The sequence below is a fragment of the Crocodylus porosus genome, unplaced genomic scaffold (genome assembly GCF_001723895.1).
Source record: "Crocodylus porosus isolate Cpor-Errol unplaced genomic scaffold, CroPor_comp1, whole genome shotgun sequence".
Taxonomy (NCBI): domain Eukaryota; kingdom Metazoa; phylum Chordata; order Crocodylia; family Crocodylidae; genus Crocodylus; species Crocodylus porosus.
In genome coordinates, this window is record NW_017728906.1 from 146,072,739 (window position 1) to 146,135,232 (window position 62,494).

General features: G+C 42.6%; 1 protein-coding gene across 1 annotated transcript; it reads right to left on the bottom strand.

The window, feature by feature from the left end:
• Nucleotides 1–29,470: 29,470 nt before the first annotated feature.
• OLFM4 (olfactomedin 4) lies at nt 29,471–60,595 on the bottom strand. Its single transcript, XM_019529825.1, has 6 exons — nt 60,474–60,595; nt 59,091–59,171; nt 50,609–50,761; nt 40,642–40,854; nt 39,617–39,770; nt 29,471–31,370 (listed from the first exon to the last, which is right to left on the bottom strand). Exons 1-6 carry the CDS (start codon nt 60,558–60,560, stop codon nt 30,568–30,570), a joined length of 1,491 nt encoding a protein of 496 aa, XP_019385370.1. The 5' UTR covers nt 60,561–60,595; the 3' UTR covers nt 29,471–30,567.
• Between the last annotated feature and the right edge of the window lie 1,899 nt (nt 60,596–62,494).

The following is a 62,494-nucleotide window of genomic DNA, read 5'->3' on the forward strand; positions in this document are numbered from 1 at the left end:
TATTTTCCATCTCTCTCTCATATCATATCCCAGCAGTTAGAGCCCTTTTCCATAGATGGATGAGAATAGTTGTTCAATTCCCTCTTCTCACTAAACAGATTTAAACCCCTTTGTCTTCTCCTCTAGTGGAGTGCCCAAAATGCTTATCTACAGAATCATGCTCCATTTTTGTTTTGTATTTTTGGTCAAATAAATCTTTAATTCTTTTATGCCAAGTAGAACATCTGTTCCCCTCTGAACCCTTCTTGCCCATTCTGGAAAAGACTCAGCCTTGGCAGTCTCTTGGGAAGTGTGACCTGTGTATTTAAATCCCTTCATGCTGAGGAGAAAATTAAAGCAAAATCCCTGACTTCCTAGGAGAAAGCTCTATCCACCGAGACTTTGTAGGAAGAGGAGCAAGGACTCCACTATCTTCTCCTCTTTCTCTAGCGATATTTTAAAAGAGCAACTCTTCCTTATTTCTGAGAGACTACCTTCAGAAGACAATTCCAGGCAGTGAATCTTGAGTGAGAGGAAGCCTTTTGGTATCATTAAGTAATGCATTTACCTCTTCATGTATAATGAAGAAGGAGCCTACACACCTAGGTATAGGCTACATATTCTACAGCAAGATCTCGGCATCTAGGGCATTTTTACACGTGTTCCAAGAGGGGTGGAGTGCTTTAATTAAAGCAGCTCCAAGAGCCACTCTAATCAAAGCTCTGCAGCATCCCCATGCTTCAAAATGGTGGCAGGGGGACATTATTAACTAAAGCTCATCAAATGAGCTTTAACTAAAGCGCCCCATCACTATTTTGAAGTGCATGGATGCTGATGCATGAGACGTGGAGGCTGACTGGAGCGTGCTATTAGCATGCAATTACTCAAGACTGCTCCAATGCTCTGTAATTATATTGGGCTCAGGTGTTGCAGTGCCCAGAACTGTGGGGGCCCGGGTCTTACCTATATGCTTTAATAGTGCATATAGGCAGCTGCGGTCTCTAGGCCCTGATAGATAAATTTCTAATTACAGGAGAGGAATCACATCAGGATTTGAAAACAGTGTTAGCTTAGGAGACCAAAAAAGGAGGGAGGAAAGGGAGAACTCATTTCCCCTTGTTTAATATAAATTAATCTAATGCACATGTTCTCCATGCTAAGTGTTTACCAACTGAACTCCGCCTGGGAGTAGAAGATTCCTGCAAGCTTTGGATAATCTTTTAGGCAAATTGTCAAGCTAAAAAATGTGATGCTTTTAGATGGAATATTTTAATTGCACTATTGATTAGAGTGCAGATAGGAACCATTTTGAGGTTGATCTTCACATGATTTAATTGCTGTCTAGAGGTATTTTAATTGAAGTGATACAGTTTTTTTAAACAGAACTACCCTTTTTTAGCAAGACAATTGTGGTTTTATGCTTTTAATCACCATCTGTTGTTCAATAACTGTCAAATTGCTCCTAATGGTCTCTCTTAGCATAGGGGTTTTTTTTAATTTGCTTTTGCACTCTATGTTCATTATTGGCAATTAAGCACTTGTTGTATAAGATTTTCATTTCTCACAGCATCCTGGCTCCTTTGGAGGAAGATAGAGATTGGAAGTAAACATACACACACCTGCACACACTTTTAAGACTGCAGTGGGATAGAAAAAGCATATAAAAATGTTCTCTCAGCAATACTTGTGACTGCGTTCCCCACGAAAAGCATATAAGAGAGCAAGATAACAGACCTCCAGAAAACTTTTGAGACATGCTGGGATTTTCAGACTACATTAGAATCTAAAAAATGAAAGAAATTAACCAAAACTATGCTGTATATAAAAGGTTCAAGATCACTGTCTCAGGAACAGAAATCAGATAACTGCTGATTTTGAATTCAGGTTGGTATGACAGCAGGGATTAACAAACAAATTCCAAGACACCAAATGAATCCAGAAATTAATGGGCTTATGGACCAAACTCAGGAGGTTTAAAATATAGTCACAGAGGAGAAAATAGATGAGACATGCATTTATTCTTTGAGGATCATCAGAAATTATCAGTAAAGAAAGCAGTAATTCTATCTGGCTTTTTTCTGATACTGGATGACAGGACATCTGCCAGTGAGAGGTTAAATAATAGAAAAACAGTACTATTTTCTTTTGGAATTTTACAAATTCTTCAGGACTTCTTTTCTCAAGGATTTTCTTTTCACTCGTCAAGGGGAAGATAAATCACCTTTCAGTTGCTGATGTGCTGTTAACAATCTGAGATATAAGGAAGTGACATATTTGACTGCTTGGATCAGTTTTTGAAATATTCTCTAAGGCCTCGGGAAACAACATTTTAAAAGGAAACTGGGACAGATCGAAGACACAGGGGTTAGAAATGTGAAAAACTATGGCACGCCAGTGTAAAAGGCATCGTAGCTAGTGAGGCTGATACAACTTAGAGCTTCAAGGCTAGGTACAAACATTTAAAAAGACCAAGGTGGAATTGATTGAAGTTACGAAGTTTTCTGTAAGACTTGTAGTTTATATCAGTAGCAAACAGAACACACATTCGCTTTTTAGTGGTGGGGGGGAAGGGGGCAAATCTTAGACTGGGTTTCACCATTTTAAAATAGTCTATGTGTGCCAAACTTCTATTCTGTTATGGGTATAGACTGGTTTTGTGTTCTGGACTTCTGTTACAGGTATAGACTGGTTTCCAATCACTTATAACAGTAAAGTGTAATATCTGGGCCTTGCCCAAGTGGTGTCACTGGAGCTGCATATAGACATTCAGGGAAGTTAGATTGCATTAAAAATAACCACCTGATCCAAGGTAAGTTGGGAAATGGGGGGCCAGCAGGGGGTGTTAGGGGGGTCAGGGAGGCAAGCATGCTCTGGGTGAGGATCAGGGATCCGTGTAAGGTCTGCACCTGGGCAAACTAAGTTAGATCAGGTGGCCATTTTTCACATGATCTGACCTTCCCCAAATCTTCCCAAATGTCTGTACGCAGCATGGATAACAAGTAAAAACAGAGAAAGAATCACTGAGTTGAAAGGGTCACCAAGGATCATTTAGAGATTGTCTCTTGCAGAGATGTAAGATGTACTATCCCTAAATCAGGGCTGTCCAATTTATTTGACCCCACTTACTGGGCAAATCCAGCCTGTGGAGTTTCCCATGAACCAGATGACCTACTCGGATGGCAAGGTCACAGGTTGCTGATGCGGCTGCTGGAGCTGATGCATTGGCTCAACTCTGGAACCCACATGGTAAAGGTGGCCACAACTCACCCCCACTTTTTCCATGTCCCCAATTTGAGTTGCCAGCAACAATCAAAGACCCCAACTTTGGCAGTAGGCAGGGGGATGTGGGAGCAAGTGGAGGTGTTTTTTAATCAGAGAAAACCAGGATCCCTGGTGATGACAAGCACTACAGGCCATAATTTAATCCTTCACGGACCGCTAGTTGGACAGCCCTGACCTAAACCATCCCAGACAAATGCCCTTCTGGCGTCTTCTTAAAAACCTCCACCAAAGGTGGTTTTCCTAAGCAGCTTATTCCACTGTCTTCTTAGTCTGACAGTTTGGGAGCTTTTTTTTTTCCCCTGGGATTTGATTTAAATCTGCTTTGCTTCAGTTTAAACCCATTGCTTCACCAACCCAAGTTGTTCACAAAACTTGTGGCAGTGTGAAAGGACTTTAAGCATCCTCACATTAGTTTAGGAGCATAAACGGGGGGGGTGTTGAGTCCATAATGAAGAGAAGGGAGGTAAAATTACTACCTAAAATGGGCACTGTGAGGCACATTCAGTTTTCAACTATTAGAGAGGACATGCAGCAGTACAAAGAAAAAGAAGCCTGTGAAATAGTGAGGATTAACTCACTCCACACCTTCCCAATTAGTTCATGCCTAAATATGGACACTACTGAATTTGCCATCTGGCACACAGTATCCAAAGCCTATGCAAGGACAGGCCTGGAAAGTGTGCCAACTATAGCATCAAGAAAAGAGCTAGTGGCTGAAAGCTGTGGGTATCTATGCTTGGCCAGGCATTCAGCAGATCATTGGGGAACAGGGTCAATACAAAAAGTTGGTGACAGGCACAAAGCCACTGCACAATGATACCAGAGCAAATGGAATTAGCAGGAAGGCATGCCAAAGCCAGCAAGACTGCTCTCACCCCCACCCCCAACAAGCACTGCATTGCAAAAAGGCACACTACCACTCCAAGCAAGGTCGATACTCTTTAATGTGTGTCTACAGCTTCAGTCACTGTGCTTCTTCCTGCCTGCTGTGAGATTCCCTCCCTTCCCTAAGCTGTACCCAATAATTTAAGTAAACTGGATATACCTAACAATTTAAGCCACTGATGCCACCAGAATTCATTGAGATTTGCACTTCTCAGGATCCTGCTTACAAGTTACATGCTAGAGCACCTGTTTTGCACACTTTTTGGGCTACTTTTTGAAAAGGTGGTCTCTGCTCCTACACCCACAAACTATACAAACAACTAGGGTTGTAATTAATGAGTTCTGTGCCCATAAGCACAACTCAGATGCCAAGATATGACTTTAATGGTACCCACAATTCTTTGACCCTCTAAAACTATGACACTAAATACGAGGCCTGATAATGGTCTACATGCATATTAGCTTCATAGGGTTGGAGTATTGTTATAGCCATTATGGTCCAGAAAATGTGTGAGATGCAAAAAATGTTTGTGATATCTTTTATTGGACTGCCTTTTTAGTTGGAAAAGTGCCCTTCCTCAGGTCCAAGAAAGAGGCAGGTACAAGTTGTTTGCATGGGAGTAGGCTGTGAACTAGGAGTGAAGAGGTATTATAAGGATCCTAATAAGATAAAGGTAGCACAATTGATTAAGCAATCTAGTTAATGGCCGAGTGAGACCATTCAAGATGGCAGGGTAGTTATTACTTGTGAAGTGAAGGGAAAGTAGTAGAGTTAGGTTTGAATAAGCCAGGAGGCTAAAGTCAATAAGTCTGTATTAAGTCTAGATTTTGCCCAGTAAAGTTATGAATTTCTGTTTCCAGACCTATTCTTCTAGCAGTGTTGTGTAAATTCCCTTTGACCACAGGGATAGTGACATCAGAGAAGAAGTGGTCATTCTATGAAAAGAGTTCCCCTAGTGATGTTCATGCCCACCCCCCACCCTCCCCCGGCACACATTACACTTCAGACACGTCTTAAGTTGTTATCTGGACACTTATTCAAACAATTAATGGAGTGATAAAACAAAGAATAAGCCACAAAAGTATCACACAAAAACATGTAATAACTGTGGCTGGTTCCTTTCATGCCATCAATTGAACATGCACAGTCTTGGACTCCCAGCTAACAGGGTTTCAGCCACAGGAGTTTTTGCTACTTGCCCATACAGATCATGATCCTAGGCTCCCCCTTCACCAGTGATAAGGCAGGATGAGATCTGATGCTTGATTCTACAATAATGCCTCCTGTCATGCATGGGTGCCATAGCAGCAACTGCAAATGTGGAAATTGTTCCTCATATCTTCTGGCACATCAGAAGGAAATAGTAAGATTCAGTCTGAGCATGGATGTGCAAAACTAGATAAAAGGCTGAGTTAAAAACTATACCTGGATTAAATGTTGGTTGTGTTGTCCATGTTGACCGAGAAAGCTGTGGGGGGGAGGGAGAGTACGAACACTCTGTTTTTTTTCTACATTGAATTTATGCTGATAGCTTAAGTAGTCTAATTACAGTCAAAGTAGTCATTATGAGAATACATTATCTGATGCATGTAGCCTTTTTTCTGCTGACAAATAATTGACAAAACAATCCCAATTTCTCTTAATGTTTCCACTTGAAGCATAAAAATAAAACTAGAGTTATACAGCATTTAAACAAGCTCCTCCACTTGTTCAGTCATGCCATAGATATGGCATATCTCTCACTAGTGGACAGTTTCTCTTTCATTCACTCTCTCTCTCTCTCTCTCTCTCACACACACACACACACACACACACACATCAATATATATGACATAGTCGCTACTATGGCAGCTCCCTGAAAGTTTCTCAGCTCACCAGAGCAATTGCCATGGAAATGTTGTGACAAGCCCCTTGAGGCACATGAGTGGTCTATACATCAGTATTTTTTAACCCAAGAGGTCTCTTTTCAAGACTACATTGAATTAAGTAAGTCACACTATTACTGAGGCACTCTCAAGACCGGTGATATAAAACTTTAGCAGCGATTTGCCAGTCTTAATCGCTTTTCAGATAAATTCAGCAGCCCCATGGAAGTCCTAGGCATGCTTTTCCATCATTTGTGCAGTATAATGAAGTCTCCTTTGTTCAGAGTCTGTTTTCACTCTTCTTAGCAATCCCTTTTGTAGCAGGGGCTGCTTTTTAGTGAAGGCAAGTGCTCTTTCAGTGTCAAAAGAAACAGTCTCCAAGAAAAAAAAAATCAATGAAATAAAAAAGAATTAAACTGGATCTTTAAATAATTAAACACTGCATTATTGCAGCTTGGATTGGAACATTTCTGCCTTCTGTTTTTCCCAGCCCCTAGAAGGCTGCAGAGAGTTGGCAAATATAGTAGTATTTGTGCCTAAACCCTAAAAGTAGGTTGTCAGGTTTCTTTACCTTCTCTCCTTTACCCTTCCCTATTGTTTTTGCATGGTTTCTCAACCATACCATTTATTTGTTACAGAGAATTTCAGCTAGTGTACACTGTCTTCCCCCCTGACTTCAGCAGAGTAATACCACTGCCCCTCACGTTTGCCTGTGTTAAAGAGAGATGTCTGAAAGTAAAAATCTTAACCCAGATCTTCAGGTTTGGATCTGTATTATCTCTACTTTTAAGTGAATTTAGTACTTATGAAAAGTGCCAGACTGGCACTCCTAGAAATTGTACTGCTCTGCTTAGCAACAGAAATGATACAGTATGGGCAGAAACAATGACAGGGACAACCCACCTCAGGATGCATCTCAGTGCCGAGCCGGAGAGATTATCCCCTCAGGGCTGATGATTATCTTTATTCTGTCCTTGGCCTCTTTGCTTATACTGTTATTTTCTAGTCTGCTGTGTCTTCTCTTCTCTGAACTCTGCAGAATGTTTAATAACACAGAACAGTTGTGAAAATTTATCTGCATTTCTATTGTGCTTGCCTTCCATCTGAGGATAGCTACAGGTTTTAAAAACATAAGTGATTAATCCCCACTTTACAGTCGAGGCAGCTGAGGCACAAAGGATGACTTTCCCAATTTCATACAAAAACATTGATACCAGAAGTAGGGCAAAAATCTTGCGGTCCTGATTATGAGTCCTGTGCTATACCCACAAAACCATTCTTCCTCCCTTCCAGAAGCTGTATGCCACGGCAGAGAAAAGCTATACACATCAAGAGCATTTTTTCACTTAAATTCAACTTGCCTCCTACATTGTGACAACAGCTCATAACTGTCTGGAAAGTTGATGAGTTCCCTGTGGGCCTAGTGACAATCTCAACACCAAGACTGAGTGATGAGTGCTGCCCTTCCAGTCTCCCCTTTTAAACCTAAAATGTAGGGACTAACAAGAATCTCAACAATGAGAGGGGAAAACAAGTCATGGCAGACTCTGTTACAGATATGCGTATGTTTACTTCATACTGAGCTTGTCCAATCCTAACTAACCAATGGGATACATCTTCCCACTCTTTGCTCAACTTTAGTTTTTATAAAGAATGTAATGAAAACAATGTGGAACCTAGATGGTTAACGAGCTAATATCTCCAAAAAGAATCAGAGAAAACACAGAAAAATGATTTCTATTATTCTATTTGGAAATATTAGCTCATTAACAATCTAGATTCCACATTGTTTCCATTACATTCTTGAAATAAGCTGAAGTTGAGCAAAGAGTAGGAATATATTCCTCAAATATTTATTATATATTGAAAACACGCTTCTATAAATCTATTCTCCAAACCTCTTTTTGTGAACATTCCAGGAGTCAGTCCTCCATAACACAAAAACTTGCAAAATTTAATTTTAAGCTCAAGTCCTGAAATAGTCACAGCATATAACTATCCAACTGTATATTTAACTATCATAATTTAAATTCGCACAGTGAGAGCTAGCTATATAATTGTCTCATCACGAATTGAACATAGAGCTGGGCATTTTTTTCAGTGAACAGTAGTTACCAAAAATATGTTTTTGGAGGACCAGAAGTTGTCATGAATTCAGGATGAATTCCGTTTTATCTGGGGGAGAAATGGGGCCAAATTTTAAAAACAGAAAAAAGTTTCATTTTAGCATTTTCTGAATATTTGCAGTTCTTATTTTAAAAACAGCATTTACAATTAAACTATTTCCTTTCTATTGTGAAAAAGGATTGCATAACCCCAAAACTAAATAAATCTTTTGTGATTTGTTTGGGGGGAGGGGGTTTGTGGGGGGAATCATACAAATGGTCTCATTTGCCATAACATGACACAAAACATTGTACTTTGGGTTGAACAAAATGTTCTGAGTGAAATTTCTCTTTTAGCTTGAAAGAAAATGAGGGCACAGTCACACAGCATTGTTCCATTTTACTTTATTTAATTTATTCTGAATTTACTATGGAGAGAAAGTGGAGCAGACACAAGATGCACAGCATTTACTCCAGAGGAAAAGCTGTTCTCCAGTGTTACATTACTTCTAAGAAAGTTGGAAGTAAATTAACTCTGGAGAAAGTTTCTTCAGTGTATGTGCTGTGTATCCATTATGATTTCACTCTCCCATAGCCATTTGATCGATGTAAATTAATTTCACTACCCTTAGGCACGACAATAGCACTAGCAACTATTTCAGGCAGACATTTTGGGATGTTGGTTGTGTCTGTTCCTTACTGGGCACATTTATTTGAGACATTTACTGCAAAGCTGACTAATTAGCCCCACAGTAAACGTCCCGGCATCTATACATACACCCCTATTAGGGCTCAGGAAACTAATAAACTCTTTAGCAGGGCCATACTTGTAAATACAAGAACTAGCCTACGGCAGAGTTTTTCGTGCTCAACAATGATATATAGATACTGAGCCAACTGGCTGGGGCATGAGGGTGCTTCAGTGCAGGGGCTGCCTGCTGACTAGCTCCATGCTGAAGCACCCACATGCCCCAGCCAGCCCCTCCATACCATATTGAGTCCTGTTGAAGCAGCCCTGGGCTGTCAGGCTGACACCCAGGGCTGCCAGCAAGGTCTGCTCTGACCAGGCTGCATATGCTGAGCATAAATAAACCTTGGATCTGATTTCTCCAGAGCTAATTGCTCTCAGGCACATGTTCAAAGGGGGCACCTGGGAGCAAAAAATTCCAGAGCAATAAGCTCCAGGGTTCATTCATGTGCACTAACTGCATGTGTAGATACTCTGAATAGAGAGTAAAAATACTGCAGATAAAATCCGGGGTGTATTACTTGTCCTTCCTCTAATTTTTTTTTTACTTCAATGCAAAAGATGTGGCTACCAAACTGAAAAATGTATTATTCACATGGCAGGGATCTGAAAGTACTGTATGGGTGCGTCTACATGCCACCATGCTTTAGTACTTCTTTTTGGAAGTACTAAAGCATGGTGCAGTATGGGCAATTAGTGTGCTGTGCATGTGGCACATGGTTAGATTTCACTGCTACATCACCATAGCAGCGCGCTGTATCAAGGGAGCGCGCTGTTATGGCAACATAGCTGCTGATCACATATAGACCCATGTGATGGCTACGTAACCATAGCTTGCTGTCCAGCCAGCACATCCATACGTCACCATAGGGCAACGCTCTATGGTTTATATAACTATCCAACACCCATAAAATGTGAAGTTCAAATATTCATCACAAACATAGGGAGATACAACCAAATAAATACAGATGAATAAATGCAAAACATAATCATTTGACACTTTTCACAGACATACCATGAATAAAGTTAGTGAAATTTTACAAAAATTATTTATAGGAAGTTATGGGGTCCATAATTTGAAAATATGTTCTCAATGGGCTTGTGTCATATTTTATCCATGTTTTTCCCTTTGTAGTTTACTGGAAATGGATCAGGACCAAAGTGAACCTAGTGCTGGAAAAAAGATGCTGAATACATTTTAAGGCTGCAGTGTCTGTTAAGGACAGTGCTGTACCAGGAGCAGAGCAGAAAGGCACTGAACCAGCAGAAGTCCTTAAAGAAACTATGCCTCAGTTCAGCATATACCTCCGGGGAGTGTGGGGGAAAATATTTGCTGGACTCTCTTTGCCACTGAAATTCATTCTGTTCACCTGAGGAGAAGAAGCTCCACTTTTCCACGTCCTTCCTGGGCCTGGATGTTCCATGACTCTAAACACGAGTAATATTTACCCTATGACTGTGCCTAGGTCCTGCATAGAAACGCAAAGGAAAAGTTCCTTATGCCTTCATTTACATACGCCTGTTCAGGGAATGGAAACAATTACAGCTTAATCCTGTTTCACTTCACATGCCCAAATAGTGCTTACTTGGCCATGTAACTGTGATTTCTGGCATTTGCATACAGTTTGCAATACTGTTTCACACACAAGCATCCACACAGTTACTGTGCATTCTCAGTAGCCTGTATTGTGCCTAGACAGGTGCATGGCTCTGTACACACTACTTCATCCTAGGTCCTAAAATGTGGCCTGGCAAAAACCTATGATTAGCAGGCATTAGACAAAAAAGGGAGGAGGACTCTTCATGCTGTAGCAAAATAGCCTTGTGGTTAGGCACACACACACAGGAGGTGGGAGACCCAGATTTTAGCCCCCCTCACCTAGAAGGGGAGTGAATCTATGTCTTTCCTGCTTATTAGAAGAGTGTCTGGCCACACATCATGCATTACCCAGCATTCCTCTTGAAACTGAGCCCTTTCACCTTACATTGAATAGTCATTGAATTAAATTGATGGAAAGCAGTGTGGAAATTTTTGTCCCATTGAGACAAAGGCTCAGTATAAAATCCAAGGACCTTTTCTTTCAGCCATCTCAGTGACCCACACACTCCTTAGTCATTGGACCAAAAAAAAAAAAGGGATGGCTCACTTCCCCCGTAAGCATCTAACACCCACTACTCATGGCTTTTTCCTCAGCTATGATTTTGGTACTTAGGCTTACCCCAGTACACATATACAGTACCTCATACCTGCCCAGCCAGAAGATGCCTGTACACTTCATGTGGCGTAGGATCACAAATTGTGGGTAAGTGCCAAAAGTAGCACTTAAGTGGCTGGGTAAGTACCATTTGGGTACATAAAATGACATACGATTCTTCTCTTAGATTTTCTGCTTCCAGGTTTCAGTTTAATTTAGTACATGGTACAGATGCCCATTTAACAGCACTGGAAATCAAAGCCCTTTGTTTATGCACAGAACACGAAGCACAGGGGCGATGACAGTGCAAGTTCCCCCTATGTTCACCCAGCAATATGTTTTAACCCTGACCTACGAAGAGTAAAATGATAGTTTCGAGGGAAGCAGGAAAATCTACCACTTCATCTTGATGTGGAACTGAATCCAAAGTCTCCTCTGACTAAAATGACTTTCTGCTGGCAGTGGGGTTAGGCAATGTATATTTAATTACAATATTTGAAATTCATGTTGTCATATTTGGATAGTTCCACCCATCATTGCCTCCTCCCTGTCTGGGTTGAACAATCCCCCTGATGGGGACTGGGGAGGTCCTTGAGATGAGCACCATGCTTGGGCTGGAATAATACTATTATTATGTAAATTATCTTGAAGAGCTGCCTCTGTTGTGCAGGCTACACTAAAAAATGAATGAAAAAAAAGATTAGATTCTGTGAGATCTGTCCTTGCAGGAACAATGTATTGTAATGCAGATTTCCTCAATTTCCTTCAAAATCCCTTAGATAATGCAGGACAACACTTTTCAATGGTTCCCACTATATGCACTGCATGTCTAAGTAAATGGGAACATGGTACACTTCAGAAATCATTGTAAAGAATTACTGTTTATCTGGATAAGGAAGGATAGTCTTGAGGGCTCATTATGCCTACTGATCTGAATGTATTTAAAACTCTGTCCCCATTTTCCCATTCCTAGAATAGCAAAACTTGACATCTGTGCAAAAACTGTCTTGCTGAACAAATAAGATGGCTGACTATTCCACTAAAAGGATAGAGTGGATTGCTAATGAAACCCTCACCCCATATTTATCTATCCCTCAGAGGAGTTTGAGGCTGCCGTATTTTAAAGTTCCCACAAGAAATCTCCATTGTCTTGCCTTCAGTTTGAGGGCCAAATAAAAGATTGAGGCCACTTGTGTGGCCAAGAAATGACTCAGAATGTAGTGATCACTGTACTGATAGTGATGAATTTTTGTAAGAAGCAATATAAGCGCATGTCAAAACTGGATGGCAAAACATACAATCAGGTTGCTAGATGCTGAGCAGCTCTTGCAAATGGTTGAGCACCCACATCTTCCGTTGAATGAAGGTCATGAGAAATAATGACTTCCAGCATCTGGCAGGATCTGGCTCTTAGACACCTGAGTTGCTGTTTGCATATGCAAATGTATGTGTCAGAATACTATCATTTAAAGATGCGGGAATAAGTACCCTTTCTTTTCTTGTTTGTGAAACCCTGTCCTACAGTTAAACATTTGGCTCTGGATCTCTGCTGTTTGTTCTTTTTAACACCAGTACTACTTTCACTGCCAGTTTTGACTGTCTCCTGGCAACAGGCTTCTTTAAAAGAGACTGCCACATTAAATCTCCCCAAATAGTTTCTCTTCCCTATGTAACCTTCACACATGCATGTGCATGCGCACACTCACACTCTCTCTCTCTCACACACACACACATACATTATCTGACTGGGGGATTTTTGTCTGCTTCGTGTAGATAAATCCTGAAGTCAGTCAGTCTCTCATTTGGTCACTTAGGTAATGAAATCCATTGTCCATTCTGGTATAGAGCAACCTATGGACCTCACTATTAACATTTTGCACAAAGCACAGATATTGAAATTATGAAGCAATCAACTCTATTTTCTAAAGATTCCCAACTGCACAAAGCAGAGTAATATATTTTTAAGAATGAAAGGATACATTTTCAAAGTGCTTTGCTCAGCATTTTATTCTCCTGCCTCTTATTAAAGTTAATGGGAGTCAAGCAGCTGAAACCCCATGGAATGCACATGGATTGATGGCACAATACAGCTCAAAATGAATGCTGGATTGTGAAAGAGTCAAGGTACAAAACAGCAATTTTTGCTTGATTTAGCCATAGTCTATTTTCCAGTTCTCAGTACATTAACTACTTTGCTGCTGATCTCTTCTGCACTGAAACAAAGCTCTCTAAAGTGTCAGCCTTCCACTGACAATACTGAAAATAGGGCAACATATCTTATGATACATGAGACAGGACTCCATCATTGTTTGGCCTAAGGTGACTGCCCATCCCTAATTGGGCAGAACAGTCCCAGAATGGGAACATCAAGTCCCAGTCCCAGGCTGCATAGTGCAGGGACAGAATTTGCACCGGATTCACAGTATTGTGCAGAAATCCAGGTTTTCCATTCACTGTGGAAAACCATGGGAAATGATGGGTTTCCCCTTGCAGGCTGGTAGCGTTCCATCTTGCAAGGGGCTGCTTCGGGCTGCCAGGAGTGCCACATGCCCGCACACATGTACATGGCCGGTAATACAACCAGGCAGCATGGAGAGCATCTCCCTGCAAGTAAATCTATGCAGTGGACAGGGAATAGGGGGTGTGGTGGGCCAGTAGGGGGTGCTCCTGCATTGAGCCACCCACCTCACTGCACCCAACCACCTTCCAGGCTCTGAGTGCCTCCCTGGGGATGCCTCACATCTGTCCAACCCCCTTGCTGAAACACACCCACTAGCCTGGGAGTTCCACTGCCACCACCCAGGACTGGGCTTGATTCTGGCTCTGTGCACTCTGGGAAACACCAGCCTGGTAGCCCTCAAGGGTACATGATTCACTTCAAGAACTTGGGATGCTTCCCTCAGTCAGAAGCACAAGTAGCAGTCTCCCTTAGTCAGCCTAACCAAGGGGACCCCAAGGTATAATCTAGACCCACGCCTAATAAGTCTCCCACACCAGGTACAAAGGATAAGTTTATTGGTTACAAAGGGTAGGGTTAGATTAGAGTACAGGGTAGAGCAATATCAGAGAAATCCCATAGAGCAAACTCCTCTGGCTGGGTAGCCTTTGATCACACATCTGAGTTACTGCAAGCTATATATCTCATTAGATCTCAGGTAGTTTACTCACAAGTATCATCCAGAGGCAGGTGGAGATTTCCTCTGGAGGCAAGCAGTTCCTTGATCATGAGTTTTGAGAGAGAGAGCAAGTTTCAGATGGTCCAGCTCTTCTCTCTCTCTGAGCCTTTCTCATGGCTGCCGCCCATTCCTCCTGGGCAGTCCTTAACTTATATAGCCCTTGTGACCTCATTCACCTAGTCCAATGGAGGCCAGCACCTGTTGGCTGTCAGCCAACCAATTTGAAATGCATCACTAGTTGCTGGGCAGACTGGCAGTTCCTAGCTCCCCAGGGAGCCCAAGCCCCTCATCCAGGTATGTGATACCAGTCACATAGGCAGAGAGAGCAGGTTTCGCCCCTCCCTCAGGAATGTAGCCAGCTCAGGGTACCTAAAGGGATAGGGTAAAGGTGCGTCTCCTCTGCTGGGCCCATCCTAGCCAAATTGTCACAGAGCAGAGTTTTTGGGGAGAAACAGAGGTGGCCTTCTGCCACAGGGAGGCACAGATTGAGGCCCCCACAGTGAGGGAGGAAGTGAAGCAGGGGCTGGGCCCGGGGGCACTACCCAGCCAAGGTGGTACATGGGACCTGGGGCTGGGGCTGGCGCTGGGGTGTGGAGCAGGACAGAGCCATGGGTAGCTCATCCAGGAGGCAGGAGAAGCACAAGGGGGAATGTGGCCCCTCCTTCCCCAATTTGTGCACAGGGCAGAGATGGATGTGGGCTGCCCTCTGGAGGTTCAGGGCTGTGCTGCCATGGCAAGGCACCCCCTGCCTGCCCACCAGCAGCAGGGACAGCAGCAGCATGGAGTTTTGTGCTTCATGTTGTTGGGTGGGGAGGGGGCAGCCAGCTGACAAGAGGCTCCTAGGGGAAAGGCAGCAGGGTGGGGAGCCCTGAGCCCACACCAGGCAGGTTGCATCCACCCCTGCTCCACTCAGCTTTGCTCCAGCCATGCCGCCAGCTGGGGAGGCAGGGGCAGAGGAGAAGGCAGGTATGTGACCCACATTTCCATTTTGAACAGGTGGTCTCCTTAGTTTTGCCCCACATGCCAAGTATATTTCATAATAGCACCTAAGTTAATGCACATGTTTTCATTCTATCCCGAGAGTAAGAAGTCTCTCAGTAAGACACATGCAAATTTAAAGGCTTTGAGGGCTAACCCTCAAAATCTAGTCAGTGCATTATTTTATTAAAAGCATTTTTTGCCGTATTGAGTATGAGCCCATGATTCTATAAGAGCAAAATTCTTGTCCAAAAATATTTCATTGAAAAGTTTATAGGTGTAAACACACATCATTTATTTAAGAAAAACATGATGCATGTATATAAGAGAGAAACAGTGGAAAAAACCCTGGTCATACCCTATTCACTCTCACTTTCAGCATCTACTGTCTGTTCCTGTGTGACAGATCTATTTGTTATGCCACTGGGTATAGTCGTAGGCCCACCAAGTAATACTATAAGCCTCCCTTAAGAGGGGGCCACTAAAGCCATAACAACAGATTCCTTGGAACAACTAAAACCATAACAGGGATGGCAGTGGAGGTCAAATGTTCAAAACAAATTCACCTAGGGAGGCCGCCAGCAGAGCACACCAGACAGTTTCCACTGGCCTTCAAATGAATCTAAGGAGCCAGTGGACACTATCAAGTGCAACTCTGCCTGGAGACATGAGCAGACAAGGAACAAGAAAGTGGCCCCACAGTCCTTGGGATCCTCCGGTCCAGAGCCTCCTTCCTGGTGAGATAGATGGATACTGGGCAAGATGGACCTATGGTCTGTCCCAGTAAATGGCAGTTCTTATGTATAAGCATTTAAGTGACTGGAGACTTTCCAAGTGTTATTTCTATTAAAAGTCTGAAAGTCAGGCATTTCTAGGTATGTCTACATTGACGTTTAGGGTTGACTCTGAGGGTTGCCCTCAACCAACTTGAGCCACAAGAGCCATCCCTCATTGTCCGTAACAGCAATTCTCAACCAAGTTTCCACAGCACCCTGGGGTGCTTTAAGATCCTTTCAAGGGGTGGAAAGGATGTGGGGTGCAATATAGTTTCAGGACTGTTGGGTATGCAAACATGATTCACAAGGTAAGCCCAGAAATTTCACCAGGGAATTCATAGTACTAAAACTATTTTGACCCGCTATGGTCTTTCTGAGTTCTTTGCAAGAGAAGAATTGTTCTATTATTTTTCTCTGTCAAAAAAACAAGTCAAAACTAAGAGCTGGCATTTACTAAAGGGTGCCTTAAATTTATCAATGGGTACATTACAACTCACACCAAAGCGTCCACATTATGCTTCCTGACTGAGTTCCAAATACACATTATGCTTCCTGAGCAAGGGAACAATGGGCTACCAAGAAGGCACCCCGTACTTCAGGAAGACTTCTGAGATGAGATTGGTTGGACTATGTTAGGAGTCAAGCTTTGGGGTCTTCATCATAGATGTTCAGCAAGTAACAGGTGACCTCAGTCCCAAATTTACAGGGTAGATATACCCTCTAGGTCAGTGGTGCTTTGGGTTCTGTGAGCCAGATGAGTGGTGAAGAGCCAGCCCACAGGCTTAATCAGGTCCTGCATCACCTCTGTCCAATCCTGCATGCCTAAATCAGCCCCACACCACCCCTTCCCAGCTCAGGCTCACACTGCCTCCACCCAGATCAGGCTTTCCATCATCTCAGCCTGGCTGTGCATACCTGGATTGGACCCATGGCATGCCTACCAGATTGGGCTCATGCTGTCCCCTGCCCAGATTGGGTCCCATGTTGCCCCTGCCTGGTCCTGTGCATGCTGGTTGGGTCCTTCAGTGCCCTCATCTGACTCCTTCCTTGCTGGGATTGGGCCCCATGCCATCCTGCACATCCAGATCAGCCCCACACCACTCTGTGCACCTGATCTAGCACTCAGGGCCATGCTATCCAACCAGCAGGACTTCCCATAGGTCCAGATATCTGGCAGCAGGGGAGCAGCAATTAAGGCAGCCATTGGTCCCCTACCACCAAATTTTTGGACCCAGAGAGAGCTGCCTGGGCCAGATTACCTGGCTCCATGGGCCAGATCAAACCTGCTCTAGGTCAAGGTTCCACAAATATCCTAAATTTTGCTTCCATCTTTTTCCGTGATCAAAATGAACCACCACTAATATATATATATTAGTTCATTTTGATCACAGAAAAATGTGGATTTTGGGTGACATTTTTAAATCCAAAAACTGGGGATATTTTTTTATCAGATAAAACCGGGATCCCTGTTCATTATATATGACTGACCACTATTCCAAATCCTCTTCTGCTTCACCTGACCTCATGTGGACAGTGAAAAATGCTGACAACTTGCCTCTTATTCTCCAGATAAATTTCATGTGGAACTCATAAATTTCTCATAGATGCAAACAAGGAAAACTGTGATCTACTTTTAATTTCAACCATGCTGTTGTTAGTAGGCAAATGCATAAACTTAGAAGGCCATCAGTTCGTAAAGCTCAACGTATGCTAGCAAATGCTTATGGTTGTCAATTTTCTAGATACAAGGAAGTTCCATAAAGTTCTGTGTATATGGAAATGTGATGATTTAACTAGAGATAAAACTAAGAGTCAGCACAAAGTGACAGAAGATCCTTCTTGACTTTCTCGATTTTTATGCTGTGGCCTTTGTCAGCAAATCTGAATGTCATTCAGAGACATCAGAACCGAAAAAGGACTTGCTCCTCCTGTAATTCACTTTGTGCCTTTGGGCATCTTTCTGAATCCCTATGGAGCCATATCCCCAGTCCACAGGCCACATCCAGCCCATGGCACCATGTCATCCAGCCTGAGGGGCTCACTATCGATCTGTGGGGACTTGAGTGGGCCATGGCCCTGCACACTAGATCCAGCATGCAGGAAGTATAGGGCCTAATCCCAGAATCCAATCCCAACCAGGCAGAGGTAGTGCAAGGTCCTGAGGCCCAATCCTGGCCAAACAGGAGTTGTCTGGTGCCCTGAAACCCAATCCTCACTGAGCAGGGGCAGTACAGGGCCCTTGGAGCTGGATCCAGCTTGCTGAAGGTGGCACAGTCTCCCTGGAGCCAGATTGCACTCAGGTAGGGGTGGCATGGGGCCCTAGAAGCCACATCCGGCTGGGTGGGGGTAACATAGAGCCCTTGGGAACTGATCCCAGCTGGGTGGACGTAGCATGGAGCCCATGGAGATAATCTTGGTGTGTGGGGGCACTGCAGGCCCAGATGTGGCCTGGGGACCAACCCCACACCATTCATTTGGTCTACAGTGCCAAAACTACGAGAACCACTTCTCTAGACCAGCATTTCTTAATGGATGGGTTATGATCCATGCCCAAAAGTGGGTTGCAAGAATGTATGAAAGGGTTTCAAACAATCAGAGGAAAACATGGAAAATCACAGATTCTTTCCTTTAAAGGAGAAAAACAGGGGAAATAGTGAGCTTCCACTTGCAGGCTGTCAGAGTTCCAGCCTTCAAGGGGCTGCCTGGGGCTGAGAGAAGTGGGAAAAGGATGATCAGCCAGGGGGTACCATGTGCTTGCATGCAGGTGCACACATGCATGTGGCAGCCCAGCTGCATACAGAGCAGCCCCCACAGCTTGCAGGTAAGACTATGGGGTGGGTGGATGATAGACAACACACTGGGGAGGCAAAGGTGATGTGTCGGTGGGTATGTGCCCCCCACCCCAGATTTGTGTGCACAGGGTTGAAGCCTGGCTGGACTGGTACAGGCAGGAGCCACCTTCACAGCCCAGCAAACAGAACCCGGTGCAGGGAGGCAGAGCAGGACAGTGAAAATGTGTGAGGAGCAATGGATGGGAGGAGGGCCACGCTGCCCTCACCTTCTCTCACTGCCACTACTCCCCTCAGGCTGCAGCTCTACTCCAGGCAGCACAGGTGGCATGAGGGGAGTGGCAATGGCCAGGCCATGGCAGTGGGATAGAGTCACAGCCTGGTGTGCAAGTGGCTGATGGTGGGAGGATGTGAGAACAGTGCAGCCCCCGCTTTCATTATTACTCATGCTGCTGGTGGTGTGGCTGGCACAGGAGTCCTGGCGGCGGTGGTGGCAGCAGCAATGAGCCTGGATGCCCCACTCCAGATTCCATCTGCTGGTCCATGGAGCTGGCTCCTGCCTGTGCCAGTCTGGCCAGGCTGTAGACCCATGCCCACTGTGGGTGCACATACTGTGGGCTGGGGCCTGGAGCCAGGAGGCAGTGGGTCAGGAGTGAGAAACATCATCAGGACTGGGGGGGTGCAGGGTTATGGGTTGGGACTGAGGGGTACCTGCAGGGCAGGGGACTGAGAGTTGGGAGTGAGGGGCATCATCAATTTACATTGTGCAAACTGCAGAATGATGAATGTCATTTGGGCACAATGGAGGGCCCCATGTTGATCTTGCTGTTAACGTTTTCCTGTTGATGTTAATTTTTGTCTTCAAAATTAAAACTGTTGAGCTGCTTTAACTATAGTGTGTAGTAAGTATTTTAAGGCTAAAATATTTGTATGTTTTCTACTTAAACTTTTTAGTGCATCAGGACTGACCATCAATGTTTACAAATGGGTCCCACTACAAAAAAGTTTGAGAACCACTGCTCTAAATCACATTCTTCACCTACATTGAGAAGGAAATCAAAAATTGGACAAGGTCATAGAAGAAAAAGACAACATCTACTGCATATTTCCCATCCCCCTAGGCAATACCATAGCAAGGAAGTTTGGCATCTGGGGCAAGCCTGCAGCAGCAGCTCATCCTTGCCCCACTCACAGGTCCAGGGGGCACCCCCCCTCCCCATGCTTGCCTGGAGATTCACGCAGCAGCAGGAGTCGCCCTCCCCTCATGCCCCCTCCACACCTTCCTCCCCCCTTAGACCAGCCGCTCATGGTTTCATCCCATGCCCTGCCCTGGCTGGGCAGCACCTGTTGGTACCCCTTTGCTTCAGCAACTGGGATGGTTGGGCCCCCCACCCCTTCCTAGGAGACCAGGAAGGTCTTTCAGCAGACACAGGAGTGAAAACATCTGGCCACTCTCCAAAATACAATCCTTGTACTTAAGAAATTAGCACTAATGAACCACTTCAGGAGTTAATTATGTCATAAGTAATTCTAATTTCCCATTCTAGCTCCTACCTTCTAGGAAAAGATGGCAGCAATAGAAGGTCCAATGAAAGAGACTAAGAAAGAAGAAAGCCATATTGATACCAAGGGGGAAAATCCTGTTGTCACACTGAGAAGTTTGCCCCATCTGCGTTGTGCTATTTTTGACTTATGAATACCTAATCTTGCCCCCGTCACTGCTTGCCTCACAACTATATTCAGAGATACACAGGGAACTCTGGAAACAGAAACTTAACAATTTTTTCCTCCCCATTTGAAAAAAAAATACAATAATACTCTATCTGAAACTGGGATCTCAATGCTAAACTAACACGAGTAAAAGGTTTTGTGATCAACAGAATAAAAGTAGCCTGTGAGTGCTAACAATTATTTTAATTCAAAAGAAACAAAACGGATCCCTTTGTCCTTTAAAATATTCCTAAGAGGGAGAATGAGGAAAAGCTAAATCAGGGTGCATCTGATCCCTGAGAACTTTACTGAGTCCCAGAGAATCTGTGTTTTTAAGGCTTTATTTTTTGTCACAATAAAAGGGAGAAGCAGAGATGCTTTCATTTCAGATGTCTCAAATTGTTTTATTAGTGAATGTATACAGTGGTCTATATTATGCATAAAGCATTTGCACCTCATGTTTGCTAACATAAACAATGGTTCCATAATAAGGAACAAATGGAACAGGTTAATGCTCTGGGTTATCCTCAGCATGTGTATGGTAATGTTCTGTGGTGTTTAAATATGCATTTTCCACAGAAGATGCTAATTTTGAATCTTAAATCCCAGTCTTTAACACAGCTATATGCAGATATTTTCTTCCATAATGTATGGCTCACCCTGCCATGCACCTTGCTTTGATTGGTCCCCATTACAAACCAGAAGAAAGGCAAAATGTCAATTAACTGAGGCCCCTGGCAGACATTACACTTAATTAACATGTTAAACAGGGAGCTGCAAAGCAAGGCACTTGACACATCCTAGCCACAGGGACTCTGGGATCCAGGAGTTGTACCCCGATCCCAGGGTTGCCATGAGTTGCACAGGTGGTTTTCTGGCAACCATGGAACACAAGGACCTCGGGATCAGAAAACCTTTCCTCAGTCCTGGGGTCCTGATACAGAAACCCTACAAAAACCTGGATGTGCAGTACACAAGGCTTTAGAACTAGTCCCGGGCCTGGGATTGACAAATCAATTGACAATTGACTGCATCATAGTCTCATACTCCGGTTCCAGGCCTAGAAGCACACTGGAGTCTTGAACTGGTTCAAGAACAGTGCCAGGGCCTGGCTGACAGTTCACCCTTGGCTGTCAACACCTGGCTTTCAATCTGCTGGTGCACTAGCAAATAGTAATAGTGCAATTGGGATCTGATGTGTAATCCTAAAATTGCACATCCTGCCATGTACACGTGGGATTGGGGATCAGATCCCATCATGTCTTTAAATGAACATATGCCAGGGGCCTGAGATGCACAGGTAAGCATAAAATCAGTTCAGGCCAAAATAAATAATAAAAGCTATGCCTTAAGAATCTAAAATGTGCATCATTACAAGAGATGCCATGCCTTTTAATCCTAAAGTTATTTATCCTTCATACAAGGTTGGCAGCAAGGTTGATACAAGGTTCTCACTTTTGCAAGTTATGGTATCAGCTATTAGTAATTTACACTAAAGGAAGAAGAATCCCTTATCATTTTACAGTTTGATATATCTTGACTATAATATCATTGTTTATCAGCGATATAACAAGGCAGCTCTATGACTTTGGCACTGGTGGCACATGAAACAATAGTAGTTGCCATGCTTTGGTGGCAGCACAGACAGCCACCAGCTGTGGCTGTAGATATTTTTGCACCCTACCCCAAAGGTGATGTCCAGGGCTGCTGCCTTGGCTGCCATCCTCAGTTATGCTATTGTTTTTTTACACTGTCCCACATGACAGTCTCATAGGTAAATTCAAGAAATACTGTCTAGGTGAAAACACCACATAGTTAATGCATGGCTACCTGAAAACCTGTGCTCAGAAAGTAATGATGAACAGTTTTCTGCCTAAAAAATTCAAGCAGGAACTTGCAGGATTTTCCTTACATCTAATGTTTTCATTAATGACATGATCAATAAAATAAAGCATGCACTTATCAAATTTGTAGATGACACCAAACTGGGAAGAGTCAAAAGGATAGGATTAGAATTAGAATTCAAAATGATCTTGATACATTGAAGAAATGGGCTCAAAATTACCATTACTCAGTATGAGATATATTAACAGGAGTATATTCTCTAAAACATGGAAAGTAATTCTTTTGCTTTATTCCTCACTGATGAGGCCTCAGCCATACTCCCAGTTTGGGACACCATTGTAAGGGACCAGGGCAAAGGCAATCTTGTCTAATGGTTAGAAAGCAGGGGCCCAGGGCTGGGTCAGAGGATGGGAGCCATGGCCATTTTTACACGTGTTCAGTGGGTTGGAGTGGGGCACTTTAGTTAGAAAGCTGCACAGCATCAAACGAGCTTTAGATAAAGTGCCCCTGCAGCAATGTTGAAGCGCAGGAATACTGATACACAAGACACAGAGGCTGCTGACACACACTAATTAATATGCTCCAACAGACTCAATTAATCGAGTCTGCTCTGATGCACTGTAATCACAGCATGTTGGAGCAGCGCCCCTGCACATCTACAGGCACCCCATATTACCAAATCCAGAGGGAAATACAGTGGCAGAGTCCACTACACAGTCTAGGGATCAGGATCCAGAGATCGAATGCCAATTGCCAATCCAAGGGATAATCCATAGGGCAAAGTCCAAGAGTAGGGCCAAATTGGGATCAGGAGCCAGGAAGCAGATCCACAGGGAAATCCAAAACCAAAGTCCAGAGTTAATCCGAAACTAGGTTTGTTCATCTAGCATAGAGGAGGACTGAAGGGAAGCTATGAAAGTAATCTTCCAATATGTAAAAGGCTATTATAAAGAGAACAGCGATCACTTGTTTTGTATATCTACTGGGATTAGGACAAGAAGAAATTAACTTAATTTGCAGCAAAGAATATTAGGCAGTAGGGACAATTTCTAACTTCAAGGGTTGGAGGAGGCTACCTAGGGACGTTGTAGAATATCTTCCACTGTGGGTTTTTATCAGCTTGGACAAGCAACTACCAAGAATGTCCCTGAGGTATAGCTCACCCTGCCTCACGCAGAGGGATGTCTAAGTCTCTTGATGGCTTTATTCCAGCCTTTTATTCCTATGAGTTTGTTTTTTAGCAAAAGACAGTGGCTCACAACCACTGTACCAGCCCCTGTATTGATGCCATTAACAGCCATAATACCAATGGCCAATAACAACACTATCATTCTACAGTTGGGTATCCACTCTGGGTCACTCAGTTTCAGCACTGTTACCATTAATATTGATGCAATGTTAGTTATAAGTATGTACAGTGAAACTCAATCTGAGACCCTCCTAGAAGGAGTGAACTTCTGAACCAATGACCTACTTAGAGGTGGTGACCATGCGTAGGTGTGCATCTGGATTTGGAAGGAAGACAAAGAGTGATTTCTGAAGTAAATGTGAGAGACAGCTTTGAGTGACAGAAAGGTATCAGAGTACAAATGAAAAGGATTGGTGGTGAGTGTGATGGACAGGCAGGGAGTTGTCATGCGTGATTGTTATATAAGGATGCTGCAGTTGCTTGGGGTCCAGACCCACTCCCACCCTCCATGCCACAGCATTCAGGGAAGGAAGGAGCAGGCCCAGACCCAATGTGTGGGAGACCAGGCCTGAGGGTGGGAAGAAGCCACCCTGCCATGGTGGTCAGGGAGGGAAGCAGTGGGCCCGGGCTGACCCGGCAGCAGTGGGAGGGCAGGAGGAGCAGGCTCAGGGCTGCACTCTTTCAAGCTTCTCCACATCCATTTTTAATTGTGGAGCCCAAAACTGGATGCAGCACTCCAGCTGCGGCCTCACCAAGGCCAAGTACAACGGGAGAATGACATCCTGGGATTTGCTTGAAGCATCTATGGATGCAAGCCAGCATTTTGCTCACTTTACTAGCTGCAGCATTACACTGATGTCTCATATTCATCTTGTGGTAAATCATGACCCCCAAGTCCCTTTCATCCATAGTGCTAGCCAGCGTAGCACTGCTGATCCTATAAGGATGCTGCAGGTTTTTCCTCCCAAGGTGGAGAACCTTACATTTTTCGGTGTTAAACACCATCAGGTTCTCGTCCGCCCATTTGCTGAGCCTGTCAAGGTCTGCCTGAATCACCGTTCTGTCCTCAGGTGTGGATGCTTTAGCCGACCCCACTCCCCTCCCCTCCACATGATGCCACCACCACCATCACCACCAAGGAGGAAGGTAGGGGGCAAGGCCAGCTCCGGTGGCCTTGTGTCCCTCCCCACCCCCCAACTCCACTCCATCGTCGCCACCTGCAAGGATCAGGGCAGGGGGGCAAGGCCAGCAGTGCTTGCCCACCCATTCTGTCTGCTCCCTTGCCACCACCTCCAGGGATAAGGGCAGTGGGGGTGAGGTTAGCTATGCTGGCCTCACTCACCCCACCACCCCACTCCATCCCCTGTGTCCCCACCATCGTGGTGGCACTCCGCCACCTCCTGTCCCAACACATCTGTGCACCCTGACTGGCTGTTTGTCAACCAATCAGAGCGTGAATAAAGCATTATGGACAGACAGACAGACAAAGTCTTTTATAATATTAGAATGGCTAGATCACTCCAGAACTGAGTTTGTGTGTCTGGGAGAGCAAATCTGAATCCATATGCTTGCTAGAGTTCTGTAGTTATTTTCTGTGTGAGTGGCCAGACCACTCCAGGTCCAAAGCAGCCTCTGTGAAGAGGGACCCATTTGTATCAGCACCACTACAGGAGAACTCAAACTTTGATGAAGAAGATATCTAGCAGGAAGCAGAAAGATGTCTGCACAGGAGACTAATGTAAATATATCCTCCTCTGTTCTTGTTGGTCAAGTACTTTGCATTGTCCGAGTTCATCTCTTGAACTGTGTTGGTACCCATTGTTGTCATTATTTTTAATTATTCTTCTCTTTTCTTTTATTATGAATAAATTCTTGTGTTTTGTGTTTACATCTCTAATTTCATTTTTTTTTCACCTAATACACTGAGAAAACCAAGCTGGGCATCCTAGCCAGCATTGTTGGTCAGCTTGGCTTATCTAACCCTTTTGACCAGCCCTTTCCAGGGCCTGATAAAAGTAGCATCCAATCCCTCCTTAGATTTGGCCCTCAACATGGGTCCTCTACAGTATGCTAGCCAGTGACCGAGTCCCCATCAACCTTATAACTGTTTAATACTTGGCTAAGGGTACTTTGGACTGCCAGGCACTACAGCTACAAACCCAGAAGCCATGACTGATCACATAAGAAATGCTAGAGAATAAAAACTGGATGGACAGCAAGACTTCATTTGAACTACTGTTATTAAAAGAAGGAAACCATTGCAATTTTATTGATAATATTTAAAGATGTCTTTTTCAAGCTATTCAAAGTCTTGGAACATTAGACTTGGGCCTTGTCTAAAAGGTACCCTTACAGTAGGTCCCAGAATAACTATATTTGTTAGTGGGGGATTTTTTTTACTGGAATACTTGTTTCACTAAAATCCCAAGTGCAGACACAGTTATAACACTATAAACGTAACTTATAAGCTGCAATCATTTATTCATATTCATGTACCCCCCTGAAGCAACTTTATGTCAACAGGCCTGTATCCACACTAAGGACATTGGACTGTTTTACCAATGTATAGCTTGCTAGTGTAGAGTCCCTGAAGAGATGGATGAGTTAGCAGGGTGCAGGTGATAATCTCTATGTGCAGGATAACTTCAGTTTAAATCAGTCTCGCTAACAGGAGGATGGTAGCTTTGAGTGTGCACACATATGTCTGTAATGACTGGTTTGTTGGCTCACACAAAAGGAAATGAAATCCAGTCCTACTAGGCTTAATGCTTTAGCTATTACAGCTTGATCTATGGCTTTATCCCCAGGGTTATGATCTACTCAGATCCTCTGCAGATCAGATAGAGGGACATACACACATACTCTGGTACTCTTAGATGCATACATGTGGCTTGATCTTTCTGAATTAAAATATATATATAAACAGCTGGGTAAATGTGTAGCTTACTGCTGCTGAACTGATGAAGTCAGAGCAATCAGAACAAAGAATGAAGGTGCAGGTAAAGCCAAAGTGCATAACTGAGCAACCTATTTTTGTTAAAAAATAACTGATTAACTGAAAAATACTAAGGAACTAGAACTCTTCATTTGAATTCAGAAAGAGAGTTAAAACAAATAGGAATGAAATTCCTCAAGAAGCATCAGCAGAGATTGTAAATCATTGTTTTCAAAGAAATCCCAAATAATGTAGATTTAGAAGGAAGTTGCACCAATAGAGCAGTGGTGGAAAGACTGTGACTGCATGCTGTATGGTGGCTCAGGTTGGTGGTGTTAGTCCCTGTTTTGGGGAGCCCTGTTGCTCACTGATGCAAAGAGTAGCAGTCTCTACTGAGGGGAAAAAAGAGATTCCATCTCATGGTTTACAAATGTAGGATTGAATTGATGTTACATTATGAGCAATGACTAGTGAAACTGTTTCCAACAGAATGTTTACACAGTTGTCTGGAAGCATATTGTTTGCCTACTTTTCACAGCCAATTTATATTCTATCCACATAGCAACATGCATGAAAATTCAGACAAAAACACAGATGCACAAAAAATCCCCGGCATGCTATTATTGCTACTGAGTGTTTGTATCACAGTAGTACCTAAAAGGCACAATGTGCAGAGGAGCCTATTATGTCAAATGTTCAACTAAAACAGAGCAAGAAGCAGGCCTTCCCTAGTGAAGCCCACAACACTATTTACAGACAGATGTAGCAAACAACGATTTGGGGGATAAGAGCAAAGAGAGAGTCATAAAAACATCCATTTACACAGACCAGATCCATGGTTTACAATCAGTTACTTTTTAATATCAATGTACCTTGTAAACAAATAGGAAACATCTCAGAAATCCCTACTGATCAATCCCTATTGATCTGTAATCAGTTGGCAATTTACTATAGCTATCACAGAAGAAGTTGGCATTAATATGAATTTTAAATTAGACCAGAGAATGAGACTTATGGCTTAGTGCATAAATCTTAGGTTTTGTATCTCTTACATAACAGTCAGCATGTAAAAAGCAGGAAAGTATTTGTCTCAGAAGTAAATACTTTGAATAATGGCTGTGCCATCGACGGAGAAAAAGCTGAAAATAAGATGCTAGTACATCTATATAAGAAGAAGGTAGGCTATGAAGAAAATACAAAAACGCTTGTATTTGGCATGCTGAATAGGACTCAAGACAAACAACATGTGACAAGCCAGAGACAATTGTGTAACATTGTCTTGAAATGATTTGAAAGGGAGCAGGGGGGATGTCAGGAACGCCAGAATGTCTGAAGATGAGGCTGAAAAGAGTTTGAGTTAGACTTCTAGGATGCTTGTACACATGACACGGGTTTAGTCCTTCAGGGTTGCATTCTATGCCCCCTAAACTGAAATGGTGAATTTTTCATTGAAACCTTGGGTTTTATTTTTCTGTTGCTGTATACATGTAATTTGCCTGGCAGCCACAGGTGCCAGCAAGGGGCCTGCCTGGGTTTTTTTTGACAGAGCCTGCCTACCTTTCCCACAGCTGGGGAGCAAGTTGCCAGCCAGCTGAGCAGCCCCTGAGCTTCTGGTCCTTCCCTCTGCAGCAGTGGCTCCCCCTGGGGCTGGCTGGGCGGGCTGCTAGCGGGCTGGGTGCTGCCCCAGCTCAGAGGTGCCCAATCCAACTCTTCCCTGAGCCTGTCCAGGTTTCCATCACCTTGTGCACCATCCCTTTCACCTTCTCTGGCTGCCAGCACACCCAGCTGCCTTCCTACTGCCTCCCTACACTGCCCATTCCTGGGCAGCCTTAGGCATCCTGGTAGCTACAGGCACCTGCTAAAGGCAGAAGCAGCGAGGGACCTGATCCTTTTTTTCAGGACAGCCTGCCTGCCTTTCCCTCAGCCGGATGAGGGGGGGCGAGCTGACAGCTTAATGGCTGCAATATTCCAAGTTCCAACATTGCAAATTAAACTACATCAGGATGTGGTTGAGTTTGATGGTGCAAACTCATTTAAAAACCCCAAAACTCGCAAATGTGTAAAGTGTGACACCATTAAGCCACACAAAAGGACATTTTCATCACGTGTACATGGTAACATCATCATGTGTACAAACACCCTTAGTGCTATGAACTTGAGGGAAAAGGTCAGGTCATTAAAACATTTGGTTGAACAAAGTTTCAAGATTTGAATATAGACTGGAACTTGGGATAAAGGAACTCCCCATGACAAGGCTGAATTATGGGCTGGATGGGGCTACTGTTAACAATGATAAAGGGAGGCTTGGGGAAGGAATGTAAGGAGCTCTATTTTAAACAAGTTATATTTCAGCTCATGTACAGGAGGAGGTCAGAGAGACAACTAGATGCATAAATGGAAAAAGTATCAGATCAAGAATGGACCTTCAAAGAAATTCGTTTCTGAATTTGTTCCCAGGCTTCTGTTCATAGTGAAAAGTCATGGTAATTATTGAAATAATTAACACCACCCAGCCCCTCAAATGTGGAGAGAAAATGAAACTGCTGCCTTTTCTTTTATTAAACAGAGATTCATTTGGGCTGCTGTGGATTATTTACCAACCAATGTTAACTATGCTGGTTGATCAGATTACTGCATCAGCAACTCAGTGGTTTTCAAATTCACTTGGCACATTTTCAGGAAACAGATGCTGATACCTGATAAGTGACAGCACCTGGCTTAAACATGTGTCATCAACTCATCAGCCTCAGACCTCTCAAGAAGAATTGCAGCTTGGTGGAGAATCTTAACCAAACCAACCAGCATATATCTGTACAGGGAAATAAAGCCTCTCTTACATGCTTGCTGACATATTGATTCACAGCTCATGTTTTTCCAGGAGCTGTTTAAGCACTTGAAGCCAAATGAGTGGAATGATTCTGTTTCAAAGGTTTGGTCAAGTTGCCTTCCTGCTGACTCAAAAGTTTCCCATTTGTTACAACATGACTCAAAAGGCTACAGAACCCAAGCTGAATTTTCAAAATAATTATTTATTAAGCAAAAATGAATCATTTACATCTACTTATGCAGATTTGTCTTGGGGCAAAGACATTACTGTGCATCTAATAAAAGAAATACAACATTCATAGCATTTTTGTAACTGGGCAGCTCCTTATTTAATATTTTCTCACATGATTAAGGGGCAGATATTGACAATGAAGAAAAACCTTTTAGAAACAGTAAATAAAAGTAAAGTAAGCATCCAGAATTATGGGATATAAATAGCATAGGTTGGATTCTCTCACTGATGCTAATGGAGTTGCACCAAGAATGAATTTGACTCCAGGCTAATTGAGTTCAGATTAACCTAATTACAGAATGCCAAAAAAGGCTGAATGGAAGCATGCAGATAACATAGGTTCTGTTCTAGTGCAACATCTGGCATGCATAAAAGACCTCGCCTATAGATCACTGGGGTCAATGGAAATATGTCCATTGTATTCAGTTAGCATTCGATCAAGCCCCAAGGACATAGCGCTGAGAACATGTAACTATTTAAGGTTGTTAATATATGCAGGTGCCTTCTGGAGTGCAGCTTTTAAGAAAGTGATGTAGGGTAGTCCTGCTGTCTAAATACCTTAGCAGATTGCAAGAAAGGAATTATTATATAGCAATGGCCTTTCTAGCATTTCATCTTAATCTATGAGTTCTCTTCATAGATCAAGTCTTAATTCTCTTCTAACTTTAATCCTTTAGCGGTATATGGCAGCAATGTTATATATTTTATTTAGCAGTATGTGAGACCTATATATAAGGGAATTCTTTTTCTTCCATATTTTGAAGAATTATGAGGAAATGCAGTTTCAGCCTCTCTTTGTTACATCAAAATAGGCATTCACCTATCATCATTGTATTAAAGCACTAATTAAAACATGAAGAACCCCATCTTGCAAACAGTAATTCCCAGGTATAGCATTTATTATGATAAGTTATCTCTTCAGTGGAATTATTTGTCATACTAAACCCCATGCCCAATTGCTAGTTCTCTTCAGAGCAAACCTAAAATTAGCATTAATATTGTCCAGAGGAATATCAGACCTGTAATGGTCCAACTCTTCTATATATTCATATTACTGTAACATAGATTTAAAGGTTAGATCATGCCTAATAAGGTAGCCATCATTATAAACATAAAGCTTTTGGTCACTGGGGTTGTAATTGATACTTTGGACTGTTTCTAACATTTTATCCACAATGATACTGATTTGACTTTCCTGTCCAGTCTTTGTGTCATAAGCATAAAAGATTTCTTCTTTCCTGGTGTTCAAAGTTCTTGTGGCATATAGAACACCACATATGATAAAGGCACTGGAAACAGATGGCTTGTACTGTTTTGTCTGCCAAGTATTTAGCACATCAAGTGAGGTCTCATTGAGTTTACTAATCACAATGTTACCAGTGCTGGCCTCAGTTGAATAAATTACCCACAATCCATTCTCATCCACAGAGAAGTCCATATCTTGCCACGCAACACCAGCATAAGAGAAACGGTTACCATAAACAGCATTTGGCAGAGCTTTCCTCAAAACTATGGTATTTGTATTTAAATCAAGTTTGGCTATCTCTCTCGAACCATAATAATTAAAGTACATGAAATTTTTGTAAACTATAGTGCCACTGCCTTCCCCAAATGCCACTCGGTACTCTCTAGGATTTTTGTGTAACAACAGGTCGTCATAGGAATTGTAAAGTCTGTAATATTCTAAGTATCTTGCATCTGGATTCAAAGGTGCAACCCAGTAAAGGTCCTTCACAGGGGTAAGAGGAGAGTAATCCCTTCCCCAGGCACCATACTTGTAGGAAAATCCTCTCCAGTTCAACTGTATATTGTAGGGTTGGCTGACATTGAGAATTCCACCATGAGCACAGCTACCTGAAAACAAAGAGAAAATACAGGGTTTCAAATTGGTATGCTTATGAAACAGGCTTTTATGCAGTCCTTTTTAAGAACTCATTTTGCTGAAAAGAACAGAAATGCATATTTTGATTGTAGAAGATTCAGTTTGCATTAGTGTTTACGCTATGTAAAAAGCACATCTGTGCTGCTTTCACTACTGTCATTGCTTCAGAAAAACGCATACCCTGGTATAATTTACATCAGTTTTGTGTACATTACACCTGGATAATGGGAAGATGGATAAGCAGTTACTGCAGGGTAGTTGCTGGCAGTAGACAAGTATTATTGCTCCTTGCTGTAACATGCCCTTTAGCAAACAGCTACCACAGGATGGAAATAGACAAAACCTAAAGCAGTGCAACTTACATCAGTAGAATTGTACTTTCACAATTCACTTGAACCATGTTCATGGTGAAAAAGCAACAGCAACAAATTATAGACATCAATACCCTTTGTCAGTACGCACTTAGTCAGTACACACTTGGAAAAACAAGTGATCAGTTTGCCATTCCAAATATGCAACCAAATTTCTGTTTCCACGTATCAAAGGTACGCACAAGATAAGCTATGAAATCACACATACTATTCAATTTCAGGATGAAAATATGGGAGACAGGGAAAGGGGAAAAGAGACTCTTAAATCACTGTACATCAGTGAGAGGTAATTAGTGATGCTGCCCTGCCTCTGTACATCAGGGAATTCTAGGAGGAGGAGGGAAAGTAAACAGAAGCAGCAGTTCCAGCGGCTCATTTCAGATTAGCATGCTGCTGTCAAAATCACAGCTTTAAAGCAATGCTTCACAGTGACCATGTCTATACAAGATGCCTACTGCGCAGTTGCTACTGCGCAGTCATTTAGTACTTGCATAGCCAAGTACATTGCAATTCATGCTCCGTGACACTACTGCACAGTAGTAACAAGCTACTGCGCAGTCAGCAACAAGCTACTGCGCAGTCAGCATCTCGTGTAGATATGGCCAGTGACTTCCATCTGAGGCCCTTAGATCAATCGCAGACACTAATAGGCCCAATCTCACTACAGCCCTATAAAGTATAGGTACCTCAGTTCCCCCAAGACCACATGCCCAAGTTTAACCAGGACAGTCCTGGGTTTTCATACAATGTCCCAAGAACATCTTTCAGGACCACTGATCCTTATTTTTTGTATTTCATCCATCAAATTGTTTATTTTATTTATTGCTGCACAAGTCTTGTTCAGGATGTATAACTCTTATCAACAGAATTTGCTCTGTGTTTACCAAGACCAAACAGCCCAGCGGCATGAGCATGTAGGGTGATGAATAGGCTTGGGAATGAAGCGTAAATTTGAACACATTTGGACATTAGCAGTTCTTCAACGCAGTTCTTTGGCTCAAGGTGAATGTCAGTCACACTTGTCTATTGTGTCCTGATGAAGCCAGAACACAAAGTTACTGGAAAAATATTTCTGCTCAGAAATATACAGATGTCTGGTGAATCAGAAACTGCCACCAGCAACACTAACACTGTTTTTTAAGGTGTACTTTTGCCTGACTCTATAACTCTTAAGAGAAGTTGTCACTGAAGTGACCCAGATTTTTATTTTAAAAATATGGTGACCTCAGGTAACAGAGACACTGCTAAATGACCTGCACACACTAATACAGCAAGTTAGTGATCCTTCCAAGAACAGGACCATGATTTCCTGATTCTGTCAGGTGCTTTAACTACTAGAGTATGTTTCTTCTTACAGCAGAAGCCAGGCAAGACTTGAATGTCACGTTTCAGTTAATTGACCATGGTGATGGCTGTTGACATCATTAACACCTAGATCAAGGTAACTGTAGCACACTTCTTTAGTTAAGATGCCACTGAAGCAAGTCACTTGTATTTTTATTTAGAATATATTGAGTGATTAGCCAGCCTGTGATGAGACCAGAAGAAGTGTCCAGAGCACTTCTTAATATGATATATGATTATAAGTCTTAGTGCAGAGGACAAACAATACCCATATAGAGACAGAAGTATCCTTTCCCACCACTAGCTGGTCCATGCTTAAGCTGTGTTGAAGAACATCTGTGGATCAGAATATGGAAGCTTCAGCAGCTACTACCTACACAAGATTCAAAGATGCCTGGGCTTGTGAGCAGAAACATCTCCTGAGCAGCTCACAAACAGATGGGAATGATTGGAAAGCACTTGCCATCTGGAGAATCTAGTGTCTGCCAAATACCAAACACTGCTCCAGGGCAGAGGGATCCAAATGAACCCCTGCAGGATGATTTATCAGTATTTAGAGAGAGGGCTGAACTGCCTCTGGTCTAGAGTCATTTGTCATTTCTCTGTGGCCTTTCCTAGGAATCCTAATAATTCTGCAGAAACTACTGAGAATGTGTAGTTAGCTGTAACCGTGGTATTTCGTGAATACTTGTGAGGAATAAAACTCTGCCTGCCTTCCTCCTCTAAGAAGCCCTACTACTTCTTTCTCACAGTTGTATATATTTCCCTCATGTCTGTTCCCAGCCTGATCCCTTGTGCCAAAACGTATTGTGTGGAGAAAGAACTCACCCACTAACCTCCCTGAGAGTCCCTGATGTGGATGGGATCAGATTTGAATTAGGTGCTTGCTTATGGAGCTCGCTGAGTGCTGAATCACTGCATCATCCACTTGTCACTTTGGTCATACTTTTCTTGGTAAGTACCAAGAATTTGTAGGGCTTTTCATGCCACTGATCAGTCTTCTACCCCTGGAGTTCTCTGTTGGAAGGTGAGCTGAATTTTCTTCTTTTAATGAAAAATGCTGTCAACTACAGTTCCAATTCAGCATTGCAAATCAGCATCCTTGGCTTGGATCTGCACATGCTTATGTGCTTTCCTGACTAAGGATGGACCACAGAGACATTCATTTCCAAATACAACACAAGAGAAACCACTGCTCATCCAGTCAGGCTGAATCTTCAGAAATGGCACTTAGGATAGCTAATGACATGGCCACAGTACTTGCCAGGGACACAGATGCTTGGAGGTGCTTATGTATTGGTTAATGCAATGTAAGAAAGATAATGCAGACAAGAATGCAAAATGGTTTGCAGTTTGGCAGCTCTATGCATCATTTTGAACAGTTTGCTTTATATCTCTATTGTGTATTGGTACCACCGGCATTATAGCTCGTTTTTAACTCTGAACATATTGAATCTATTATGGCACTTAAATCACAGCAATCTTATCTCAGAATTAAATGGTTATTAAATACATCTCAAAAACGTTGATCTACTTAGAAAGACACTGCACCAAACCTTGCAGGTACTGAAGCATTATTGAACTCATATATATGCAACATCAAACCATTTTTCTTGTCATTAAACAGAACACCATTCCAGCTTGATTTTAATAATTCATACATTGTTTCATAAATAAAAAACAAATGTGTATACAGCAGAGAGACCTTTTTTACAAAAGAAATAATAAATTATTATTTCTTCCCTTAAAGAGATCTCTCTGCTGAACGCTTGTTTGTTTTTTATTTATGAAACAATGAATTATTAAAGTTAGAAGCCTGCTCAGTTTTAATGCTATCAAGAATTATTGGAGGTGCCACACAGCCTATGCTTGATTTCGATTTTTTGAAAACTCTTTCAGAAATTTTTTTTTTTTTTAAATCTGAGATATGTTTTGGAAGCTGATCTGTCCTCTGCACAGTTCAGAGAAATTTATTGTTGTGTATTTAATCTAAACTTCCCGCCCTTGTCTGGATGGTCTGGAAAAAATCCACAAAAGAGCCAAAGTCTTGTGTAATCTTGTAAATATTAGGAGACACTTGAAATGTTTCTGCGTGAATTATTCAATATTTTCTTCCTCCTATCTTCACTGTGTTGAGCTAATTGAAATCCTGGTGTGTGAATGGCATATTTTGTCTCTCCATCAGAGCTAAATTTTGAGGCAGGCTGATATTCATGTGGGGAATAAGGTAGAAGGGGGCAAGAACGTATGCTATTCTTTCGTAGCAAGTGATTCATCTTGGGTGTGGTTATGCAAGGGACTGGAGGGCAGCATGCCTGCCTCCTGAGTTTATGGACGGTGAAGAGGTGTGGAGACGACAGGAATAGGCAGAGCCTTAGCTCTACATCCTCAGAGAGCCAGATTCCCAGCTATACATGGAATTTAGGGGTAGCTTTAGCAGTGAATGGCTACACCATCCCCTACTTCCAAACATTCCCAGAGAGAAGAGGAAATCAGAAGAAATTTGTAACTGTTTGAGCCACAATTTTTTTCTGAGCAGCTCCTGGGATAGCAGAGCCAGGCTTACAAAATAGTCTTCTCTGGGAAGGGCACAGTATTATTCCTTCTGATTGCTGCACACAGCCCCTCACAGCCCCGTTGGCTTCCCCTAGTATCGCTAAGGCAGCACATGGGCACAGGGGTCTAATTCACATGGAAGACACTGCAGAACTGAGCCCGTGTTTGTAATGATGCCCTGAAACTATCTGGTACTACAACGCTATGAAAGTTGGTAGTAACTTAAGCACTGATCTTTCCAACGATAACTCATAAACCCGCATTAGTTCAAGACTTAGTCTGCATACTGAGGCCTGGGGTAAATGAAATCAGCATGATCCTGAAACAGAGACCTCTCCCTGGTGAGAGCTGTTTACCAGTAACCTAAAATCTGGTATTAGTTCCTGAAGGAACAACAAAAAAAGCAGCTTTGCTCTTCCATTTGCCCGTCAGCGTCTCCTCTGACTCACCCCTCTCTGCTGACTTTCTCAAATCACTTTAGTCAGATGCGACAAAACCTGCTGCTAAGCCCTCAATGAACAAATTACTGAGCCGTCATCTCTATCCACCTGTCCTGATGCAGTTGGTGGAAATCAGCACAAAAGAGAGACAGCCATTCAGTTTGTCAAAGGGATGGTAGAGTTTGGATAAGTATTTCTGCCATAAATACAGACAATTTCTGGGGAGTGTAGCAGGAATCATAACTTAAAGGGTTTTTTATTATACATGCATTGTCTGAATCCCAGCTCAGGGGGATTCAGATTTAGAAACCTGCAATCAGAGGGCAAGGAAATTGGCGCACACCGCTTTCTTTCTGATGTCCTGCTTAAGAACAAGCCCCCCATGCCCTCTGGAGAGACAGTGTCTGAGGGAGGGCCACATTCAAAACACTAACATAGTGAGTATCTTTCATTACATTCTCCTTCAACTCATGGTCTTAGACAATGTGGAGATTTTCCCATCTCTCCCAAGTCCACATTACCACAAAAATATGCACACACATATGTTTATGTGTGCACATGTGCGCGCGTGTGTGTGGGTGGGTGGGTGGGTGGGATAGGGGATATCTGCAAACAGAACAGAGGTAATTTAATACAAATATTATAAATAGAGTATCAAAGAAAAGCAGAGGAAGGCTGAATGGTTTGGCAGGAACTCAAGTGCAAGCAAGCTTGTGAAGAAAATGTCTGGAAATCTGTCCTCAGATATGGAAATGAGCACTGGAAGCTTCGGCAGCCCATGTGAAGCCTCCAGAAGGACCCATCCAGAAAACCCAATGCACTCACTCACCCCAAGTTCCTGTGCGGCGCCTTTTCCCTCCCACTTGTCTCAGTGAAGAATACGTTCCATACTGCACGCAGTCAGTCTAGAAAGTTTCCAGCAGTTCAATATGAAATGAAAACTGCTGCCTGCTGCACAAAGAATGAATATACCTGCCCACTTATCCCTCTCCACCAAGCACATGAAGCCAAGAGAAACAAGCTTAGAGTGGGGATCTGAATCTAAGTATTTACATAGCCTACTATCTGAGCAGCTGCACTCCCTAACAAAGCTGATCATAAGGAAATCCAGGACAGCCAGGACATTCATCCAGGACAACCCTCCTCCCCCATCCACCCTATACTCTCCCACGTAGGTAGGGATGGGGCAGCATGCCAGGCTTCGTGCTGCACCAACTCCTGGCCAAACTATGTCCTGCAACTGCTGCATTTCTGGAATGCACATTGTAATTCTCAATAGCCAGGTGGAACAGGCCTCTGAAATCCAGGACTGTCTGAACCAAACTGAGACATATGGTCACCCTACCTAATAGGCAGGGCACAGCCACTATTCCAGCCCCAGCCAGTGGAGAAATCATGTCACTAAATACTTCCCTCAAAATGGAATTATAACCACTGAGTTTGCCTAATAGTAGACCCAGAGACCACACTCCCAGCCTGCTCCCAACATTTTTAACTAGGTGGCAGCCCAGCTGTGCCATGGAGAATTTCTCTACATAGCCATGCATTGGAGGTCATCTACAGCCAGATTTCAACTCATGTAAATTGTCACAGTTCAGCTGAAGTCAGTGGAGCTGTGACAGTTTATACTACCTGAGAATCTAGCTTTCCAAGTCATTCCCTGCACTATGAAAGCCACTGCACTGAACAAACAAGCTACAGTCAAGTCAACCAGGGAAGAAGTCACACGCAGCCATACACCCCTGAAGTACACAACGCTATTGTTAAAGACTTTAGTACATTTCAGCTGTAATAAAAGCTAACTGAAGTTAGGCTGAGAAGAAAGAGGCAGCTTTTCTCTCCACACCATCACCCTCAATAAATCAATGAGATGCCCTTCAAATACTTTAAAAACACTAAATTTTTCACTGAACCATGTTAAGCCTTTTCTAAGGATTATAGAAGGCCTTTAAAGTTTTTTGAATGTAGGATATTTTTTTTTGTCTGACCCCCAGACATGGTGGTGTTCGTATTTTCTGTCAAAAATGAGCGGAAGTCGTTGCCTAAAGTGCTGGCATAACTCCAAGGAGGTCATTAAGGAAAGTTTTCTGAAGCAAGGGGAAGCTTTTTCTCTTATCAATTTATCTGTCCTTCCAATGGGAAACCTAAACTAACTAACCTGAAGGTGATGAGAGACTAGCCCTTGTAGGCAGTATAGCTTCACTATCTGTATATTAGAAAGTGCCTTCCCCAAACCTTCCCCAGTTAGTCTGGCTCCCTTCTGATTGTTAACCAAATTATCAGGGATGAAGGGAAAACCAGATTTCTTCTCCAACAGTTTTATATACATAAAAGATCTTTCGCTTTTATAACAATTGTAAAAAAATAGAAACCATATAAATATATACAAGGGATTATCAGGGCTTGAAAAACTCTCATTAGTGCATGGGAAGGTTTCCCAGAGGTAAATACACTATTAATGTCCACTGAGGTGAAGCTGCTTTTTTGTTAAAAAAAAAAGAATTAAGAGAAAATCTTGGTTCCACTGAAGAGAACAGTAAAAATACTGTTGACTTCAGTAGATCCAGGATTTCAGCCTATGGGTTTCTATAGATTTCATAGACATTAGGGCTGGAAGGGACCTCGGAAGATCATCGACTCCAGCCCCCTGCCCAGGGCAGGAAGTCAGCAGGGGTCATAGGATCCCAGCAAGAGAAACATCCAAATGTCTCTTGAAGGGGTTCAAAGTAGGTGCCTGAACCACCTCTGGTGGCAGTCTATTATGTGCTTGTTCACGTTCTAATTAGAACTCAATTAATCGAGTCTGCTCCATGTTCTCATTAGAATGCTCCAGCATCACATCACCATCATGTGTTTGAACCCCCACGCATTTCAAAATGGCTGCAGGGGTATTTTATCTAAACCTCATTGAATGAGCCTTATATAAGCACCCTGTGACTGTTTTGAAATGTGCAAGGGCTCTCCAGGAACCACTCCAATTAAAATGCCCCACTCCCCCACCCTCCAGCATATGTATAGGCAGCCTATATCTCTAGCCTTCAGGGTCAAGATGAATCTTCTGCATGTGAGCCCTATGTAGCACACAACTAGGCTTGAACTTGCATACAAACAGCGTCAGTGTAGCCACTGCTGCTCAAAAGTTTCTCAAGTAACAGGAAAGTGAAATCCACAAGGTCCAGAACACTTCCATGGAAGCTAGTAATATCAGAGCTGGTCAGAAAACCCATAATGTTCCCACAGTTAGAAAGTGTTTATAAAAGAGGCCAGTACAAATTTTCATGCTTTTTTGCTGCTTTCTAGGTGGGAAATAGTAAGAATTGATTAAAGCACTTTTCTTCAGTTCTCACTTTTCATATTAACCCACTGTCAAAATGTGAGTAGGTATCTGGTAAATGTCTCGTGCTGTGTGTTATCATTCTCATTATATTTAATATTAATAATCAATTAATTTGCTCTTCCTCCACTTCTCACATTTCTTCATATGTGGTCAATAAAAGCAATGCTTACCTGGTGGGAAATAGGGTACTTCTGTAGTCTTATTGCTGTGCTCTTCACACGCCTTCAACTGATTCTGCAGATACACAATTTGCCGACGAATTGCAAGGATATTGTTTGTGTCCATTGATTCCATATCATTCACTATGAGAGTCAGATTCTTGATCTAGACAAACAAAAGTTTAGAATTAAATTCTGTAATCATTTTAGGCAGGGTTTATCATTTCACAGTAGATGCTACAGAATAAGCTTTTAACATATGTTTGATTATGTTTTAGAATAAGTTTGATTATGTCTAACAAGAAAATGCTTGTAATTCTGAAACTCAATCATGTACCATAATGCAAAATATTGCAATAAAAATAATAGACTCATAGGGTTGCAAAAGACCTCAAAGGTCATCTTGTCCAACTCCATGCATGAAAACAGGAATGCTATTCCTGTCCACTAATGCTTACCCCAATATTAACCTTTCCTTGAAATGTTACCTCCCCAAGTAAATAAAATATTCTCTTATCCATGGCTAAAGAGGACCACGAAGAAATTCATTATATTTTATCTATTAACTGCTTTACTTTATTGTCACTATTCATTCCAAGTGAGTGACAAATGACACTCTTGAAAATGTGATTAATTGTATGTTGGGAAGGTGAGTCTTTTCCAGTTCCTGATTTTATATTTATTGGGCTACTATCATGGTCATGAGAAGTTAACTTTTAAATTATTTGAGTTAAGGAGCAGCAGCTGACAGCCAGGGGAGCCTACAGATTAATATTTATTAAATAATTTAGTCAGCACTTTTATTCAATAGGGCATTCAAGAACTTTAGCTTTCAGGTACATGAATGAAAAGGAGGTTCTAGTTTTCATTTCTGCCATATATAAAGAAAAAAATATAGATTTATTTTAAATTACACCAAGGAAAATCCAGAATAATTCCACTGACAACAACTGGAGACAATGTAATAATGTAGTGATATAACCAAGAAAAAAAATTGTAATTTGAACCTGAATGGCTCAATAGCACTCTTCCAATACCTCCACATATAGTTGCTCAACGATCACATTACTTTCACCAAGTGTCGATTTCAGCTGAGTAATTAGCTTCTCCATTTCTATGATTTCCATTTTCAGTAACTGGAAGTCCAATTCAGTATAGGAACCACTTGTCTTCTCCATAAATTCCAACCTTATAGTTAGATTTTGGATTTTTTGTTCATACAATTCTACTGTTTTCATGTACAGTGTAACCTAAAAGGTAAGCACATTTTCCAGTTCAGGTTAGCAAATATAACATGGATGCTTGACATCTTTATTCCATACACACAAGTGGCATCAGGGCTACATGTACATAAAATGCTAAATTTGGCTCCTGTTTAGATCTGTGCAACCATATTGAAGTCTCATAAGGATTACTTGGGTATAACTGAGAACAGAATTTGTGGATAAATTTTTATTCCTCATCCATGTTTCCTGTAGAGCTAGGGACAGACATTCAAAAACACAGAGTCTGAATTGATTCAATCTTGACAGGTTAGTCTAACCTGGCTAGGCTAAGCCAGTTTGTAACTGAACAGACATCCCCCCTGAACTGAAGGAATGTCAGCACATACTTGCAGTGGCTCCGGCTAGAAGTTGGGGGGCGCTAGAGCAGCCCTCCCTTCTCTTCCTCAGTGCTGAGCTGAGGACGGCATGGCCAGGCCCCTGAAGGGTTAGAGAGGGGTCCTCCCTCCAAGCACCCACCAGGCACAGTATTTATGACCCCTAACTCAGTGTTTATCAGCCCATTAAGAAAACAAAAGTTTCACAGCTACCTGTTGATTAGCTCCAAAAAGCCCTAAATGGGCACAGTGCTGTCTACCTTTGTCCTGTCTGCTACAGCACCATAGCCAGCATGTGGTAAGCTAGCTAATACTGAGAGGTTTCTGCGTAAGAAAGAGGGGAGGGGGGAATCCCTGCTTAGCAGGGAGCAATGGGAAGCCAGGCAGACGCCTGCAGTCTCTGCCAGAGCTCCAGCCAGGGAGCAGAGGGTAGGGGCCAGCCCTCAGGTGGAGCAGAGAGTCCAGCCCATAGAGCATGCTGGGATGCTGTGGGAGTCTAGTTTAACTTAAACCAAGAAGAGGTCTGGGATAGACATTGCATAAACTGGTTTGAGCCGAATCAGTTAAGTCTGATATTACATTCAATCAGGTTCATCTCAAATCAGTTTCAGCCATTTTCAAACTGGTTTGCGTGCATTGAATATCTGTTCAATTGCAGCTTTAAACCAGTTTATGATCACTTAAACCAGTTTTAGTGTAATGTCTGTCCCTAGCCTGGAAGATAACTTTTATACCAGTTTTGTGTAGAATTTATGGGGCCGGATTCTAACAGATAACTGCAGTGGTAATTTAATATGAAGGACTTAACTGAAAAATATTAGTGTCCTGAAAAATCTGAGCGAGGTCTCCAAATGCTGACATTTCTTTCCACTGACTGCAAGGAACACTCCATCAGAGAGCGTTTTATATTTGATGCAACTCTTTTCTTAAGTAGAGCTCTTTGGACCCCTTAAAAAGTACAGTTTTAGCTTTACATACTTTTTAAAATACAGCACTTTATCCATCCCAAAACTAGTTTAAACTAAAGCTATTTGAGATGAAAAAATATTTTCAACCTTTAGCTTGAATAACTTATACAGCCAGTTCTTCAGCTGTGGAACCTTTAAACAGATGGTTGGATAAATATACTTTCAAAATATATATCTGCTAATGCAAAGGTCACTGTGCAAATGGTGTAAAGAGCAATGTCAAAGGCTTCTTATAGATTTGGAATATTTTCTAGAAAATCAGAGTTACACAAAAATTAACAGTTTGGAAAAAATATAATTCTGTATTCTATATGTTTCTTACTACTGAAAATGTGCCATTTGCCTTTAAATGATTCTGATGGCCCTGCAAAAGTTGAAGAATCTCTCAACAGCTACTAATATGTCCCACTAGTAGCTCTGCAATTATGGCCTAAGAATACATGTCTATTATATGCCCCTATTTTCAGATGTTTATCATACCTTTAAATCTTGCCTTTCTGTCTGAAATTGCTTATGAATATGTTCAGCCCAACAATTTAAAAATCAATTTAATCACTTTTGCATGATATTAACATGAATTAAAATGTTTTTCATCTGTCAATAATGTTTCCGTTCCATTTTAAACAAGGCCACAGCTCATAGATGTTCTTTTAAAATTTTGACATGGGGAGAGTTTTTATTAAAACTAAAGCCTTGCTGCTCTACTGTCCTTACGTTATCCTGTCCAGATTCCCAACTGAGACTTTGGAACAACTGCAAAAGAAACCTCCTTTAAATAATTCTTTCCAAGGTTTACACTAAATCCAGTGTATGCTGGTACTGGACTTTAATACTTTAGTAAGTAGTTCATATATACTCATGCTGGATAGATATGATCAATTCAGCCTATAATTCTGTGTCTTGGTATTGAATCTCAGTGATTTACTTGAAAAAGCAGAGCCTAAGATAAGAAAATACTCTTTTCAGAATCGTAATTTTCTATGCAACCGTATCTCAGCTACTTTCCAAATCAGAACAAACTCTTTGTGCGTGATTCCTTATACATATAGAAAATATTTCATGAACCATGTTACGTTCTCAGACATACAATTTATGCATTCCCATGCATTTCAACTGGGATTTCTAAACATGTTTTCAAACCCAAATATGGACCAGATCCTGAGCTGGCATAAATTTGGGATGGTCCTACAGATTCTAATAGACATACAATGATTTATCCTAGCAAGAATCTAACTGTCTGTGTCATCTATTCCCAATCTGTATACATTGGAATCTACTCCCAATCCTGTAAAAATTCAGGCTAAGGGATAACTAAACCATATATTGGCCCAAGGCACATGACCCCTTTAAAGCATTTTTCTGCATGAGTAAAATAGGTTTGCCACAGTGTAGTTGTCACTTACTCCGAGTTAAAAGCAGGCAGATGGACAGTTACCACAAATCAGCTGCTCTCTGTGATAAGACCATGATCCCTTTTAATTCAGTTTGGACATTTGTTCCTCCCCAGAGAGACTGTCTCTCTGATGACTGTTCCATTGTATGGCAGTTAGACCCATTCATCCTTAACACTTTGTAAACACTGGTCTTATGGCTGTGAGGCTGGTTAGACAACCAATAAAAATATAGCAAATGGAGGGCACAAACTGCTAAACTAAGGGAGTTTCACTCAGTCCAGTAGATAATTACCTCTAAAAGAATGGGTGTAAAACTCCACTGGTATAAGTTATATTGAGCATGCCTACATGAGACATTTAATGACTAAATAACTGCACAGTAAAAGTCTTGGCATCTATACATGCACCACTATTAGGATGCACAAAACTAATAAACTCTGCAGCAGGGTTATACTTGTAAATACGTGCTGCAGAGTTTTTTCATGCACACCAGCACATGTGAGGATGCTGCCCCGGCTGGCTGGGGCACAGGATGCTTCAGCACAAAGCTAGCCAGCAAGGAGCCGCTTCACTGAAGCACCCTTGTACCCCAGCCAGTCCCTCTGCAGAAGCTGAAGCTGGGTTGGAGCAGCCCTGGGCTAGCAACCTGACCCCCTGGGTCCCCTACCAGCATGGGCTGCTCCAACCAGGCTCCATGTGATGTGCATGAATAAATTCTGGATCAATATGCCCCAGAGATTTTTGCTTTTGGGCACACATTCAAAAAGAGCACCCAGAATGAAAAAAATACTCCAGAGCTATAAGCTCCAGAATTTATTAATTTGCATAAATTGCAGACTTCATTTGTCCTTAGACCATTTAGACATAACCATTTCGTTAACACAAACATGATATTATTTGCTCTCTGGTCACCTGGTGGCTGGGTCCAGTAATGGAAGCCTAGAGTTTGGGCTACCCCTTGTTCATACTATCTCAGTCCATGACATAATGAAATGCAGTGTGCATCAGTTCGCAAAACTAATGCAAAGTGCATTGAGATTTATAATTTTCTGTCCATACCTTGATTCTGTCTTTGGGTGATTGTCCCTGATCCTCTCAGACAGGCCAACACATCCTCTCAAAAACCCAACACGTAAACCACATTTTAGGATACACATCGATAATCATTAGTGGTCAAGCTAGAGACCTTAGATGAAGTATATAAATAGTGCACAGGACTTGCACACTTACAGAACTAGAATGAAGCTACTTTAGGCATATTCCAGAATAATTCCTGCTAAGGTTTTCTTCTTTCAAGTGCTAGCACACTAAGGCCATGAAAGGGGCAAGGAAAAAAACCTATAATGTTCATTTATTGCCCTTGGTATTTATCAGCACGGGTTTCTCAGCATACAAACCAACAGTCCTCCAACATACAGATGGACAATGGAGGAGCAGGGCTGAAGAAGCAGCAGGAAGACATAAAATGGAAAAATGTGGAGAATGAAACTAGGATAGAAGTGACAGGAGCTGACCATTCTGAAAAGTCACATATGCAAGTGCAACAGCCTCAGGGAAGTTTGACTTCTACGATCACATGACAAGATTTCACCTACCTGACATGCAACCCACATGTGGGCATCAAGGAGGATTTTCTAACAGAATAATCTATTTTGGACAGAGTCTTTATCTGTGTTGGGAAGGCGTGCTTTCTTTTCCCATTATTATTATTGCATGAGGATGTCCTGGGCTTAGTGGCTCCTACCGAGAAAGGCACATTTTCCCCCTGCATTTAAGTTCCTATTCTCTTCCTTCTTTTAAGGGACGCAAAGTGAGCCAAACTGTCTCATGCTGAGAAGAAGAGCTGATTCCTACATTATTTTAAAGGTTAATTTGTTCATAATCATAATTAGAGTGGCAAAGGTTCAAGTTGCAAATGAAAAATTAGCCTGATATTTTCAGCCTACAGTTTGAGCTGATTTGGAATATGAGAGCATCTTTTTATCTGTGAACTTCATTGCCTGCTGATTTTATAAAAGGGCCCCTGTGCTTGTTGAATTAGCAGCCTACAATCAGGCAAAAGGTTAGAGATTCAATCAGGTTGTTTATCTGGGACTTGCAGTACATGTACAGCATCTCTTAAAGGGTCCAATGCTTTGGTTTTTACTTGGGAAGAACTCCTGTTAGCTGCAAAAAGAATCAAGACAAAGCAAGTAAGGGAAGGAGGACTCCCCACCACTACCACCACCATTACCACCAGCAGCAGCACATCAGGATTAGGTACCTTAGTCCAGTTAGATACCAAATAGAATAAAATCTGGCTATAGTAGAATATAGGCTGCCTATATACATGCTCCAATGTATTCTATTTAGAACATGTCAGAGCAGACTCAATTAATCTTCTTTAAAAGTTAAAGTTTAACTTTAAGTTTAGTTAAAGCAGGGATGTTTTAACTAAAGCTTACTGAAGGAGTTAAAGCAGCCCATGGACATTTTTAAGAACACGGGGACTTAATACATGTGATACTGTGGTGTTTTAACTATAGCAGCTATCCAGGAACCACTCTAATTAAAACTTCCCCCCACACCCAAGCACATGTATAGGCAGCCTTTGTGCCTGAAGTTTCCTTAGTTGCTTCACATTCTACAACAATCTAATAAAAGCCCATACAGCATAAAGATCAGTCCAGGTTGAAAAACTAAATCTTATTTGAACTTCCTCAAAATGTATTGAAGCAAGGGCTGGAGCTAGGGTTTTGGTTCAGGCCTACCTCGCTATGGAATTGGAAAATTATTTTTTTTTTTTGTTATTCCTTTAGTTTGTTTGTAAGTGTATGCAGGAACAAAGAAGAATATTGGCAGTGTATACCCAGGGGGATATCTACACATTTAGAAAGGTGAGAAACTCATTTGAAATATATATTTACATGGGACAAGTACAAATAGGCACCTGGATTCATGCTGCCTTCCTCTCCACATTTTTAAATTATTCCAAATCAAAGGTTTTTGGGGCAATACTCAGTAACTTTTTTCTTTCTACAGACCAATAACATAATACTTAAGAACTTTTAACACCTCTGTAGTTCAACTAACCTCTAATTTGTTTGTTTTCATTTCTGAGCCCTGTGTGGCTCTTCGCCTGGGATCACATTGTAAGATCTGTCACACTGTATCTAGCTTGATGCTTTGCAAGGCTGCTTGGCTGATCAGTCTCGACAGGATGAAGTTCAGTGAACCCTGGGTTAGGTCAAGAATTTTCACTGTCTACATCTGAAGTTGAAAACTGAGGGTCATATCTTAAAATGATGTGCACTGGCACTGCTCCATTAGAAGACAGAAGCAACAACAAGACTGGGTCTAACCGACATACAGTGGAATAGTCATCAGAGAGACAGTCTCTTTAGGAAGGAACAAACTGCAATGAATTGGGGTATACCCTCTGCAGCAGGGTAATACTTTTATTTTTAATAAACTGCAGCAGAGTTCATTAGTTTTCTGTGTCATAATTGAAATGCATATGTAGATCCACCCCTATTTTCTCAACTACAAGACCACTGAGTTCAAGATCCTGAGGAAAGGAAGAATAGGGAGCAGCAGAGTAAGGACTCTAGACTTTAGGAAAGCAGACTTTGACTCATTTATGGAACTCCTGAGCAGGATCCCCTAAGAAGCCAGTCTAAGGGAAGGAGGAGTCCAGGAGAGCTGGCTGTACTTTAAAGAAGCCTTACTGAGAGTGCAGGAGCAAACCATCCTGATGTGCAGGAAGACTAGCGAGTATGGAAGAAGACCAGCTTAGCTAAGCAGGGAACTCTTCAGTAAACTAAGCCACAAAAATGAAACTTATAAGAAGTGGAAACTTTGACAAAATAATGAGGAGGAGCATAAGCCTATTGCTCAGGCATGCAGGGAGGAAATCAGGACAGCCAAAGCACAACTAGAATTGCAGCTAGGAAGGGATTAGGGCTGTGCAAAATTTCAGCTGCTGTTTCATTTCAGAGATGTTTTGGACCATTTTGGCACCTGAAACACCAAATCTGAATTGAAACATAAGGCTCAGAAAAAATCTCTGAAACAAAATGAGGCATCTGAAACATTCTGGACATGTTTTGGAGATGTTTCGGAAAAGTTTGGAGTTTCAGAACCAGTCTTGCAGGGAATCAGCTGTACACTGCTCCCCTGCTGCACAACTCAGCTCCACAGGGAGCAGAGATCCGTGCCAGGGGTCTCTTCACCACCGCTGCCCACCCCGCGCTACCCCGGTGATGCAGGGTTGCACAGAGTGGGCAGTGATGGTGAGGAGACCCTGGTGCAGATCTCGCTCCCTGCAGAGCCAGGTCATGTGGCAAAGCAGTTCTGGTCTTTGCCGGGCAACAGCACCATAATCTTTGAAAACTCATGGTGATCAGGAGAGTTCCTGGATGATTGAAGAAAGGCAAATATAATGCCCATATTTAAGAAGGGAAAAAAGGAGGATCCATGGAACTACAGATCAGTCAGCCTCACCTCACTCCCTGGAAAAATTATGGAGCAGATCCCAAAGGAATCCATTTCTAAGCACTTGGAGGAGAAGAAGGTGATTAGGAAGAGTCAGCATGGATTCACCAAGGGCAAGTCATGCCTAACCAACCTGATACCTCATCATAGAAGGCAGACTGGCTCTGTGGATGCAGGGAGACCAGTAAAGCTAAGGAAGTACAGGCTGGATGAATGGATTGAAAGGTGGATAGAAAACTGGCTGGAGCATCTGGCTCAGAGAGTACTAATCAATGGCTCGATGCCTAGTTGGCAGCTGGTATCAAATGGAGTCCCCCTGGGGTCAGTCCTCAGGCCAGTTTTGTTCAACATCTTCATTAATGACTTGGAAGATGGCGCAGAGTGTACCCTCAACAAGTTTGCAGATGAAACCAAGCAGGGAGGAGTAGATATGCTGGAGGGTAGGGCTAGGCTTCAGGGTGACCTAGACAAATTGGAGGATTGGGCCAAACAAAGAGAAATCCAAAGTCCTGCACTTAGCATGGAACAGTCCCATGCACCAGTACAGGCTGGGGGCTGACTGGCTGGGCAGCAGCTCTGCAGAAAAGGACCTGAGAGTTACAGTGGACAAGAAACTGAATCTGAGCCAACTGTACTCTTGTTGCAAAGAAAGTTAACGGCTTACCGGGCTGCTTTGGTAGGTGTGCTGCCAGCAGGTCAAGGGAAATGATTATTCCCCTCTACTCAGCACTGGTGAGGCCACATCTGGAGTACTATGTTCAGCTTTGGGTCCCCCACTACAGAAAGGAAGTGGACAAATTGGAGAGAGTCTAGCAGGGGGCAACAAAAATGGTGAGGGGGCTGGGGGACATGACTTATGAGGAAGGACCGGGGGAACTGGGTTTATATAGTCTAGAAAAGAGGATGCTGGGAGGTTAACAGCAACCTTCAACTACCTGAAGGAAGATTCGAAAGAGAATGGAGCTGGACTGTTCTCATTGGTGGCAGATGACAGAACAAGGAGCAACAGGCTCAAGTTGTAGCAAGGCAAGTTCAGGTTAGCTAAACATTCTTACTAGAAGTGTAGTAAAACACTTGAACAGGTACCCAGAGAGGTGGTGGAATCTCCACCCTTGGAAGTTTTTAAGATGTGGCTAGACAAAGCTTTGACTGGGATGATCTAGTTGGGGATGGTCCTGCTTTGAACTGAGGGTTGGACTAGATGACCTCCTGAGGTCCCTTCCAACCCTAATTTTCTATGATTCTATTAACCCATTAACTTGAAGAGGGCTATATCATGCATGCCAGTAGAGTCTAACCACTTCTTTAAAAAAGAAAGCTGCTAGAGTTCTGAAAAAAACTTTAAAACTCCAGCTATCACTACTTATTCCTTACTCTGATAAAACTCTCATTGCAGAGCTGCATTTCCATAGAAGATTGGTCTCATGTCAGTCCTCTCTGATCAAAAAGTCTTTGCAGAATTGTGGATCTGAGCCTGCCCTCTTGCAGCCAATTAAAATGTTGCTACTGAGCACAAGGGGAGCAATGTGGGACTTCAGTGTTCATACCTCAATGTCTTCGTAGATTGTTAACGTCAAGTTATACATTCCTACTAAAGTGATCAGGTAATTCCTATACTCAAAGGCACTGAGATTTCTGTCAGATTGCTCTTCATATCCCTACTGACAATTGAATGTGTGTCAGTGAATGCGTGTTAGCTCCAGTTATTTCAAAGCAAATTATTTCAACTGAAAGTATCTCTGCATAGGATCCTGCATCCCCGCGTTGTTCTGTTTTTTATGCATAACTTCTTATCTGTTCTTGATTATACCAGAAGAGAATTATGAATATTTATGGTTAGAATTTATAATTTAGTTCTGTGCCTTTTTCTGCTGATTAATTCAAGGACACTTCATTTCGTAAGATGCCTGGTTGCTGGAGCAAACACTTTCTCCTGGACACCAAATTTAAGCTCTGAATTTCTCTCCTAACATAAGCCAAATACAGATCCTTGTACTCATAAGCTGTTTCACTCAGGGTACTTCAGCCATTGAGATATTTGTGGGTTTAACTGGGTTCTGTGGGATTTAAATGCTTGTACCAAAGAACCCAAGTAGAATGAGGCTAAGGAATTTGTCTTTAAAAAGAATGCATAATTTGATCATCTCATTGCTCGGCCTTCAGATGTTGAAATATTTTATTTTTTCACCTTTTAAGACTATGGAGGAGTCAAGAAATATATTTTTACCCATTTCTTTAGTCTGGCTGGAATTTACCGTTGCCCTCTTTTCCTCACTCTGTCTCCTAAGCTGGATACATACAGATAATAACACAGAGGATGCAGGGTTCCTGGCTTCCTATCGGACAAGCTGTATACAGGAATCACAGACAAGCAAGTATTGTGCATACAATGTGACATTGCAAAGAATCAATTCTATGCTATAGGGCTGCATATATTATATTTAATCACCTTGTATTCTTATACAACTCTTTTCTGAAAAGTACCAAATGCTGCTGACTGCTATACTCTTAAGATTACCCATTTTTCCCTTAATATAGGATTGGCAGGTACATAAAAAGGATACCTTACTTTAGACAGTTCACTCTCAAATTTCTGCGACAGGGTCTGGGCTATGATTTCCAATTTCTCAACCTTCTGCACAGGAAATGTAGTGTCTGGCAGGTACACAGAGCACTGGCATATTCCCCGGTCATCCAAAGAACCGGACACGTTGGAAAATAGCTGTAATTAGAAGTATATATAATAAAGTTTTAAAAAGTCAATATTTTACTTGGAATCAAAGGTAAAGTCTTACTGTTCCTCAAGTAAGGAAAAAGTTAAGCTGTAATAATAATAATTATAATGATGATGATGATGATGATGATACCGCTGATTAGATAAAAAGTGTTAATGATTTTTACACCTTTCTTCCAATAGATTCAAAGGGTCTTCTGATTAGTTCAGCTTCACAACTCCTCTATGGAAGTAGTTAAATATCATTATCACTATTTTTCAATTGGGGAAACTGGGCACATCTACACAAGATAATTATTGCACAATTAACTAATTAGATATGTAGTAAGCACCTCGACATCTACACGTGCGCCCCTATTAGACTGAATTAAACTAATTTGCTATGCAGCAGGCTAGTACTGCTTAAATACAATACAATACTAGTAAATACAAGTACTATCCCGCTGCAGAGTAAAAAACTCCGCAGCAGCACACATGTAGATGCTGGAGGGGCTGGCTGGAGCACAGGGGTGCTTCAGTGAGGGGGCTACCGGCTGGCTTGCCCCAGGCTGAAGCACTCTTATGCCCTAGCCAGCCCGTCCACTGCATGTAGAGCCAGGGGGAGCAGCCCTGAGCTGGCAAGTTGACCAGTGGTATCCACTGCCAGCTAGGGTTGCTCTAACCCACTCCACATGTTGCACATGAATAAACTCCAGACCTGATTGCTCCAAAGTTAATTGCTCCTGGGCGTACGTTCAAATGGCATGCCCAGGAGCAAAACAGTCCAGGGCAATAAGCTCCAGTGTTTATCCATGCACAATAATAGCATGTGTAGACGCACCCACTGAGATGCAGAAAGGCCCCTTCTAGTCCTATGTTCCTAAAAAAGTCAAGAGGTTTTTCTTAAGGATAAATGAGCACATGTCAGATCATAAAATAAAAATAGCATTCACAATAAACATTTAGGTCTTACAAGCCCTGCATATACAACAAAGTTATACCGGTGTAAATCATTTTTTCAACAGTTGAAAAAAGGGAGCAGACACACTATATATAGACCTACACAGCTGTAACTTACTAAAATCCAATATAATGTAGCCCCAGGAAGAAACAGCATCCATGCAACTTACAGAGCTATAAGTGACTTTTGTCTGCAGTTATCCTGGGGTAATCATTTGCTCAGTGCAAACAAGCTATTACCTGCACTCACACCAATGGTGAAGCACTGTAATAGTACCTATTGTGGCAATTGCCCCTGGATAACTGATCATTACAGGCAACCCCCAATTAGCGCTCTTAATTGGTTCCTGATAAACCAAACATTAAGCGAAACTAAAAGTATTTGATGACCCAAGATGGTGACCACAATAGTTTTTAATGACCCAGGATGGTGACCACGAGCATTTTAACAAAGCTCGCTGTACACTAAGTGGAATCAGATGTTAAGTTAAAATGAGCGTTATAGTGAAATAGTGCTAAGTGAAACAGCATTCAGTGGGGGTTGACTGTATTCCCCTCCCTGGTCCCAACGTAATCTGCATCAGTGTACACATCCAACATAAATCATTACATTGTCAATGTCTGATAAGTACAGGACCATATGGTGTATTTTGATCAGACCCATTCAGTGTTTTTCATCCATAGACTATAAGTAGTTTACAAAATCTGGTTCAGATTTGACTGATAAAAGATTCTATCGAAATTGATCTTTCCTAAGAAGGAATTTTTATTTTAACTAAACCACATTTTGCAAAAAGGAAATGTTTAACCTGCAATTCCTAGAACACCAGTTCTGTACTCAACCCTAAGCACATGCAAGGTGAAGGTTTTAAAAGTTCATATCCAAGCTGTAATAGCTTATGTGCCACTATTTTTAATTGCTACTACAGGATATGAAGGTACTAGCAACCCTGCATCCCTATGCCATCCATCAGTGGCTTTTCAGGTTAGTTTGTGCACCTAATTTCCAAGACCTTGGCCTAGCTCACCATGCCCTCACATTCCCCATGCTCCAACCTGAAATGTCAATACAGAACTCTGGAAGGATGGAATCCCTAGGTTAATCTAGGAACTAGGGCTAGCCTCAAGGATCAAGGACAACAAAAAGTCCTTTTTTAAATACATAGGGGGTATGAAGAAGGCACCAGGTAACATGGGGCCCCTGCTGGACATGCTTGGCAATCTGGTAGCTGCACCAGAGGAAAAGGCAGATCTTCTGGAGGGGCTGGCTGTGTTTAAATCAGCAGGTCCAGATGCTCTCCACCCTAGGGTGCTGAGGGAACTGGCAGGGGTTATCATGGGGCCCAGGCACAGCTTTATGAGCACTCATGGTGCTCTGGCCAGGTGCCAGACAACTGAAAGAAGGCCAGTATGGTACCCATTTTACAAAAAAGGGAGGAAGGAAGACCAGGGCAACTATAGGCCCGTTAGTCTTACTTCAGTCCTGGGGAAGCTCTTTGAGAAAATTATCCAGGAGCACATCTGTGAGGGACCAGCAGTGGGGAGGATGCTCAGGGACAATCAGCATGGGTTCATTAAGGGCAGATCCTGTCAGACCAACCTGATTGCCTTCTATGATCAGGTCACAAAATCATTGGACACAGGTGTTGCGGTGGATGTAGTCTTTCTGGACTTCAGCAAGGCCTTTGATACTGTCTCCCACCCATTCTCATTAAAAAACTAGGTGACTGTGGCACTAATGCCTACACAGTAAAATGGGTTGCAAATTGGCTGAGGGGCTGCATCCAGAGAGTGGTGGTGGATGGGTCACATTCGACCTGAAGGGATGTGAGCAGTGGAGTCCCCCAGGGCTTGGTCCTTGGGCCCGCACTGCTCAATTTCTTTATTAGCAACTTGGATGAGGAGGTGAAAAGCACCCTGTTCAAATCTGCTGACAACACCAAGATTTGGGGTGAGACGGGCACGCTAGAAGGGAGGGACAGGATACAGCTGGACCTGGACAGGTTACAGGGGTGGGCAAATGAGAACAGGATGGGATTTAATACTGACAAGTGCAGGGTACTGCACGTGGGCAGCAAAAACCAGCAGCATACCTACAGGCTAGGGAACTCCCTTCTCGAAAGCACAGAGGCAGAAAGAGATCTTGGAATCATTATCGATTCCAAAATGAACATGGGCCGCCCACGTGAGGACACGGTCAGTAAGGCTAATCGCACCTTGTCATGCATCCACAGATGCATCATAATCAGGGCCAAGGAAGTGATACTCCCCCGCTATGTAACACTGGTCAGGCCACAGTTGGAGTACTGCATCCAGTTCTGGGCACCACACTTTAGGAGGGAGAGGGTCCAGAAGAGGGCCACTCAAATGGTCAGGGGGCAGCAGGACAGACCCTATGAGGAGAGGCTACGGGACCTGAACTTGTTCAGCCTTCAGAGAAGGCTGAGAGGGGACCTGGTGGCCATCTATAAACTTACCGGGGGGACCAACAGGAATGGGTGTTCCCCCAAGCACCTCCCAGAGTAACAAGGAATAATAGTCATAAGCTGTTTGAGAGTAAGTTCAGACTAGACATTAGAAGGCACTACTTCACAGTCAGGGTGGCTAGGATCTGGAACCAACTTCCAAGGGAAGTAGTACTGGCTCCTACCTTGGGGGTCTTTAAGAGGAGGCTGAATAGTTACCTAGCTGGGGTCATATGAGCCCAGTATTCTCTGCTGCCCAGGGAAGACGGTCGGACTTGAAGATCTACTTAGGTCCCTTCTGACCCTACATTTATGAATCTATGAATCTGTTCTTGGTCTGGCCATGATACATAACAGTAGCATACCACTTTCTATGCTCAACAAGAAGCTATTCTGACACAATGGAAGCACAAATGAATAGCAGAAAATCAGTCTGTCAGTACAAGGAGCTTCTTGGATGCCTCAAAATCACAATTAAAACATCCAAAAAATGGAAGGATAAGGATGTCACTGAGGAAACATACCAAAAAATAACAAGAACTTTCAGGAAGAAAATCATGGAGGCAAAGGTAAGAAAATGTTTTACACTTGCCAAAGGGAATCAAGGCCAAAAGAATAAATAAGTTGGTCAGATAAGAAAGACTAAGAAAGCTGTCAGTCTAGTGCTAGATAGCCTGGGTAAGCTCTTAATGTAAGAAATAAATAAGGCAGAGTTGCCTAACAGCAACTTTGACTCAGTCTTCAAAAAAAACCCCTGCAATCAGGCAGCTAATAAAAATTACGTAGAGGAGGAAGGAGAAATGCAGATGATTAAAAAAGAAACCATTAGAGAGTTTTTGATTGATTTGAATGAATTCCAATCAGTAGGACCTGATGAACTTCATCCCAAGATACTGAAGGAACTGGCAGGAACTGATTTAACCAACCCAGTCTTGATTCTCCACTCAGAGTCAAACCCATTCCCTTTTTGGAATCCAGAAGCAATTTTACCTTATGGTCAGCTTGACACTGCCCATGGGATTTTCTGCCTTTCTCTATAGCAGGTAGGGCATGCGTAAGCGAGGACACCAATAACTTAGGACCTTCAGGATTTAAATGGTATATATCCACTGCAAAGACTTAAGCATCTACAATATGATTGCTCAGAGCTCCAGTATGGAACTGGAGATCAGCCTGTTGAGAGTCTCTGGGTTAAGGTTAGAGGGGAGAGAAATAAGGGTCATGGCATGGTGGGGGTCTGCTATAGACCACCAGACCAGAAGAAAGTGGTAGATGAGGCTCTCTTCAAATAGCTAGCAGAAGTTTTCCAATCACAGGACCTTGTTCTCATGGGGGACTGCAAACACCCTGACATCTGCAGGAGGCCAATACAACAGTGCACAGGCAATCCAGGAAGTTTTTGGAGAGTATTGGGAACAACTTTCTGGTGCAAGTGCTGGACTGGCCAACTAGGGCCCATGTTCTTCTTCACTAGCTGTTCACAAACAGGGAAGAATTGGTGGCAAATAAAGTGGATGGCAACTTGGGCAGCAGTGACCACGAGATGTCTGAGTTCAGGATCCTAAGGAAAGGAAGGATGGACAGCAGCAAAGTAAGGACCCTGGACAAGCAGACTTCAACTCACTCAGAGAACTCATGGGCAAAATCCCCTTGGAAGTCAGACTGAAGGGAAGAGGAGTCCAGGACAGCTGGCTGTACTTTAAGGCAACCTTACTGAGAGTGCAGGAACAAACCATCCTGATATGCAGGCAGACTAGCAAGTATGGCAGAAGGCCAGCTTGGCTTAGCAGGGAACTCTTTAGTAAACTAAATCACAAAAAGACAGCTTATAAGAAGTTGAAACTTGGGAAAAATGTAAGAGCATTTCTTGGTTATGCAGGGATGAAGTAAGGAGAGTCAAAGCACAATTGGAGCTGCAGCTAGCAAGGGATGTCAAAGGTAAAAAGAAGGGTTTCTACCAGTATGTGAGTAGCAAAAGAAGGATCAGGGAAAATGTGGGTCCCTTACTGAATGAAGGGGGCAACCTTGTGACAAAGGATGCAGAAAAGTCTGAAGTTCTCAATGCCTTTTTTGCCTCTGTCTTCAGAGGCAAAGGCAACTCCCAGACTACTGCACTGGGCAACACAGTTTGGAGGGAAGGTGAGTAGCCCTCAGTGGTAAAGGAACAGGTTAGGGACTACTTAGAAAAGCTGAATATAGAAAAGTCAATGGGATCACATGGGATGCACCCAAGGTTGCTGAGGGAGTTGGCTGATATGGTTGTAGAGCCATAGAAAAATCACAGCAATCAGGAAAGGTCCCAGATGATTGAAAAAGGGCAAACATTGTGCCCATATTTAAGAAAGAGAAAAGGGAAGATCCAGGGAACTACAGACCAGCCTCACCTCAGTCCCTGGAAAAATCGTGTAGCAGATCCTCAAGGAATCCATTTCTAAGCACTTGGAGGAAAAGAAGGTGATTAGGAAGAGTTGGCCTGGATTCACCAAGGGCAAGTCATGCCTGATCAACCTGATTGCCTTCTATGACAAGATGACTGGCTCTATGGATGCGGGGAGACCAGTGAATGTGGTGTACCTTGATTTTAGCAAGGCTTTTCATACAGTCTCCCACAACATTCTTGCAGGCAAGCTAAGGAAGTACAGGCTGGATGAATGGACTGTAAGGTAGATAGGAAATTGGCTGTAAAATCAGGTTCATAGAGTAGTAATCAATGGCTCATTGTCTAGTTGGCAGCTGGTATCAAATGGAGTCCCCCTGGGGTCAGTCCTCAGGACAGTTTTGTTCGATGACTTCATCAGTGACCTGGAAGATGGCATAGAGTGTACCCTCAGTATGCTTGCAGTTGACACCAACCTGGGGGGAGTAGCACATATGCTGGAGGGTAGGGCTATGATTCAAAGTGACTTAGACAAGTTGGAGGATTGGGACAAAAGAAATCTCATGAGGTTCAACAAGGACAAGTGCAAAGTCCTGCACTTAGGATGGAACAATCCCATGCACTGGTACAGGTCAGGGACTGACTGGCTGGGCAACAGTTCTGCAGAAAAAAGCCCTTGGGTTACAGTGGACAAGAAGCTGAATATGAGCCACCAGTGTGCCCTTGTTGCCAAGAAGGCTAACAGCATACTGGGTTGCATTAGTAGGTGTGTTGCGAGTAGGTCAAGGGAAGTAATAATTCCTCTCTATTCAGCACTTTTAAGGCCACATCCAGGGTACTGTGTTCAGTTTTGGGCACCCCTCACAACAAAAAGGACATGGACAAATTTGAGAGAATCTAGTAGAGGGCAACAAAAATGGTGAGGGGGTCGGGGAACATGACTGATGAGGAAAGACTGGGGGAACTGGACTTATTTAGTAGGGCTATGCAAAGCTTCAGTCCCTGATTAGATTTGCTGTAGATTCGGCCCGATTTGGTGGCCAAATATCCAAATCCGAATAGAATCACAGGACCCTTTAATCTCTCCAAATCAAATTGGATCCCTCCCAATCAATTTGGAGAGGTTCAGAGATTTGGACATAGAGAGAACTTTAAATGTTTTTTCTATATACTTCTAGGTAGCAGGTGGCTCATGAATGCTGTGATGCTGGGGTGCATGGAGAGTCCCACAGAAGCATGGAGGGCTCCCCAGCACATTCAGCAGCAGACACGGAATTAGACTAGAAGCGCTTCAAAGTCCGTCAGGGAGCGTGTCTCCCCAGCTTGGTGATTGGTGCCTCCTGGGTCTGGGGGTGGCACCCAGGGTCCCCCACAGATGATCACCAAGCCGGAGGGCGTGGGTCGGTCCCCCAGTGTGCTCCTCAGCAGACCCAGAAGTGGACCAGAAGGTTTACTGCTGAGCACATGGAAGACTTCCCCCCCCACCCCACCCCTGCACTCCTGCGGGATGCTCCATATGCCCCAGCTTCACAGCGACCACAAGCTATGATGATACCTCAAGGTATGTAGAAAAAACTTTTAAAGCTGTGTCCATGTCCAAGTCACTGAGTCTCCAAATCAGCATTGAATCTTCAGATGTGGATTCTGCCAAATCACATCAAGAACAGTGATCTGAACCAATTAATCAACCACTGTTATGGATTCGGGGGAATCAAACAGGGCCCACTTCAGACACCCCTATTATTTAGTCTAGAGAAGAGGAGACTGAATATCAATCTTCAACTACCTGAACGAGGGTCCAAAAGATGATGGAATTGGATCAGTGGTGGCAGATGACAGAACAAGGAGCAATGGTCTCAAGTTGTAGCAAGGGAAGCTTAGGTTAGATATTAGAAAGAATTTTCTCACTAGAAGGGTAGTAAAACACTAAGACACGTTACCAAGAGAGGTGGTGGAAGCTCCATCCTTGAGGGTTTTCAAAACTCAGCTAGACGAACCTTTGGCTGGGATGATCTAGTTGGGGCTGGTCCTGCTTTGAGCAGGGGGTTAGGCTAGATGACCTCCTGAGGTCCCTTCCAACCCTAACTTCTATCATTCTATGATTCTAAAGATTTTGGACTTAGGTGTATGAAGTGGCAGTTAGGATTAAGTTAACCCCTCTGTGTGTGTACCCCTAGGAGCTTAGCAAGTCAGTTTTAACAGCCCAAGCTTAAGCAAGTTTTAGATAATCAGTTGGAAAATTCTGTTTCTGACTTGGAATTAGAGCAGATATTAAACCTCTAAATAACCCACTTTCCAATCTTGTGCATAAAAACCTAGAGCATAGCTCTTTTCGTTTCACACACCTGGATGCACACCTTGCTGGGGTTATTTGGCTCCAGCAGTCTTTCCTGCCAGGAGCAGGGGGACTGGACCCAATGATCTCACAAGGTCCCTTCCAGCCCTGAACTTCTGTGAATCTGTGAATCTCTGAATTTTGCATCCTAGGTCTGATGTCTACTTTGTCTTATGCAAGAATAATAAACACTGGCTTTACCACTGGTGTACTGTGAGGGTAGGGGCTGGTTGTTTCTTGAAGATGAGTCAAGTCTGGAGCCACTGTAGTTTGATACGAAGTCTAGAAAAAAAAAATGTTAAAGCTCTTATAATGTGGCCACTTCTGTGTCCAATTCATATTTATATCATCATTCCCTTCCCAAAAGCTGAGGCGCATGGCTGGCAAAGAGCCTTTTTTAAAACAGATGCAAATATTCGGGTATTGTTTGGCCACTTGTCCAAAAATGAATTTATGTACTCATTTGTCAGACCATGTAATCATATGGGGGATAGCAATCAGTACAAGAATTATGACAGGTATCATCAATTTTACAAATATCTCCCCAAATTATGGTGTACTGAAGGATGAGCACAATTCTGAGAAACTTCTGACATACTTAATTCCCCAGCCTCAGCTTATCATCATATTTTTACTTTAGCCTTGATTGTTCCTACAAGAAAATGCCTCTGCTCAATAGTCCAGCAACAAAAAACATTAATTTCTCTTTCAAGGCTGAATTCGCCACTTGAGTTCAAAGCTCTTCCAATGCCTGTCATATCTAGAAAGTAGAATAATAGATTTTTCAGTTTGGTGGTAAAATCTGAAGGGAAAATGGTTCTAATAAAATCAAAACAGATATTTTTCCAATTTTTAAGCAGGCTAAAAATCAGAAATTTTATTTTGGGGTCTCCCAAAACATTTCACTGGACCTCAAACAAAATTTTTCATTTTATTTTGGGCAGTTATATTCTCATTTTTCTTTTTTCTTTTTAATTTAGATCATATTTAATGCAAAATGATATTTTGAATTAGGAAGCCAAAATATTTCATTCTGAAAATTCAAAACTAAAATATTTTTGACATTTTCAAAATATGCCTTTCCTTATTTATGGGTGAAATTCCATTTTATTAACAAATTTTCTATTCATTAAAAATGGTTTTGGTATGAGCCAATCTTGGGCACACACACTAGCTAGTAAAAAGCTTGTCTGAGATAGTTTGGAAAGGATGACCCTGCCTTAAGCAGAGTTGGATCAGGTGACCTCTTGAAGTCCCTTACAGCCCTACTTTCTATGATCCTATGATTCTAAGCTACTTCATGTATATAAAATCTACTCAGACACTTAGTCATGTTGTACTTGACTAACAAGGCACATAATTTAGCTTTGAGTTTATAAAACTGTGGTTACTTTTCAAATTTATAATCAATTTCCTGCACATTAGTTAGGGGAGATATACTTTCTCCATATATCAATAGCTAAAAATGAAGCAGACATGTCAAAATTTCCCTAAGATAATTTTAAAAGATACTATAACAATCTAAATATCAGGAGGAATAAAGAATACACTGGGGACAGAAATATCATAATATACACCTCTTACCGCATTTACTATCATGGCAAAGGCTGCATTGTGTAGAATTGCAGCTTGTACAAGGACAAGCAACACGGCCTCTTCTGTGCACTTCATCTTCTCTGCAAACAGGTCTGATGAAAAGGGACTAGGTGAGCCTTTTTATGGTGTGCTCTAGGAATTCCCCAACTGAAATTTCATGCTTAGAAAGAGGAACTTGCACAATATTTATTGACCCTTCTAACCAACTCTTATAATCCCTGAGTGTACATCATGCAACAGTAGTGACTAAACTACTACAGAACAAACACCAACTTTTGTTCCTTGAAGTAAAAAATTAACTACTAAACACATTTCTTTCTCATAAAAAGCCTTTCATTATATCCACTATCTAATATTTGTTATATGGGAGAGTAGCCCAACAGGATTAGGTTCACAGCTAGGTTACAGGTAGATGAATTATATTCTGTGAGTACAGTAATATACCCCCAGAAGTGGGGAAATAGCTACTACCTTTAACTAGACTTGAATAAGTATTTTATTGTAAACTTTCACAAATTCAAGGTAAGCATTTATTTAACAAGCACCCAGTGAACACACTGACCTTCCATTAAGCCTACAGAGCTAGATCTAAATTATTCTTGTAGGTGCCTAAATGGGACTTTAGCAAAACTTGGGCACTTAGCACAGCATTCTATTTGGTCCTGAATGTTCAGCATTTTTAATATTCTGTTGCTGAATGTATAGCCCTGCACACCTACACAACAAAGTGAGAAAGTGTTCTCATTTTTTCCTCCACAAAGCTGAATATCAGGGGACTAATCAGGACAGCCAGAGTTCCCTTCAACCAAATGGGGTTTAAACCTGGTTCTTCCTGATTTCCCAACACAGCACTCAAGCTATCATACCACAAGTCAGCTACTAACAAGTCTCTTCTCTGACACTCCTTTTGAAGCTGGCCTTCTGGGTAACTATGATAAAGAGGTCTGTGGGGAGATATGTGGCGTCAAGAGGAAGGAAGGAAGACAGTGTTTGGCTCAATAAGGTGATGCTCACCAGGACGGTAGGAGATTGTGTATTCTAGCCAACAAGACAGAAGCTTGCACTGTTCTACATTTTATCCAAGGACTATGCTAGTGGCTCAGCTTCAAAAAGAGCATGAGAAATAGCTGACCTGTGGTGTGCCATGCTAGGAAGTGGACAAGTTTTCAAAACCCTTGTGGAGGAAGGAGGATGGAAATCAGGACATCCAGCATCCCTAGCGATTGCCCCTGGCTGCTGAGCTATGGTGGAAATGAGGTAACAGCTCTTTCCCATCCTTAGTCTAACTTCAGCAGTCATGGGTTGTGGACAGCTACTTCTTCAGGCATCTAAGTCTGCTACATGTCCACATGTAGACACACGTAGGGCTATGGCTTCTAATGCAAATGCTCAGTCAGTGGAACTTTGTAGTTGTCATAGAATCAGAAAATTAGGGTTGGATGCGATTTCAGGAGGTCATCTAGTCCAACCCCCTGCCTGGGGACCATCTCCAACTAAAAAGCCCCCACTCACTGGCTGCTGATCATTCCAGCCAGGGTTTTGTCAAGTCAGGCTTTAAAGACCTCCAAGGATAGAGATTCCACCACCTCTCTAGTACGGTTGTGTGAAGCTTCAGGTGCTGATTTGATTCGGAGGAGATTTGGCCCGATTTGGCGGCCAAATCTCTGAATCTGAATAAAATCAGGAGACCAATAAAAAGGTCCAAATCAATCTGAAGTTCTCCAAATTGATTTGGAAAAGATTCTGAGAGCTTCAGAGATTTGGGCAGTCCTTGCTGGCTGCCACAGGGAAATGGACTCTGTCTTGGTAAGTAGCGGGGTGGGAGAGGAGGGGACCATGGGGGGGACCCCTCCCAGGCCCCATCCCCTGCCTGCTCCTCCAGCACCCCTGAGCACTCACCGACCCTTGCCTGCTCTCCCAAACCTGCCCCCTCCACCAGCTCCAGCTTCTAGATCTTTAAAAAAAACCCCACACATTGGCTGCTCCCGGGGGGGAGGGGAGCCCTGCTG

Coding starts and splice junctions, on each gene's coding strand:
- OLFM4 (XM_019529825.1), bottom strand. CDS start 60,560: ATGAAGTGCACAGAAGAGGCCGTGTTGCTTGTCCTTGTACAAGCTGCA. Junction 50,762..59,090: donor ACCCTCACAGTACACCAGTG/GTAAAGCCAGTG, acceptor TTCTAATTACAG/CTATTTTCCAACGTGTCCGG. Junction 39,771..40,641: donor TTGAGCAACTATATGTGGAG/GTATTGGAAGAG, acceptor TTGTTTGTCTAG/ATCAAGAATCTGACTCTCAT.